General features: G+C 45.1%; 2 protein-coding genes, 1 long non-coding RNA gene, 1 other non-coding gene and 2 pseudogenes across 4 annotated transcripts; 5 read left to right on the top strand and 1 right to left on the bottom strand.

Moving 5' to 3' along the window:
• The first annotated feature begins 15,721 nt into the window (after positions 1 to 15,721).
• Positions 15,722 to 17,293, top strand: LOC136523205 (uncharacterized; annotated as a pseudogene).
• A 6,321-nt stretch (positions 17,294 to 23,614) lies between these two features.
• LOC136523204 (uncharacterized) lies at positions 23,615 to 36,439 on the top strand. The gene is made up of 2 exons (XM_066516969.1): positions 23,615 to 24,989; positions 36,252 to 36,439. The coding sequence occupies exons 1-2, from the start codon at positions 23,615 to 23,617 to the stop codon at positions 36,437 to 36,439; spliced, it is 1,563 nt and encodes a 520-aa protein (XP_066373066.1).
• LOC136524937 (small nucleolar RNA R71) lies at positions 31,938 to 32,044 on the top strand. Its single transcript, XR_010776283.1, has one exon. It is a non-coding gene; the product is annotated as a small nucleolar RNA R71 (small nucleolar RNA).
• Positions 36,440 to 37,770: 1,331 nt separating the features above from the next.
• LOC136523203 (uncharacterized) lies at positions 37,771 to 39,752 on the top strand. Its single transcript, XM_066516968.1, has 4 exons — positions 37,771 to 37,929; positions 38,432 to 38,524; positions 38,617 to 38,721; positions 39,372 to 39,752. The coding sequence occupies exons 1-4, from the start codon at positions 37,795 to 37,797 to the stop codon at positions 39,750 to 39,752; spliced, it is 714 nt and encodes a 237-aa protein (XP_066373065.1). The 5' UTR covers positions 37,771 to 37,794.
• An 8,472-nt stretch (positions 39,753 to 48,224) lies between these two features.
• LOC136523202 (aspartyl protease family protein At5g10770-like) lies at positions 48,225 to 54,761 on the bottom strand (annotated as a pseudogene).
• Positions 54,762 to 58,991: 4,230 nt separating this feature from the next.
• On the top strand, positions 58,992 to 59,884 carry LOC136522867 (uncharacterized). Its single transcript, XR_010775996.1, has 3 exons — positions 58,992 to 59,025; positions 59,106 to 59,165; positions 59,571 to 59,884. It is a non-coding gene; the product is annotated as an uncharacterized lncRNA (long non-coding RNA).
• Positions 59,885 to 72,089: the final 12,205 nt, after the last annotated feature.

Here is a 72,089-nt window from a genome sequence, read left to right as displayed (position 1 = left end):
AGGAGATGAAGCGGCTTAAGGTAGCTAGGCAACCGGTGAGTCTCTGCACACCCTTGACGTTGCGTATGCAGCCCATGTTGGAGATGGCCGTGATCTTTTCAGGGTTGGCTTCGATGCCGCGCTCGGATACAATGTATCCTAGCAGTTTCCCCTTTGGAACCCCAAAAACACACTTTTCAGGATTCAGCTTGATGTTGAACCTTTGGAGGTTCACGAACGTCGCGGCCAGGTTTGCTATCAGGTCACAAGCTTGAGTCGTTTTGACCACTATGTCATCAACATAGATGGCGATCATTGGTTTTGGCCACTCGGCCTGATCAGGCTGGTCGAGCGGGGCGATTTGGTCGGCGAAGCATTGTTGCATGCACCTTTGGTAGGTGGCACCAGCGTTCTTCAGGCCGAAAGGCATGGTTATGTAGCAGTACGAACCATATGGGGTGATGAACGAGATTGCAAGCTGATCGGACTCTTTCATCGTGATCTGGTGATAGCCTGAGTATGCATCAAGAAAGGAGAGGATTTCACAACCCGAGGTGGAGTCAATTATCTAGTCTATGCGCGGTAATGGGAAGTGATCCTTTGGGCATGCTTTGTTAAGTCCAGTATAATCGACGCACATTCTCCACTTCCTGGTCTTTTTTCTGACCAGGACGGGATTGGCAAGCCAGTCGGAATGGAAGACCTCCCTGATGAGCCTGGCTGCCAGGAGTTTGGCGATTTCCTCGCCTATGGCCCTATGCCTTTCGTCCTCGAAGCGACACAGGCATTGTTTGGTGGGTTTAGAGCCTGAGGTAAGGCGTAGTGCGTGCTCGGCGACCTCCTGGGGTATCCCTAGCATGTCAGACGGCTACCACGCGAAGACATCACGGTTGTTGCGTAGGAAGTCAACGAGCTCGCTTTCCTATTTGGCCACAAGCTGGGTCCCGACCCAGACTGTCTTGGTTGGGTTGGTGGGATCGACACCCACCGCCTTGGTTTCCTCGAGCGGGCGGAAGGCCGTCGAGGAGGTTGGTTTGTTGCAGTCTAGGACTGCAGGGGTTGACAACTCCTTGAGCTACAGGAGCTCGGACGAGTTGACGACCGCGGTGGCGAGCTCGTAGTGCTCGCGGTCACACTCGAAGGCGTGTGAAAAGGTTCTACTCACTGTGATGATACCGTTTGGTCCTGGCATCTTTAGCTTGAGGTAGGTGTAGTTGGGGATCGCCATGAATCTTGCGTAGCATGGCCACCCCAAAATGGCGTGGTAGGACCCCGGAAAGTCTACCACTTCAAAGGTGAGGACCTCCGAGCGGAAGTTGGCTCGGCTACCGAACATGACAGGCAGATCGATCTATCCGAGCGGGTATGCCTATGCTCCTAGGATCACCCCATGGAAGGGGGAGCCCGCCGAGCGAAGCTCTGATCGGGGGATGTGCATGGTAGCGAGGGTGTCGATGTACAAGATGTTGAGACCGCTGCCCCGTCCATTAGCACCTTGGTGAGGCGCTTCTTGCTGACAATGGGGTCAACGACGAGCGGGTAGCATCCTCTGATCAAAGGTGATTGGGGATTCCGACTAGCTAAGAAAAGAGGGGATGGCCGTTTCGGCGGCGCATGCCTCCCTGTAGCGTACCTTGTGCTGGCGTTTGGACCAGATGGCGTCAGATCCGCCAAAGATCATGATGCACTCCTCAGGTTTAGGGAAACCATCCCTGTCCTTGCCTACCGTGTTGCCCCTCCTGACTGCTGGCTCCTTGCTGTCCCCCTCCTTTAGCGCGCCGGCCTATCAGAAGAAATGTTTGAGGAGCTCTCACTCCTTGTAGAGGTGTTTGACGGGATAGGTGTGATTGGGGCATGGACCATCCATGAGTTTGTTGAAGTGGTCAGGCAGTCCCTATTGGGGCTGCCTGGGTGCACGATCAGCTATGGCGATCAACGCGGTATCGTCCATCCGGTGCCGATCCTTCCTGTTCTTTTTGCCCCTCTGAGTGGAGGGGCCTTCGTCTAGATTCGCGTGCTTGGGCTTCCCTTTGTCCTAGCCTCCGCTGAAGATTGCTCCGACTGCCTCCTCGCCAGAGGCGCGGTTGGTGGCAATGTCGAGTAGATCGTGGGTGGTGCAGGGTTTTAGGCAGCCAAGCTTGTGGATCAGGGACTCGTAGTTTGTCCCGGAGAGGAAGGCGTTGATGACGTCTACGTCGACGACATCAGGGAGGGAGTTACAACGTTGGGAAAACTTGCGGATTTAATCTCGCAGGGATTCGCTAGGCTCCTGCTGGCAGCTCTTGAGGTCCCAGGAGTTTCCCATGTGGACGTACGTCCCCTAGAAATTCCCGACGAAGACCCTCTTGAGGTCAGCCCAGTCGCGGATACTATCGTGTGGAAGGAATTCGAGCCATGCCCGAACATGCTCCCCTACGCAAATGGGAAGATATTGGATGATGAAAAAGTCATCATCCACTCCTCCGGCTCGATAGGCGAGCCAGAAGTCTTCAAGCCAAATGCCTGGGTTTGTCTCCCCAGTGTATTTGGTGATGTTGGTGGGAGGCCAGAAATGCTATGGAAATGGTGCTCTCCGGATATGCCAGCTGAAGGCCCATGGCCCCGGGCCCTCAAGGCTGGGGCTTCGGTCATCTAGCCGGCGATCGCGCCTAGGGCGCGTTTCTCCGCTTCCCTCGATGATTCGGCCAGGGTCCGTGTCTCCTGTTGCTGTATGGCAGACGTCGTTATCATGTCGGGCTCGACAACAGTTGCTAGCGACACTACAAGCATCCTGGTGCAGTCGGTGTGGAGCAGGCGTTGGTTGGACCGTGGCGTGGCTGCCACCCCCTGAGCCAAGCCTGCCGACTGCAGCGGTGAGCGAACGGATCAATCCGGCTGGTGCGTCCCTGTCCCCCCGGTGGGGAGAGAGGGTGAGGGTCGGAGTTGTGATGTGGAGCTTTCCGCCTGTTGGACGGCGGCGGCCTCTACTAGAACCTAGAGGTTCGGGTAGACTGCTCGCTCCTGAGGGTCGACGGGCTCAGGAACACCGCAGAGAAGCATTGCTGTAGCAGCGATATTCTAGTCGGCCCGGGCGAATTGTGGGACATCATTCCCTTCACTCACGATGTCATGCTGAACCTGACAAGCGCGACCCCGGGCGCCACCCGCCAGGCCAGGCGCGTGGGGCGCAACGTGCTGTACCAACGGCGCCAGTGCAGATGGTGGCTGATTCTACCGTCGTTGTCTTAATTCCTCAGCGTGTGCTTGCATAGACGCGAGGGCTCCCGCACATGGGTCCGAAGGGGTGTGTGTCCGCATAGACTCTACAACCACGGGTGGTTGTTGTGGAGCGTCCACCATAGCGCACTCCCAGGATGGATAGTGGCAGGGTGCCATGTCACCGATGCTTGAACCGTCGCTCTTGCCATCATCATCCGGAAGTTTGTGAGGAATGGCAGGAATGAAGCCCACTACTCCCACGAACTCGAACGTGAGGGGGGACGGTGCCAGCATCCTTCAGAGTCCCCGAGCGTAGGCGTCCGCGGAGGACGCAAGGCCATAGGGGAACCGATCGTATGGCGTTTGTGGCATGGGCGGTACATTTCCTCCGGGTGACTGGTGAGAGATAGTAAATAAAGAGTGAGTAGCACGCATATTACTCACAGTGGGGTTTGAGCAGAGAGTTTGCTCGGAATGAAGCGCAGATGCCGCGCCATCGAAGTCGCGTGGCCCGGAGTCAATGGAGGACGTTCCTCCGACAGGTGCCGTGTCATGAGCCTCCTCGCGGAGGTGGAGTACGCCGAGCCAGTTGGTGACGAAGTCTAGGCTCCCAAAGCGGAAGGCCTGGAATGGCTCGAAGGCGGGTGGAACCGGCATCTCGGTGGGAGAGAGTGTGGGGAACTCCAGCGAGCCGAAACGAATCGTATCATCGGAGCCCGCCACGGCGGAAGTGGCGGAAAAATGGGCCATCCGATGACCAAAAGGTGTTGAACGTACAACGTCTTCCCCACGGACGGCGTCAACTGTCGGTGCAGAAAGTGACCAACTAGTAAATATTTGTAGTTTTGTTGTACGTTGTGATCAAAGGTGGCCTAGAACTCAATGACACAGGATTTATACTGGTTCAGGCAATGTGCCCTACGTCCAGTCGGGGTCGGTCGACGACTTTATTCCTAAGCCCAGGTGCTCAAAGTCTGTAGTGGGGGTACAAATGAGAAGGAGGAAGAAGGGGTGTACAAGAGGTTCGGTCGGCTCTGACCAGAAGGGTCGTGGTCGGAACTTGGTGGTCCTATGGTTGGGAGTGTTGATGTCGATCTAGTGAGTCTAGGCTTGAAGAAGTTGATCTCCCGTGATTGGAGGGAGCGCATCCCCTTTTATAGATGAAGGGGATGGCTCTTACAGGTGAGAGGGGGAGAGTACAGATATTTCTAAGTCTTGCTGCCTACGGTGATGAAAACTGGATAATGGTTGAAGCCCCCCAATACTATCGATGTCACTGTAGGATGTCAGATGTGTACGGAAGGTCGAGCTATCTTCTTCAGGAAGGATGACGCCGGTACCTGCAGAATACATCTGGATGCCTAGTGGCTTGTGAGGATCTGTGCTATATTCACCCGGTATGGCAAATCCTGGAGCCCATACCGCAATCGATGTCCAGAGACACGTGGAGGGGGCTTACCATATGGGAGTTTCTAGCGGCCCCCTACAATACTTTGTGTTAGGGTGGCTGCAGAACACTGCTTCGTGTAGGGTATGGTCCCTGGTACAGTGGTGTTGACTTGTGAGCCATGCCTTGCCTTTCTCCGCACGCCTTCTGGTTCTTTCCGAGTGGGCGTCCCCGGTCGGATGGTTCCCAGTTAGTTCTGGCGCACCAGTCGAAGAATAGCAATGAGCAAGGTTTTCTATGAATCCCGGTCGGAGACACGGGGTCGGAGTCGGAGGCGGTCCTCAGATCAGGCTTTCCAAGTGGAGGCCGTGCGGAGGTGGCCGGGGCCTGATGCTAGCGCTCCGATCGGAGAGGCCGTTTGGAGCCGGCCTGAGCCTGAGCTAGCGCTCCGGTCGGAGAGATGGGCCGAAGGTGGCCTAGGCCTGAAGCGAGTGCTCCAGTCTGTTGAGTTCAGACTCTTGGGCCAGTCCAGAAGAAGAAAAGGCCGTTCTTCTAGGCCGAGCCTTGGCGTGGAAGCCGGTCCCCGAGGCACCCCGGGTTAATGAACCCGACACTATACTTTCCTTAAAACACTGATCCTTCGATAAGCTTTAATCTTCAATGTTCTTCTTCTTCATCATCTTGATCACCACGTATATCTCACCGACTAGACATAATCATAAAGCACCACACAAGCATCCATACAATCATACATGAAACAAACAATAGAACTAAATCAGAATAGTACACCAATCATAGAAAAATAAGTAAAAGAGTTTGAAACACGATTCTAAGTATCGCTACGAACACACAGTCGCAAGAAGCACGCTAATCGGAGCTATGGTTGAAAAGATACAACTACCGAGAGATTTGCTTTATACGTGGAAAAAAACTATAGGCTTCATTTATTTTAACTATATAAATTCATATATAAGATATTTTATAAATAATATAAATTAAGTCAAATTTAAGTTAGAATTATAATACTAAAGTAAAACAAATCATATTTTATTTTATAAAACCTAGTTGCATAATTATTATTCAAATTAGAGTTTAAACCATGAAATTCTAGTAATAGTGACATGGTAACCACTGTTACTAACGCGTAGATCTTGTCGCTATGAATCTAATGCAACTTGAATGGACTAAAACGGAGTTAAAACATAGAAGATATGATTTAAACAAGATTTCATTCAATAAAATAATAGATTAAATCTAACCTCAAATTTTAAAAGTTGAAAACATACTTAACAGTAGTATGAACATGTAGATTATGAAATTACGAACCTAACACAAGTTGAATGGGTCAAATCGGAGTTAAAACGGAGAAGTTATGGCTAAAACAAAATTAGTGGTAAATCTGTAAATAAGTGAAAACGTATTTTGAATCTAAACCGAAACAAAGAACGCTTTCAAAAGAAGAAAATGAAGTCAGGAAAAACATTTTGGACCGCGGGTTAAACCTCAAGTAATTGCAAGGGCTCTTTTGCAAAATTCCAAAACAAAGGGGTATCCTTCATTTGGGACTATCGGATTAGAATTGGATGGCTGAGATGTGATCGGGCTATGAAGGAGACAACGGCGGCGGCTGGAACATGACGGGTGCGGCGGCGCCATTGCTGGTGAGGCGATGAGCTCACCGGAGACATCGGTTTAGGGCCTATGGTGCACTATTTTCAATGAGAAAGGCACATGAGAAGAGAGGAGGCGACGGTAGGCTCACCTAGGGTCACCTCGGCGGCGGAGAAGGAGCAAGGCGGGCGTGGGACTCGACGAGGCAGCGGCTCCGGCGGTGGCGCTAGGGCTGGCTACCTCGGCTCGAGGAGGGGCGACGCTTGCTATCGGGTTGGAGGCGGCGCAGGCTTGGGCAACATTTAAAGGGGGCGCGGGGTCTTCAGCGGCACAACACCGAGGCGTGGCGGCACCGGAGTCAGACAACGTCGGTGGAGTCCGACGGAGCTACGTGAGGGAGAAGAAAGGCCTAACAAGGCGGGTCCTCCGGTCAGTCAATGGTACAAGAAGAGGAGAACACACGGGCGTGGCTGGACCTGGCCTATAGCGAAGCTGGGCCATGCTGAAGCAAAGGAACACGGGCGCAAGTGGGCCAGTGCGGGGAAAACGGGCCAGCACAGAGAGAAGAACAGGCCGCGGCGCTGGGGAGTGGCGAGCGATGCTGGGCCGGTGCGCTAGTGTGGGTCGAAGCGGAGCGACGCGGGAGGGAGTGAGGCGACCTGGGCTTCAGCCCGAGCGGGGAAGAGAGGAGAAGGCCAACGGCCAGCTAGGCCGACGAGAGGAAGGTCGAGCTAGATGCGGGCCACGCAGAGGGAATGGGGCAGCCGGCGCTGGAACTGGGCCAACAGGCCAAGTAGGGAGGGACGGAAGAAAATTCCTTTTCCAATTTCTAAACCAATCTCAAAACCAATTTTGAATGCGAACTCAAATCAAGTTGAGATCCAATTTCAAATATGAACCAAATCAAATTTGAACACGGTTTTAAATACATTTTTTAGTTCAAATAAAAATGAACAATTTTGGGTAAGTTCCCAAAAATAAATTTTACAACTTAAAAAAATACTTTTATTTTCAAATTCTCTATTTCTTTCTTCTCTTTTTCTTCAAAGCCATTTTTAATTTCATTTGCAAAAGCAATTTTAACCATTTTAAATTTTCAATCAAATATATCAAATGCAAGGGCATGTATCCACAAACATGTTGCTAAACCTTATGATGAATTTTAATTAAATGAAAAAAATTTATTTTCCTATATTTTATGAGCACAAAATTTAGAAATAAATCATTTTATACATATTTTTAAAAGAGGCAAATTTTAGGGTGTAACAGGAGCGGGCGCCAGGTCATGGCGTGGCGCTGCTGTGGCCTCCTGTGCCACGCTCGGTGGCTGTAGCGGTGAGCGGATGGAGCAATTCGTCTGATGCGTCCCCACTCCCCTAGTGGGGAGAGAGGCCGCGAGTCGGTGTCACGATGCGGAGCTCTCCGCCTGTTGAATGGCGATGGTGTCCACCAGCGCCTAGAGGCACTGGTGGACCGCCCGCGCCTGGGGGTCGACAGGCTCGGGAACGCCGCGCAGAAGCATTGCCGCAGCGACAATGTTCTGGCCAGCCCGAGCGAACTGCGGGGGATCATTCCCCGTCCATGATGTTGCGATGGACCTAACGGGCGTGCCCTCAGGCGTCGCTCGCCGGGTCGCGCGTGCATGGCTCAGCGTGTCGTACTGAGCGCGCTGGTGCAGGTGGCGGCTGGTTCTGCCGCCCTTGTCGTAGCTCCTCGTCGTGCTCCTGTGCACACATGAGGGCTTCCGCGCGAAGGTCCAGAGGGGTGTGGGTCTATAGAGACTCCGCCACCATCAACGGCTGTCCCGGGGCATCCGCCATAGCGCACTCCCAGGATAGAGTGTGGCTAGGTGCCACGTCGCCAATGCTGGAGCCGTCGCTCTCAACCTCATCATCCATAAGGTCGTGGAAAGAGGTGGGAGCGTAGCTTGCCATCCCCAGGAACTCAGATGTGAGAGGGGGTGGCGTCAGCATCTTTCGGAGCCCCCGGGAGTACGCGTCCGTAGGGGATGCGAGGCCATAGGGGAATTGGCCATGTGGTAGTTGTGGTGCAGACAACGGGGTCCCTCTAGATAATCGGTGGAAGATAGTACATGGCGAGTAAATAACAGTATATATGTTACTCACAGCAGGGTTTGAGCAGAGCATATGCTCGGAATAAAGCACGGGCGCCTCGTCGTTGAAGTCGTTGGGAGTCCCAGAGCCGACGGAGGGCGTTTCTCCTCCGACGAGTGTTGGGACAAGCGCCTCCTCACGAAGGTTAAGCACGCCGAGCCGGTCGGAGATGAAGTCCAGGCTTCCGAAGAGGAAGGCCTGGGATGGTTCGAAGATGGGAGGAACCCACGTCCCAACAGGTGGGAGCGCAGGAAACTCCAGCGAGCCAAAGCGAGTCGTATCGCTTGAGCCCTCCATGCCAAAGATGGTGGAAAGATGGGGCCATCCGATGAACAAAAGGCGTTTGAATGTACGACGTCTTCCCCACGGACGGCGCCAACTGTTGGTGCAGAAAGTGACCAACACGTAAATATTTATAGTTTTACCGTACGTTGTGATCGGAAGTGGCCTAGCACTCAATGACACAGGGTTTATACTGGTTCAGGCAACATGCCCTATGTCCAGTTTGAGTCGATCGGTGACTTTATTCCTGAGCCCAGGTGCTCGAAGTTTGCAATGGGGTTACAAACGAGAAGGAGAAAGATGGGGAGTGCAAGAGGTCCGGTCGAACTCTGGTCTGAAGGGCCGAAGGTGACGGGAGCTCCTACGTGTGCTGAGTGTTTGAGCGTATGTTTCTCGTTGGTTGTCTCAGATTGATCGTCCTCCTTTTGGGGGGAGCGCACCCCCTTTTATAGATAAAGGGGATGGCTTTATAAGAGAGAGTGTGTGTGTGCACGTGTGCTAGTAAGCCTTGTTGCACACGCTGTCGGGTACAAGACGATTATAGGCGCCCACAATACTGTTGATGCCAGACGCATGTGGGAGGTTTTATCGTGTTGCACCAGGTATGGTAAATGCCGACGCCCACAACACTGTGGATGCCCAGATGCATATGGGGGGCCTTACCGTGCTAGCCTAGTATGGGTTCTGATGACGCCCACAACACTGTAGAGCAAATATCGGCGCAGCAGCGTGCCGGCCTGCAGGGGTTTGGAGAGATACATGAAATGAATGTGATCGCACTGGTCTTTTCACTTTAATTTCTTCTTTTGTTTTCTTTACTTGTTCATGTGGTTATTATTGTATCTTGGCATCTTCTTCTTTTTTCTGGGAAGGATACCTTGGCATCTATCGGTCCTTGTTTATTTATTCTTTCCTTCGTTAGAGGAACTTGGCAACTAATAAAGCCTAAAGATGTCATGCATGGATTTTACAAAGAAAAATTCCCATGGTCCATGCAGAGCACGGGACGCTGCCTATAGATATATATAGGACCTTTCTTTTTTTGATGGTCCGCTACCTGCTGGCTATAGGATCCTTTTTGCACACACACAGGATAAAGATCGCTGGTCCCTGTTTATATCCTTTCCCTTCATTTGAGGAACTTGCATTGGCAACTAGTAAAGCCTAAAGAGATGCCATGCATGTGCATTATTATACACATCCTCTAAAGAATAAGGATTGCGTGCATTATTATAAGAGAAAAGCTCCAAGCAGAGGAGGCTCGCTATTCAGTCGCCTCTACAATTGGTTCTATAGAAGCGGCTGAAGTTACCAGCGAGGTGGTTGGTAACGCTAGCCGCCTCTATAAAGTTAATGGTAGAGGTGGCTGAATAGCGAGCCGCCTCTGAAGATGCATCTATAGAAGGGCTTGATTCACAGGGCACTACAGAGGCGGCTCCTAATTGAGTCGCCTCTATAGTAAAAATGGTCATGTTGCTGAAAACCGTTTTGTAGTAGTGTGAAGTGTTGCTTACACTAGTGTACCTCTGGACTAAACACATGTTTATCTCACATCAAACATATATTAGTCTACCTAAGGTTGTCACTCAGTTATCAAAACCAAACTAGAGCCTTTCAACGGCACAACTAAATTGTGTAGGCTACATCATTTATAAACGGTGCAAAATAAATTTGTTCCGATATTTATAGTTGTGCTCTATGGGTATTTCCTATCAAATTAGTCAACATAATTGATAAAGTGGATACTGAATGTGAAAGCAGGCCTGGCCCTAGAGCGGGACGGCGGCCCATGCCTCTAAGTCCGATGGGCCTTTCCCATGTATGTGTATACCTTGTAGGAATATACTAGGACTAGTACTTCCCGTAGTGAAGCTAGGAGCCACCAAGATCGCGCCCTCCGCACAAGAGGGGCAATAATTTGTTTGGTTAATTAGTGAATTCATTGATTGAATGACGACCACGTCATCGTAGTATGTCTATAGACTAAGCGTCTAAGCCGAAGGTATGTCTATAGAGTACAAGTAATCCATATGTAGATGTCCTTTTGGATTTTCCCCATAGCGCTGCCATGTTGCATACCGTGATGGAGATTTATAACATGTTCATGTTCAAAAAAATCATCTTCATTATTACCTTGTCAAAAAATATTACTTGTCTTCATATTAAGGGGCCCCTAAATTTTGGTTCCGCTCTAGGCCCCTCAAATCTCAGGGCGACGAATAAAACCAGACTATGAAGCGAGACCAGACATGAAATACTCTATATAGGAATTTGGTCTTCCGCTTATTGGGCTCTGGTGCCCTGTGCCGCTGTGTCTTGCCAGCCTCACCGGCGATGGGCTGCAGCCTGAAGGCCGGCTGGCCGGGCCGGGGAGGCCCTCGTGCCGGTGCACCTTGCCTGATCGGCGATGGGCCTTTGTGGGATTCGGGCGGCCTGCCTGGCTGCTTTTTTTCAATTAGCGGTGGGTTGAGGTTGAGGTCCATCCCAATCTGCGGCACTCGAGAGGCTCCGTGCCGTCGACAATTTTTTCCGGGAATCATTCCGTCCGACCGTCCGCCGACCAGCGCGAGGATGGAACGGGCAGCCCACCCAAAAGCGCGATGACGCGGCCCATACTAATTAAACGGCCTGCCACCGCACGAAGGAGCCATGGCCCACAGTATGAGAGAGCGTGCCGTGTGCCGCGTGCCGCCGTGCCGCGTGCGTCTCCAGTCTCCATGGTACGAGAGAGAGAATGGACGTGGGCAGATCAGTAGCTTTCTTTTCTTTTTCATTGCTTTTGGTTCTTTTTTTTGTTTTATTTTCTTGCTTCCATTCTTTTTATTTCTCTTTTATTTTTTTTGTTTTCTATGGTCTTTTATTCTTATCTTCAATTTCTTTATATTTTTTGTATTTTTATTATTTATTTATTTATTTACTTTATTCTTATTTTTTATATTCCTATTTTTATTTCTTTTTGTTTTCTTGCTTATGTTTCTTTCTTTAATTTACTCTAATGAATTTTTTATTTTTAATTTTCAAGATTGTTTTTATTTCCTATGTTATATGAGATACATGCCATGTTTGTGTAGTATATGTGTCAAGTTTCTTTTTAATTTTAATTTTCCCTTCCCTCTTATTTAGTTTGGTTTAATTATCATTTTGTTCATTTTTATTTTTGTAAATATTGCATTTGTGAATCTCCCATGTATATTGTTTATTGTTTATATATTATGATGTTTTTCTGTTAAGATTATAGTATTATACGCATGGCATGTTCTAGATATATTTTGTGTATTCATATAGTATCATAGAATGTTCTATGACATATTTTTTTATTGTTCATACTACCCATAGGATGTTTTATGGTGTATTTTGTGTTATTCGCATAGTATCCATGGGATGTTTCATGATATATTATTGACTTTACATATTACGTTGGTATACATAATATATATTTATGGTATTTGTCGTGTATTTTATTTCTCCTTTTTCTTCTTCTTTATTTTACTATAATTATATTAATTATTTTTTATTTTCATGTTTTGCTTTTTTATTTTCGATATTCCATGATGTACATGTGATGTTCGTGTAGTATATATGTGATGTTCTATGATCCATTTAGGAATGTTCACGTTATATAAATGGGGTATTCGCGTAGTATACATGTGATGTTCGTATAGTATAAATGTGATGTTCTATGATTTGTTTTTGGATGTTTATGTAGTATAAATGGGATGTTCCATGATTAGCTTCAAGTATTCATATATTACTTGTGAGATGTTATGTGGTATAATTTATGTTGTTGAAGTAGCATCGATGTGATGTTCTTTTTATTTTTCTCTATTAAATGTATTTTTTATTATTTTTGATTTTGTTATGATGTTGACGTAGTATATATGTGATGTTCTATGGCGCATTTCGGGATGTCCATTTAATATAAATGGGATGTTCCACGACTATCTTTCAGTATTCATGTTGTACCCGTGAGATGTTCTGTGGTATATTTTAGTTTGTTCAATTAGTATCCATGTGTATATTTTTGTTTCCTCTGGTGTTTTGTTTAATCTTTTATTAATTTATTTTCTATTTAAGTTATTTATTTATTTATAGGATATATATTCATAGCATCTATTATTTATGTTTCATTTCCCTTTTCTACTCTTCTTTATTTCACTATATGTTAATTATTTCATTTTTTTAATTTTTTATTTTCTATATTCCATGGTATACGTCTGATTTTTTACGTATATATGTGATGTTCTATGATGTATTTTAGGATGCTCGCGTAGTATAATTTTGTTTTATGATTTATTTTTCTATTTCATTTATTTCACTTTTGATTATGATATTTTTTATATTTTATTTCCTTTATATTCCATGAGTTGTTCTATGTTATATTAGATAATTAGAATGTATCCACTAATTGGTGTAGTGATGGGGAATGTCTTTCTCGATCTAAAGGTCTCGGTTCGATCTCTCCTGCCCACTATTTTTTCTCCTATTTCCTGTGCTCATATTTTTCTTATTCCTGATTGCATTCACGCGTGAACACCTGGGCCGAACTGATTGCATTCACGCGTTAACAACTGGGCCGAACGTGCGGACGCGGGAGTGGGAACATGAGCTGGGCTGGAGCCTGCGGGGCGGGCTATATGTGACGAAAGCGCACGCCCACGCAGGCGGGAACACAAGCTGGGCCGGAAGCGCGCTTGGCAGGCCATACGCTCTGGCTACGCGAACTGGGCCGGAAGCGCGAGCGAGGCAGGAAAGCTCCCCCGTGGTCGGCGCGGTCCTAGGCGCCACCTAGGTCTTTTTTTTTTACACCTCTCATCCAGAAACAACTATAGCATCTGTTTGTATACAAACACACACCTACACCACACACATGCACACCTCACTCACACCACTTGTACACAACCAGACCTACAACTATACACAGATATGAAGACGCGTCCTTTGAGAGATCACCAGAGACAACAAATCTCTGTAGGCGATGGGTACGTCGCAATCTCTTGTGGCTCCACGCGTTTGAGACGCTACAGCTGAAATATTAGTATGGGAATAAATCCCGGTGAGAACACCAGTGCCGAACCACCTGGGATTCAAACGCTGGCGGGCAGCGTGCACACCGGCAACGTATGCCAACCGAGCTAGAGCTCGTTCTCAGCGCCACCCAGGTCGGACGCTAGCACGACCCCAATTTTTTGGTTCGACCGGTCGGCAAGAAGTCAAAGCCCCCGCCAAAGTCCATTTTTCCTCTCTCATCTTTTGCGAAAGTCTGATTTTCCTCACTGAACTCAAAAACTAGACACAGGCCCTCCCTCATCTATCAAATCCGTGCACGTGACCCCATAGCTGGTATGCACGCCGGTTTTCACACTGCTGGCGCCACGTCAGATTTGGGCCCACGCTGACTCAGCCCAAGGCTAAATTAAAAAGAGGTGGCCGGTCGCCTAAGATTCGGTTGTCTGTGACAAAAAAAATCCCCCCAAATCAGAACCCTAGCTCGCGCGGCACGGCGGACATCGCGACACCGATTGTGGAGGCATCGGATGTCGAAGCAGAGGCTTGCGCGATGGCATACGGCTACAGCTTCGGACTCCATGCATGTGCACCGCTATCAATTTGGGTTTCATCTAACACTGGGTCAGATCGACTCCACGTGGTGACCGCGGTAAGCGCTAAGCCACACATGTATCCCTGTAGGTTTTAGTTGTTTTTGTTTCGAAATGGTCAATTCTCTTGGAGTTTGTTTAATTTAACTAGTAATTGGTACATCTACCTTGATTATAGCTTATGCTTTAGGGTGTTCGTCATATTTTAAGGCCAACAGGCACCTTTATGTTGCACTTGTAGTCATATTTTAAGCACTGATGTTCTTTATTGGACCTATTTTATAAGCACTAAACCTCGCAGCGTGTATGTTTTTCATGTAGGCTTCAGGTGCTTAGCAATGGATGTTTGCTGACTTCCTCCCTGTTCGGTTTCATTATAATGGGGAGTTCATGAGGAATAGCAATGAACTGTTTTATGTTGGAGGTACTCAAGCTATGTCTTATATAGACTGAGACAAGTTGTCACTGCCTGAAGTTGTTGGTCATCTCCATGACCATTGCAATGTCAAAGAAGGCACAATGTTGCAATGGCTATTTCTAGGGAGAGACATGAGTACATGCCTAAGAGCTTTGGTTGATGACAGGCAGTGGCGGATCCAGGATTTGAACTCAGGGTATGCCGTCCAAAATTTTTCATATATAATTTGGTAAAACCATTTCTCAATTTGGTAATAATTATAAAATTAAACATAATTTGATATACATACACTAAATTACATAAGTATGAAACTGAAAGACATAAATTTTAATATAAATAGTTCAAACATCATATTAGCAGTCTCAAATATAAACATAAAAGACAGTATGTAAGAGACTTATGATACTACTTATTTGACTTTTTAAACTGTTTTCTAAGGGATGTGAATGTTTCGATTATATTATCTTTATTCACTTAAAAATGCCTCTTAACAAATTCTGAATTTTGCTTTCACTAAATCATTGTAGAAAATACCTTATCAACAATTGCCGTTGCCTAGCAATATCAATAGGCGTTATGTTTTTACATAAAATAAAAGAGAAGAGACAAAAGCTGAGATGGAATACCTTGGTAGCTAGCAGTCGAGATCTATGCCTAGCACGTTAGTCGCGCACGCACAACAGCCGACCAGCAACAACAAAGTAGCTGGGGCGGATCCTCAATCTGACCATCTTAATCATGATTAGTGGTGACGTCGTGTCCTCGTAGCCTCGCTTGAGCGCGTGTACGGCTTCGTTGATCGGAGACGGCAGCGATCTGAGACCCAGTGGCATTGGATCAATGGACTCCTACCATAAAGTCCCGTCGTGTGGGGTCCTTCCAAGTGACGTCGTGTGGCCGTAGGCTGGCCCGTAGCTGGTATAGGCCGTGTCACTGGGTGAGGTCGTGGGCCTCGAAAGTGAAAAGGCCTCACGCCGCACGACGCAGCCTCAGTTAGTTATTTTGCAAGTTTTTCTGTTTACTACAAATAAATATACATGTATATATACTCTATACATGCTAGAACTGCAGGGTATGCCAGTGCATACCTGGCATACCCTGTAGATCCTCCCATGATGACAGGGTGTGCCAGTACATGTCTGACTGCATTGTTGAAGGTGGTGTTGTAGATGTGTATGCTAAAAATCATGAGCAGGATGCAACAGCTAAAGCAAGTGACTATGAGGAAGAGATGGAAGATAATCCAGAGGATGATGAGATAGAAGACGAAGATCTGCAACCTTTGACTTTTTGGAAAAGTGAAAGCAAAGAAGAAGTAGAGAAGCATGTTGCCCTTGTCAGACAATTTTACAGTAGTCCAAATAAAGGGAAAGAACAAGCAAATACCATGCCAGGAGAGACAAATGGAGATGAGAAGTCTGACACTGACAGTGATTACATGCCTAGAGACTCATGTAGTTCAGGTGATGATGAAGAAGCAGCCCAGATATATAGGAAAGTTGGATTTCAAGAAGAAGATGAAGAGGGGTGAGGCAGCAAGCTTAGATGATGTCACATATGAGGGTGTTGCATCTAGGCCACAAACTAGACAAGAGGATGAGGATGATGGCAACTGCACTCCATATGTAGATAGTAGTGATGCTGCATCTGTTGATGAGTTAGGAGGTGTAGGGCAAGGTAGCATGTATCCAAGATTTAACAAGAAGAATCCTGTTGTCAAGTTTAAGTTGGGAATGAAGTTTAGTTCTAAGAAGCAATTCAAAAAGGCTATAATTAAACATGGCTTGGATGAGAGAAAAGGTTATTCGGTTTGCTAAGGATGATCCAAAGAGGGTGAGGGTCATATGTGACTGGAAAGGTTGTCCATGGGTATGTCTGTTGTCAAATACTTCTAGGTGTGATAGTTGGCAAATATCTACATTTACCAATAGTCACATGTGTCCACCTAGAAGAGACAACAAACTAGTCACTGTAACTATAATTGCTAGAAACTATGAGAAGTTTATTCTTGCCAACCCATGCTGGAAAATTGGGCATATGTTGCAGACAGTTCAAGAAAAAATGTTTGCCCATGTTTCTATGCCCAAGCCAAAAGAGAGCAAAAGCACTAGTGGTGAAGAAAGCTTTGGATGCAACTAAAGGGCAGTACTCTAGGCTGTATGACTACCAGATGGAGCTTCTCAGAAGCAACCCAGGAAGCACTGTTATTGTTCACAAGGAAGATAATGTAGATCCTCCTATTTTTAGAAGAATGTACATATGTCTCCATGCTTGCAAAGAAGGGTTCAAAGCTGGCTGCAGGAAGGTTGTTGGGTTAGATGGGTGTTTCTTCAAGGGAGCAACTAACGGTGAACTTCTTTGTGCTCTTGGGAGGGATGCTAACAACCAGATGTACCCTATTGCTTGGGCAGTTGTGGACAAGGAGAACAATGAAAATTGGGATTGGTTCTGTGATCTGCTCTTTAGGGATGTTGGTGTGCAAGGAGGAAAGGAATGGGTTTTCATCTCAGACCAGCAAAAGGTAACCTGATGTTTAACTTTTCTGATGTTACAATTTTAAACATGTGAAGGTAGATGTTTTACAATTTTTGCAACTCGTGCAGGAATTCTTAATGTTGTCAGCAAATGGGCACCAGAAGGTGAACATAGGAATTGTGCTAGACACATTTATGCAAACTGGAAGAAGGAGTTCTACAAGAAGGACTAGCAGAATTTTTTTGGAGATGTGATAAAGCACCTTGCCTTATGCTTTTCAACTTGGCAAGAACGAGGCTAGCAAGAGAAACCAGAGAAGGCGCACAAGCTATATTGAATACTCATCCCCAGCATTAGAGCAGAGCTTGGTTCAGGTTGGGCAAGATCGGCCACCTCTTTTTTAATTTAGCCTTGGGCTGAGTTAGCGTGGGCCCAAATCCGACGTGGCACCAGTAGTGCAAAAACCATCGTGCATACCAGCTATGGTGGTCACGTGCACGGATTTGATAGATGAGGGAGTGCCTGTGTTTGGTTTTTGAGTTCAGGGAGGAAAATCGGACTTTCGCAAAAGATGAGGAGGAAAAGTGGACTTTTTCCCATGTGATGTCTGTGCGCAGCGGCCCATGAGTTTTTCTTTTTTTTTTCCATTTATTATTTCTTTTTTCCTTTTCTTTTCTTTTTTTCTTTTTTTTCTCTGTGGTGTTTTATTTTAATTTTAATTTTCTTTATATTTTTAACTTTCTTTTTCTTTCTTTTTTATTTAATTCTTTTGTTTTCATGTTTTACTCTTTTAATTTCTATATTTTTATAAGATACATATGATGTTCGTGTAATATACATGTGATGTTCTATGGTGTATTTTGAATGTTCACATAGTATAATTGAGATGTTCCGTAATTATGTTTGAGTACTCATATAGTACTTGTGGATATTCTAGGATACATTTTAGGTTGTTTGAAATATTTTCCATGTGATGTTCTTTTTTGTTTTTTTCTCTATTACATGTTTTTATTTTTATTATTTTTGTTTTCCCATATATCTTGTTGTGATGTTCACATGATATACATCTGATGTATTATAATGTATTTTGTGATGTTCACATAGTATAAATGGGATGTTCCAAGATTATCTTTGAGAATTTGGGTAGTACTCGTGGGTGTTTTGTGTGTATATTTTAGGTTGTTCTAGTAGTATATATGTTTTTTATTATATTCTTTTTTATGCGTGGTTGCGTATTATTTTTTCCTTCCACCTATTCATATTTGATTATTTTTTTATTTTTATTTCATTCATTCTTTCGTATTTGTCACTTTATTTCCACTGTTACATGGTTTTCCCTTTATTTTCTTATTTGTTTTCTTTATTACGTAGGTTTTAGGGGGTGTTTGACAGAGCTCCACGGAACTCCAGATCCTAAAAAATAGCTCTGGTCCCAATTTTTTCAGCCAAACGCTCTAGCTCCGTGAACTCTAGATCTGCCAAAAACGTGGATCTAGCTTCTAGATCCACCAAATCTATGAAGCACCTCAAGGGGTGCTCTGAAAATTCTAATTTCGTGGAGTTAGTGAAAATTACTCAGCAACGTCAATGATTGGTGGAAAATGAACGGTTCGTGCTTCTTTCTTTTTTTTCTCCGATGCCTCGCTCACCCTGTCCCCACGCCCTCAGCGCGTGCTTGCCCAGCCGGACATGGCCGCCACCAGCCACGCCGGCCACGGCGACCCTAGCCCTACCTCGCCTCGCGCCGTACGCCCTGACCCTGGCCCCACCCTGCCTCGCGCTCAAGCGTCAAGCTCGCGTCGGCCTCAGGCACGGCCACGCCGCCCTTGCGTTGGCTGCAGCGGCCTTGGGCCCAGCCACGCCTGCCTCGCACATGGCCGCAGCGAGCCCCTCCCTAGGCCACGCCGCCCAGGTCTGGCCCCTCCCTCGCTCTGCCGCCTGCTGGAGGAAGGAGATGTTTTTTTTATTTTTAGCCCCTATTTATGTTTCAAAAATTACAAATGAGTCCATCTTAGAGTTGGAGCTCTACCAAACGGTTTGGTGGGAGCTCAGCTTGACTATAGAGCTGTTCCATGGTGGAGCACCTGCTCTGGAGCTGTGTTTTCAGAGCTGGAGTCCTGCCAAACAGGCCCTTACTCTTTTAATGCCTACATTTTCATGAGATACCCATATGATGTTCATCTAGTATATAAGTGATGTTCTACGATATGTTTTCGGATATTCACATAGTATAAGTGAGATGGTTTTTGATTATCTTTGAGTATTCACATAATTTATGAGATGTTATGTGATATATTTTAGACGGTTCAAATAATCCATGTGATGATTTTTTATTTTCCTTTATTATATGTTTTTTTATTATTTTTGTCTCCTCGTATGTCTTGTGTGATGTTCATGTAGTATACATATGATGTTCTGTGATTTATTTTGTGATGTTCACGTAGTATACACATAAGATGTTTTATAATGTATTTTGGGATGTTCAAGTACTATTGTTTCACAAATATAAATGGGATATTTCACAATTATCTTTGAATAGCCATGAGATCTTTTAAGGCATATTTTAAATTGTTTAAATAGTATCACCATGTGATGTTCTTTTATTTTTCCTTTATTATGTGGGGTTTTTTCTTTTATCTTATGCTTTGTTCAATCTTTTATTATTTTTTCTTTTTACGCTCTTTATTATTTATATATTTATGAACTTTCAAAGTTTTTGTTATTCATTTTTTCTATTTTTACAGATATTATGTTATTTATTTATTTATCTATTTCTATATATTTCATAACTTTTGCTGTTTTTTAGCCAATATTATAATACTATACCAATCGCATGAACATATAATTTGTTCTATTAGATCTGGAGTGTTGTTCTTCTGAACCGAGAACATTTTGATGGAACATTATTTTTTGAACCTAGAAAATACTCTTTGCTCAATAAAAGAAAATATTCTATTTTCATGTGATAAGTGTTCGTTAACAAAATTTTATCTAAGTATATCCATGTGGGGTCTTATTTCAAAGGGTTTATTGCAAAGAAACATGATGGTGTAATCAGAATTTAATTTGGATGCTTAGTTTAGCAGTTATAGTTTTTTTTAGTTTTATTAAAACTATGACATCAACAACATGCAAATTGGTACTTCATCCTACGGCTCACTTCGAGGGGTGGTCGCGCGTGGCTGCGTGCCACCCTGGTCGGCGCATATGAGGCCTCCCGTGCGGCCGCGAGAGAGTATAAGAGCCCTTCATTTGCCCATTTGATTCTTGGGCACTCGAGAGGCTTTGTGTAGATGAGAGAGCAAAAGTTTATCTATATCTTAGAGATATTTTACAGTGCCTACAAATAATGAGAGTTGTTCATTTGATAAGATCTAATGGTTTAAAATTTAGAGGAACCAATTAGGAGGAACTTAAAATGTAGACCCAACGTAAAAATAGTGTAGATGAGAGAGGCATCCCAACCACGGCGGGGCCACCACCTGGACATCGACGATGACGAGAGTAGAAGAAACAACAGGCACCATCCGGGGAAGGAAACATGACGAATAAACGACCGGTGTGGCGGCAGCGCCTTGATCTGGGACGCAGAGGGGCCGAGTGGGGGTTGTTTTCCATGCAGACCTGAAGGGCTCCCTGGCAGCATTGACGCCATGCACCATGGGCAACCACAAGGACAGGGGTTGCAACAGCAGTAGACACACCATGGAGGATGGAACACGACAAAAATGGGTGACAAGGCAAACACTGACAGTATAACACACCCAATTTGTTCTGGAGACCCCTGTGCAGTACTCCAATACGTCGACGACACTTTAATCGTACTAAAAGGTGACCTGCAGGGCATTAGCGCTCTGAAGGTTCTGTTAGATCAATTTGCTAGCCTGATAGGGCTGCATATTAACTATGGCAAGAGTACGGTTGTGCCAATCCATATGGCTGAAGATACAGTGCAAGCTAGTGTTCAGGAACTAGGCTGCAGAAGAGAAGGTTTCCCTCAAACTTATTTGGGCCTCCCACTTTCAGTAAACAAGTTGTCCATCTCAGCTTATACTCCGTATATTCAGAAAGCAGACAAGTATCTTGCTTCCTGGCAGGCGAGCCTCCTTAACACAATGGGTCGTGTGGTGCTTGTTAATTCAGTTCTAGACAGCCAACTCGTTTACTTCATGAGTTCTCTACCGCTGCCTGCATCAGTGATTCAGCAAATGGACAAACGACGCCGCGCCTTCATGTGGTCTGGGAAAACCGATGGGAAAGCCTCTCCATCAAAATTTTTGGTGGCACGGCCAAATGTGTGCACTACAAAAGACCTAGGAGGGCTGTGCATTAAGGATGTGGGCACACAAAACATTTGCTTGCTGCTGAAATTGGTTCATAGATTGCACTGCTCTGAAAATTCAGCATGGGCACAATGGGTAAGTGAAAGCCCTAATTTGGTTTTGGCTAATTGATAAAACCTATGGACTGATCTTTGATCTAAGTGTGTAGACAAGATAGGATGGTCCAAGACCAAGTGTTGGAGCTAGATGATGGTCATGGTTGTTGTCCCGAGGACTTCCAACCACTCTAGATGGTGCTCCGACCACTCTAGAGGTGTGCCGACCACTCTAGATGGTGGTCCGACCATTCTAGAGGTGTGCCGACCACTCCAGATGTGTGCCGACCACTCTAGATGGTACTCCGACCACTCCAGAGGTGTACCGACCACTCTATAGGTGTGCCGACCACTCTAGTTGGTTCTCTGACCACTCTAGAGGCAACCAAAGGAGATGATCAAGTGCTCTAACTTGGAAAAGAAAAAAGAGAAAAACAAAAATCATGGTGATCAAGGCAAAAGTATCAAATAGTTTTTGTTTTGGCACTCAAGACATCATAAAGGGTGTGAGTGTATTTAGGATCGATAGCCGTACTATGAAGAGGGAAAGTTATGGTAATTGTGATTATCAAGTGCCATTAGGTGAATTCATTCATGCATATGCATTAGGACCTAGTGTGCTAACTTAACACCCTTGAAAACACTTTGAGAAAATGCTAACACACATGCACAAAGGTGAGACACATTGTGTTTAGCACTTGGAAGCAAGGGTGAAGAGATTGGAGTTGAGAAAGCAGAAGAAAGGTAGGTCATGAGGTGACTGGACTCTGCGTCGGACGCGCCAAGTGAGTCCGGTACTCAACCCTAGCTTCGGCCAGCTCGGCAGAGGCGACCGGATGCTGGCCCTCGGCCGTGAACGGATGCACCTATGCCACTGTTGACTCGGATGGTTTCGGACGCGGTAGGTGGCAAGTCCGGTCAGTGCTGACTTGACACGTCCGGTCGACAAAACCTCGCTCGGAGAGCTCTCAGGAAACGATCGGACGCTGGGGCTCCGCGCGTCTAATCAGTTGATCATCGAGTCCAGTCAGAAAAACAGAAGCGTGCGAGTGGGAGTTAGCCATTAGAGATGAACGAGCGACGTTGAACGCAAGGGACATGTGGCGGTCATCCAGTGACCGAACGCTACTGTGTGCGTCCGGTCGCTGAGTCCGGTCATAGCGTTCGGTACCCCTTCGTCGCATAACGGCTAGTAAACTTGAGGGGTGTCTATTTAATAGTTTTGGCCGGCTCCTAGGGATCTCTCTTGGCATTTTGACATACTTGACATTCCTTTGAGCTGAGCATACTCCCTTTCACTCATCCCCTGGCTTGATAGTGTAAATCAAAGTGAGATTGAGTGATTCCAAGTGCATTTGCTTGAGTGATTGCATCTAGTGGCACTTGGAGATTGTTCTTGTTGTAGATTTCTTGTTTCTCTTGGTGGTTGCTGCCACCTAGATGGCTTGGAGCAGCGAAGGAGCTTTGGCACGAGTTGGTGATTGTTCGTGGCCATCTGCCGGTGATTTGTGCGAGTTCTTGACCTTCTCCCGGTGAAGAGTCAAAAGGTACTCTAGTAAATTGCTCGTGTCTTGAGTTACCCTCACTTGTGGGTAGGTTCTTGTGGCGCCCTTGTGTAGGGCTAGGCTTGTGTATACCTATTAGCCACCGAACCACCAAGTGAACAGTCGACACAACGGGGACTAGTGTGCCGACAAGCACATGAACCTTGGGAGAAAAATCTTGTGTCAATTGTGTATTGAAATTCTCCCGGTATTCACTTGGTATTTTTGGTGATCATCTCTTGCCACATGCGGTATACATCTCTACCTCTCCCTTGCATTACTTTTGTAGTAGAGGTATTTTGTGTAGTGTAGCCTTCTTGCTAGTTAGTTGAGTAGCTTGTTTAGCTTCTTGTTGGTTTGTAGCTAGCTCAACTAGAGTAAGAGTAGTGACATAGCCTTTGTGTGTGCTTAGAAATCATAATGTACTAGAATTGTTGGATAGGTGACTTACAACCTTTGTGTAGAGCTAGAGCAAAAAGCTTCGCTTTCTATTTAACTAACTAGTTGCTCTAGTGTTTTGTGGAAGTTTTTATTAGGCTATTCACTCCCCCTCTAGCCATTTGGACATTTCAAGTGGTATCGGAGCCATGGTCACTATTTGATTACGGCTTAATATCCTTCGGGGTCAAAGATGGCTCAAATTGTGTTCAACCATGTTGGGGGCAAACCACCGTTCTTAAATGGAATATCTCTTGACTATTGGAAGAGAAAGATGAAGATGTATTTGGGGTCAATCAATAAGAAGGTTTGGGATGAAACTAAAAATGACTTTGTGATTCTTGATCCCACCAATCCAACCCCAAGAGAGCAAGAGAATAAGCAATGCAACACTATGGCTCTAAACACCATCTACAATGCAATTGATTCAAAGGTGTTTGAGCAAATCAAAGATCTTGAGAGAGCAAGTGAAGTTTGGACAAGATTAGAAGAAATATATGAAGGCACACCGAAGGTCAAGAGTGCAAAGCTATACATCCTCAAGGACAAATTGACAAGCTTCATGATGAAGGATGATGAAAGCATTCCGGAGATGTTCTATAGGCTCCAAGTAATTGTGAATGATTTGAATAGCTTGGGTGAGAAGGTCAATGATGATGATGTCTCTCATCGGTTCTTAATGTGCATACCTCCATGGTTTGAAACATTGAGGTTGATCATCATAAGAGGAGGATTGAAGGATATAACCCCTAACCAAGTACTAGGTGATTTCATGACTCAAGAGACATACCGTGTGGAAAGGGAGGGGGTTGACCAAGAGGAAGACAAGAAGAAGAAAAGTATAGCTTTCAAGGCTGGCGCCTCATCCAAGAGCAAGGGTAAGTCAAAGAAAGAAGAATCAAGTGATGATGAGGAAGCTAGTGATATTGATGATGAAGCCTTGGCTCTCTTTGTGCGCAAGTTTGGTAAGTTCATGAAAAAAAAGGGCTATGGTGCAAGAAAGAGAAGAGATAATTACAAGAACAAAGACTATGTGAGAAGATGCTACAAGTGTAAGAGCAAGGATCACATTATAGCGGATTGTCCCTACAATAGTGACAATGATGATGATGAGAAGAAGGAAAAGAAAGATAAGAAGGAGAAGAAGATGATCTTCAAGAAGAAGAAGAAGGGTGGCTCTTATGTAGTCACATGGGATAGTGATGCTTCTTTGGATGATGATGATTCTAGTGATGATGAGAAGAAGACATCCAAGAAGAAGGCAATTGCAAGCATTGCTATCAACAATAAGTCTTCTCTCTTCGACACTCCATCGACAAGCTTCATAGCTAAGGCCACTAAGGTAAAATATGATGAGAGTAATGGTAGTGATAGTGAGAGTGATGATGATGATGATGAGGAACACTCAAAGGAAGACCTCATGGACATGCTAGAACAAGCTCACACTTGTTTTGAGACAAAGAGAAAGGAGTGCAAAGAATTGCGCAAGAAGCTTCAAACTCTTGAACAATCCTTTGATGAGTTCAATGCTACTCATGAGAGGCTAATAGAAGCCCATGAGAAGCTTGGTAAAGCTCACAAAAAGCTTGAAGAGGCTCACTCCTCTCTCCTTGAGCAAGACAAGAAGGAGGTTGTTGTAACATATGACGTAGGCTCAACTTGTGATCTACTTAATGAATCTTTCTTTGAGCCTATCATTGTTGCTCCCACTAACTCTTCATGTAGCACCTCCACTACTACTTCACCCTTGAGTAACGGTTTCACATGTGATGCCTCACTTATGGTAGAAAATGAGACCCTCAAGAAAGAGGTGAATGAGCTCACTCTCGCCTTAGGCAAGGCCTATGGTGGTGAAGACCGCTTGCTTATGTGCTTGGGTAGCCAAAGAGCATCTCTCAATAAAGAGGGATTGGGCTATACCCCAAGAAGGGCAAGGCGGTCTTTGCTTCTCACAAGACTAGTTTTGTGAGGGACAATGGTCGGTATTGCTATAGATGCAAGCAAGTTGGTCACAAAGAGCATGATTGCAAGAGCAAGAAATCACAAGCTAATGTATCATCAATCAAGTTTGATTCTTGCTATTTGCTCACTAAGGGTACCAATGGTGTGAAGGCTAAGTTCATTGGTACATCCATGGTGGGCTCAAAGAAGAAAGCCATTTGAGTACCAAAGACCTTAGTAACTAACCTTCAAGGACCCAAGCAAGTTTAGGTACCTAAAAAGAATTGATCTTCTTTTGTAGGTAAATTATAAAGCCGGGGGAAGGCATTGGGTGCTTGATAGTGGATGCACTCAACATATGACCGAAGATGCAAGAATGTTCAACTCAATCAATTCAAGTGGCAATGATGGTTATGCTAGTATCATATTTGGTGACAATGGCAAAGGCAAGGTCAAGGGGCTTGGTAAGATTGCTATATCCAATGACATGAGCATATCCAATGTGTTGCTAGTAGAGGGCTTGAACTTCAACCTATTGTTGGTAGCACAACTTTGTGATCTTGTTTCAAGTGCACATTTGGAGTTGATGATATAGAGATCATAAGTATAGATGGTTCCAACTTGATATTCAAAGTATTTAGATATGAGAACCTCTACCTAGTTGACTTCAATGCTAGTGAAACTCAATTGTCAACATGTTTGTTCACCAAATCTAGCATGGGATTGGTTATGGCATAGAAGGCTTGGTCATGTTGGAATGAAGCAATTAAATAGATTAATTAAGCATGATCTAGTTATAGGCTTGAAAGATGTGAAGGACAAATTATGTAGCTCTTGTCAAGCCGGCAAACAAGTTGCAAACACCCATCCTAAGAAGAGCACAATGAGCACTAGTAAAGCATTTGATTTATTGCATATGGATTTATTTGGACCAACTACATACACTAGCATTGGTGGAAATAAGTATGGCTTTATGATAGTGGATGACTATACAAGATACACATGGGTCTTCTTTCTTGTTGACAAAAGTGAAGTGCATGATCTTGTTGACAATCAAAAGTGGTCAATGTTTATAATGGACTTCACCATCATGTCTCTTTCATCAAGATGGTTAGAAAACTTATTTGGATCATCTTATTTGGAGCCCGGACGAAGAAACAACAATTCAGGAGTGCTGGTCCAGTCGAATCCGGCCAGGTTGGTTTCCAAACTGGCCAAGGGCAAGTTCTTCAAATGCAAGATTGGACTACACCATTGTGTTTCCCTCGTCGAGCTGATCGAAAAATATATATGGTTCACCCCGTTGGGAGTCCGGACGAATTAATTGTGATTTTCAGAAGCCATTTTGCCCTGGACACACAACAGAACAACCGGCTAGGCCGGTTTGGCTGCTGTAGAACCAACTAGGCCGGTTCTAGAATTGGCTAGGCCGGCTTGCCCAGCCATAGGGCTGTGCAGCCCTTCAAAAACCGGCTAGGCCGGTTTGGGAACCGGCTAGGCCGGTTTGCGTGTGCAAGTCCGAACTAAACACTTTCCAAATTGATTTTTGGATGTGTTTTTGCATAGAAAACATGGAGATCACGATTTGGTGATGTTTTCTATTGGGATAAGACCACCCCTGATTTGGACATCACTCCATCACATACAATCCAAGGAGAGGAGGAGGTCTAGCATGGGTGTCCAATTCATCTTTTTCATGGTGAAGGCCTAGTCCAACTGAAGTTGGAGCCCATGTCGGGTTCTAGGACCAGACTATCATAATACTGGTCACACGGGTGCGTCCAGGCTCTGTTTTTTATGATCCACATATGGATGGAAAGATAATTAGATAAGGAATCCAATGCAAGTGGTCTCACATCAAAATCCCTTCGGAATCAACAGAAATCGTCAAAACAAGTTAGCGTCCAGAATCTGTCAGGGTGCTGCGACACCGTCTTTTGGTCCGTTGGACCGTGTATCGTGTTTGGGCCCATTAGGGGCGCGTCCAGGGGGGTGACACCCAAGACTCTATAATTTGCTGCCACAACTCTTGATAGGGTTTGGGTTTTGTTTAGTTCTTGATTTCCTCATGAAACAGACGTCATTTTGCTACAACTGTGCCGCCAAGGCCGCTTGCTGTGAACCAAGGCCCCTGTTCTTGATCTTGTTCTCCTATGGCGATTAGTCCTTTCGAATAAAGACTTGAACTCCATCTTGTTATCATAAGCCTCATATTTATTAGCAATTTCAGATTATGTTCATCCCGTTCTTGCCTGTGTTCTCGATTCGCTTGTAGGAAAGCCTTCTCGGCGAGGTCAATCGCGTTTGCTTGGTTGATAACCAACGGAGCAGTGGTGTAATGGTTGCGGGGGTCCAAATCAGTCTTGGTTCGAAGCCTAGATCGTGAACGTTGAGTCTCTACCAATCGACACTATCGTACCTATCAGAAGATCGGGCCTTGTCTACATCAAGTGGTATTAGAGACCTAGTTGCTCGTTAGGTATATCTATGTGTTTTTCTCTTTAGATTAAATCTGTTTATCTTTACCTAGAGTCCACAAAAAAAACACTACCACATATTCCCGATCCTACAGCCCCTTTTGCCATCGCAATATTTTTTAATTTTAGTTTGCTTTATTGAATGGTCATCCCTTTGCGTCGTTGTGTTCATTGGTTTATCCAAGTCAGAGTCTAGTTTTTCTCGAATTTGTTCCTCTCAGTTTGGTGTTGAGTTGGTCCTGTATACACATATTAGATTGGTTTCTTGTTTGATAGTTAGTCAAGAAAGTACAAATGCGTTGTGCCATCTTGCTAAAAAAAGAAAAGAAAAATTTAGTTGTATGTGAGCAGACAAGAAATAGGAAAATTTGCATAATTCCTTATCTAATAGATATCAAGTCCAATTTGGTTTCTTCCTTAGCATGTACGTTGGACTTTGGAGAGCTACTTTTGGAAGCACATATCATGCTGCTTTTTGATATCCTAGAACTTGAGTCTTGCATCATATTAGAGAGAAATTAAACTCTAATTGCATTGTACCACTGGATATATTTGAAGGTTGTATTGCAGCACTTATCTGGTTAAAAAATCAATCAAAGGCAGAAAAAGGCAAACAGGTGCAAAAACCAAAAGAAGGAAAAAAGACCGCACCTTAAAAAAGAGAGAGAGAGAAAAATAAAGAAGGAAAGAAAAAGAAAGTGAAAAAAAGAGTTCAGAAGTGCTTGCATCCTTTTGAGTCCTTGTGCTGAGTTGTATTGTATTGCTTGCTTGAACTAGGTCTAGGACGAGTTTAGGCCAGCAACATAGACTAGCTTGGGACTACTTTTCAATCTTGTAATTTTTGAATTAAATTATTGCTATTCCTTGCTACTATATTGTGCCTGTCCAAGCTCCACTTTCTTCTAACCAAGTACAGGTTCGCCTTGCAACTGTTACACTCAAGCTACAACGGTATCACAATCACCGATCAATTGCATCGCCTGTTGCTTTGGTAAGAACACTTGTAAGACCGTGGCAAGACGCTTGAGAGTTGAGTGCCTTGCTTTTCCTTGTCCACAACCTAAGTAGTTGGTAGGGATAATACTATTTATGTTGTCTTCTCCTTTCTACTAACCTTTTGCAGGAGAAGGAGGATGAATTCCCAGCAGGGAGGCCACCATGGTAGCCGCCTTTGCGAAGGATTGGGCGCCAAGATGAATGTCTTCTTCTGGAGCCATCGTTGCTGTCATCCAATGGAGGAGACGATCTACTTCAGTCGAGGATGACTTCAATTCAAGAAAGGGAGGACGACAAGGACATCACTCCATCACATACAATCCAAGGAGAGGAGGAGTTCCATCATGGGCGTCCAATTCATCTTTTTCATGGTGGAGGCCTAGTCCAACTGAAGTTGGAGCCCATCTCGGGTTCCAGGACCAGTCTATCATAAAACTGGTCACACGGGTGCATCTGCGCTCTATTTTTGACGATCCACATATGGATGGAAAGCTAATTAGATAAGAAAGCTAATGCAAGTGGTCTCATGTCAAAAGCCCATAGGAATCAATAGAAATTGTCAAAACAAGTCAGTGTCCAGAACCTACCAAGGTGCTGCGACACCGTCTTTTGGTCCGTTGGACCGTGTATCGTGTTTGGGCCCATTAATGACGCGTCCAGGGGGGTGATGCCCAAGACTCTATAATAAGCTGTCGTAGCTCTTGTTAGGGTTTTTGTTTTGTTTAGTTCTTGATTTTCTCATGAAACATACATCGTTTTGCTACAATTGTGTCGCCAAGGCCGCTTGCTGTGAACCAGGGCCCCTGTTCTTGATCTTGTTCACCTGTGGCGATTAGTCCTTTCGAATAACGACTTGAACTCCTTCTCGTTATCATAAGCCTCATATTTATTTGCAATTTTGGATTGCGTTCATCCCATTCTTGCTTGTGTTCTCGATTCGCTTGCAGGAAAGCCTTCTTAGCGAGGTCAATCGTGTTCGCTTGGTTGATAACCAACGGAGCAGTGGTGTAACGGTTGCGGGGGTCCAAATTAGCCTTGGTTCGAAGCCTAGTTCATGAACGTCGAGTCTCCACCAATCGATGCTATCATACCTATTGGAAGATCGAGCCTTGTCTACATCAACCCCCTCTATATATACGAGAGGATCATGGCCAATTGAAGGATCCAACACTCAATCGTCAAAAAATACATCTACTACCTAGTTTTACCCTTTTCCAACCCTCCTGCAGTTCGTTGCATCTCTCTGTGAGATTCATCGGCATTCTAGGTGGCCTTGCTGGTCCTAGAACAACCCTAGGTGTGCTCCTCCCCGACGGGTCCTCCCGAGAGACGTTCCCAGGCTTTGCGGCGTTGGACAAGCTCTAGATCGACCTAACCATTCTCTAGATCAGTTTAGTCGTTCATGGAGTTGTTTGCTGCGTGTTTTAGGTTGTGTGCAACCTAAGGCAAGCTAGCCCTTGCTGGTGTGTGGCTTAGATCACAATCTAACGTCAACACACTTTTTGGCGACTCTGTTGGGGAAGAGATCAAATAAAGAGACCAAGATGCCTAAAAATCAAGACAAGAACGGAGGTAATCTCACCGAAAGTCAAACTTCTGTTCTTTGCCATTGATGTTGAAGCAGATTTCTCTAGCTCCAACATCAATTTGTGCTTGTGCGGTGCTGAGGAATGGTCGCCCAAGGATGAGGGGCGATTCCTTCGTTGTTTCCATGTCCAGCACCACAAAGTCGATTGGGACAAAGTAACCCTAGATTTTCACCGAAATATCTTCGGCAATCCCTGCTGGCTAGCTGACCATAGAATCGGCCAGCTGGAGCATTATCGGTGTTGGCACAAGGTGGGTGAAGTTCAACTTGTCGAAGACGATCTTGGGCACAATGCTTATGCTTGCCCCAAGGTCGCACAAGGCATGATCAAATTGTTGGCTGCCAATTGAACATGTGATAGTGGGGCACCCAAGGCCCTTCTTCTTCTCAGGTAGACTATTGAGTATAGCAGCGCTACACTCTTCCGTCAGCTTGACGACCTCCATGGATGGCAAAGGTCGTTTGTTGTTGATGATGTCTTTGATGTACTTTGCATAGGAAGGTACATGTAAGACATCCATTAGTGGGACACTTACATGGATCTTCTCTATCATCTCAACAAAACGAGCAAATTGCTCGTCCATGGCCTGCTTCCTCTTTCTTGTGGGAAACGGCAAGTAGCTTGTATCAGCAAAGTCTTGTGGTACTGTTTCCTCATCTTCCCCTTGATCTTTTTGTGTTTTTGTTGGTGGTGAAGGTCCGTCCTCCTGTTGCCCTTGTGCTTTTCCTATTTTATGATTAGGGTTTGGTGGATCACGAGTGGACTTACCACCCCTCGTGGTCACCGCATTAATTTTTTAAGGAAATTCTCGGGTTGCCCTGGGTTCTTCCCTTCATTATTAACATGAATAGCAACAACAATTTGAGCTAATTTTGTTTCTATCATTTTGTTAAAGGTCAATTGATTTTTAACAAAGCAAGATAAACCTTCTATTTTAAAGTTAATATTTTCTAGCATTTTGTCATTATAAGTTAGCTTTTTAGTAAGATTTTCATTTATTTTAGCTTGGCCTAGGACCAAGTCTTTCAAGGAAGGATGATTCGAATTGTAATTTGAGTTAAAGTTTGAATTACCTCCTTGTGGGCAGGACTGATTGTTCCACCCGTTATTGTTACCTTGTCGGAACCCGTTGTTGATGTACGATGCTTCTTTGTTGGTTTTGGGGCAGTTGTTCCTCGAATGTCCAACCTCACCACAGACTTCGCAAGTCATTTGCGAGTCCGTGGCCTTAACGGTGCTCTTCATGGCTTCCTTTTTAGTGGCACGCTCGTCAAGTCTTTTCAATAACAAATCCATTTTTACGGCAAGCATATCCGCCTCCTTCACGGTATGCATGACTTTTTGTTGTTTTTGTTCCTCTCCCCAGCTTTGGTTTGCCACCATTTTCTCGATGAGTGCTATGGCATCAGCGATAGTTAGGGAAAGAAATGCTCCTCCAGCAGCGGCATCTATGTGCCCCTTCGACATGGGTGTGAGCCCCTCGTAGAAGTTCTGAAGCACGAGCCAATTCTCCATTCCATGATGCGGGCATGCCTAGATGTAATCCTGCAGCCTCTCCCATGCCTCGGGGATGGATTCAAGTGAAGATTGCTGGAAGTTTGAAATTTTCCCTCTCAGGGCATTGGTTTTGCCCATGGGGGAAAATTTAGCGAGGAACGCCGTGGAACATTTGTCCCACGTACTGATAGCTTCCTTCTCCTTGTAGAACCATTATTTCGCCTTCCCCGCAAGGGAGAAGGGAAACAGATGGAGCCTGATGCTAGCTTGTGCGACGTCTTTGATGACTATGGTGTCGCATAGCTCTAGGAAGTATTGCAAGTGAGCACTTGCATCCTCGCTTGGCAAGCCATAGAACTGGCTTGCCTGCACCATCGTAATGAGGCCAGTCTAGAGCTCAAAGTTTTTGGTGCCCGTGTTGACAGCGGGCCCAATGGGCACGTTGGCAACAGCAGGGGTGGAGTAGTCACGGAGTGACTTGGCCATGATGGTAGTAGCGGATGGTACAGGGGTGACTGGTTCAACTTCTAGTAGAGTAGCAGAAGAGGAAGCGGTACGAGACCAGCTCTTCCTTAGGAGTGCCTCTGGATTATCAGTGTAGTTGTTTGGCAGATCAAAACCACTCATACACTATCCTGTTTTCATCCACAACAGGAAGAAAACAAGCAGAATTAGAATGCATCAACTATGGCTACCATTACATGCATGTGATCATTGTTCATGTCCTACTTGATTCTTTAACCTATGCCCGCCCCGACAACGGCGCTAGAAATGTTTGTTGGCATTTCTTAGCGCAATCACCAAGTGAGGAGATTTTAAGTCCATCACCGGCAATGGCACCAGAAATGCCTGTTGGTATTTCTTAACACCATTACTAAGATTGAGTTAATCTTAGCAACGCCGCCAAGAAACACCAACTATGATTATTCTTAATGATTATAGAGAATATCCACAAGCGCACAGATCTATCATTGTAGCATTTCACCCGGAAGTATTCAGGGTATTGTTATTTATATTTTCCCAAAGGAGGGCAAGGTATAAGAGTCTAGCATGAGCATGAACAAGATTGCATACTTGCATAGTGAACCATAATTCATGATAGGGGTAAAAATGGTATATCAAGGATAATGGACACACATCTGGGCTAACCTCAAGGATAAAAGGAAAACAAACAATAAAAGAATATTCCTATGTGGAGCCGGCATGTTTTAATATAGCCATGCAAAGAACAAGTGATGATCATACAAATTATATGATTAGAGTTAGAACTAAGTTTAAGATGGACGGGGAGATCTCTGGGCACTGGTCTGCTAGCAAGCCAGGGAGACTTTAAGACTCCTACACAATATCTGGATGTGGGGGATTACAAGGGACGGACAGGGCTGTCACCACCTGCCGCCTACCCCTCAACCATGGGATACCGTTATATTCGAAGGTTCCCGTGTACCCGAGCACCACGCCCGTGTACAAAGAAACTACCCATATCCCCCCGGGACTCCGCCCTACGGATCGACAAGCAAGAATATGGGCAAACCCGAAGGAACGATGAACTGCCACCTCAACCCTAGCTCTACTTCTACTCATACAAATCATATGAATGATTAAACATAAAGTTGAACATGTTAAGATCATAACACATAAACTATATGCTAGTTTATATATCATGATTATAATAAGGCAACTATACTCTAGTTCTATAGAACAACTATATAAATGATATGAGAGCATGACTATGGAAGAAATTCTCTTTGTATTCATACCAAGTTCTTCTCTCTTTTCTTCTAAGGAGACAAGCTCTCCAAGTAGCTCTTGCTAGCTCCAAAGGCTACTACTAAGAACTAAAAGAGTACAAGATGTGGTGTGAGGTGCTTTGCTCCAAATGAGGTGCGTGTTGAAGGAGAGCTCCACCCATGCTTATATAGTGATAACATGGTCAGTTTGGCATAGATAAATTTGGAAACCAGCCAAAACCGCCATTCACTACAAGAAATATGAAGATCTATGACAATTTTTTTGTGATGATGAGTCAATTCGTCAATAAGTCATTCTGTTTTATGATGATTTTCAGGAGGAGAATGACTTTTTGACGAAAATAATGTGTTCGTCATTAAGACACAATAAAAATCGTCATAACCTAGAGAAGTAATTTGTTTATGATTATCTATGTTCCGTCATAACATGCTACCTTGCGGTCGTCATAAATTATTGACAATATTAGTTTGTTATAACTTTTTATTTACATATAATAAATGAGATATTTGGTCCCATTGCTAGTTGTATTTTAATGGGCTCTATATGTAATGCTATTTTCAGAAAATAAAAAACAAAAAATCATCTTCGTCTCACGTCATATGATATGAAAAAGGTAAAATACTTTTCCTAAGGTAGAGGTAAAAGATTAAGAAAATAAAAAAATTAAGACAATGGCAAGATTTGAACCTGAGATCCCATTATTAACATCCATGAGTCTAAACCACTAGGACATCAACATGTGATTGCTAACATTTGCAACTTAGTGGATATATAGATGTATTCTTTGCCATGTGAGGGTAGCCCTGGCCAACCAGATGGGCTCGTGTCCAAGCGGACTGCAACGGAGATTCGAACATGAATCAGTAGCCTTAGCCACTAGACTAGAGAAGTGTTCATGTCTATGCTAGTGTTTTTCTTTATTTATCTCTGACTCAATATTAATGAAGAATAAATATCCCGTTCTTCCATGGGGAGTCCGTGAGTCTTCGCACATGCGCCGGCGACTGCTCCCGATTGAACGTCTCCCGGCCGCCCAACGAATGCTCCTGTCGCCCCTCAGCTCCTCCTCCGCGCCTATGTGCTCCTCCTCCATGGCGAGCTCCTCCTTCTCCACATCTTCTCTGTGCTTCTGATTGGGAACCGGGCGCAACGGCACTCCGGTAGATCCATCCGCGATCGTCTGCCCCGACCCTGCTTGGCAGCTGGGCAGTGGGCGCTGCCAGGTGCGCGGCTGCTAGCCAGTGCCCACTACCCCTAGCATCTACATTGCTGCTCAGGTCCCAGCGCCCTTGCAGCCCCACCCCTACTGCACACAGCTCACGGGAGTCACGGTGAGTATCGATTTCTGATTTTTTGATTTTATCGTATGCAATCAATAAGAATAGTATTCATATTCATTCAAGATAATAATCATGTCAGCTTCTCGATAAATTCAACATACCATGTGCTAAGAAAATTTACCATGTGCTCAATCAGAATAATATTTATATTCACACATGATTTTAGAGCTGCATCTTGCTAATGTATATATACTTCAAGCTTAGTTTCTAAGTTATTTAAACATGCCTAGGACATTCAACGCTGTATCAAAGGGCAAGGATGTAAAATCCTCAGTCCTCGAACCCTTCCTATCCCCACCCGCGGGTAGGGTTTCCCACTCGCCGCCCTTCTCATCCCCACTCCGCACTCGCACCCCTCCCTCTCCGTCCCATCCCCCACGCCGCACTCGCCATCCTCTCCATAGCCGACGAGCCCACTATTCCGAATCTCGAGCTGACGACGTGCCCTGCTCCAACATCTGCAACGTCCTCCTTCACTCCACCTTTGAACACGATGCCTCCTGCACAGAAGTTGGCAGCAAGCAGACGGCAACCAGCAGGTAAAATAATCAGATTTCTTGGATCTTAGCATAGGGTTCTTGTCAGGGATTAGATAGTCTCTGCACGTAGGTGATGTAGAACTGCTATAGTCAAAATCTGAGGGTAGCCCTGTAGGCAAGCTGGGGTGGCCGCCCTAGCTACTGGCTACCGAGCCATAGGAGAAATCTCTCCTTTTCTCCCTCAAATCCATGACTGGTAGCGAGTCTTGATGCATATCTGAAGAAGCAGAGGCAACGGCGACTTCAGGTCTGCCAAGATCCTAGCTAGCAGCATGGTTAGGAACTTGACTTACATTGTCATTAGGTTGCTAATTACGTGTTTTTAAAGTTAAAAAGCTTGGTTCCTGTTATGTGGCAAGCTATTCTTTTTAGTAGTACCTTAGCAGAATGAATTCATCTATATATTAAGTCCTGGCAAGTGCTTTTCAAGTTTAGAGCCTGGTTCCAGTTCTACAGCAAATATTTTCTAGTATTGTAGTAATGTAGTTTGATCCTCAAAGAATTAGTTGATTTTCAGACCTTTTATCAGGCTCTGATGTTTTTTTGTTACCCGGCGTGTTCTTTTGCCTATGCAGTCCTTCCAGTGTGTAAAGGACTGACGTAGCTTCAAGCTGCATTTTCATTGATAGGCGCCATTACTAATAGGAAATATATCTTTGATGAGGCTATTGACATTGATCTGTTTTCCTACATTCACAGAGTCGCCAGCCACTAAATGTGAAAGAGTAAGGGCTGAAACGATCATGAGGAACAATCGTGTGTTTCAGTCCCTTGGTATTAATGCAACAAAGGACATTTTGAACAAGACCACTGTAGCTAAGAAGGCTGTGGCTCATGAAAACTCTGGTTCATTGTATGACCCTGGAGATAGTGATGACAGTGAATAGGGTGTAGTTGATAAGGTATTTGTTGAACTCAGGTTCTTTGTATGACTCTGGTTCAGTATGCAAAAAAGATTAATCTTGATTTCTGTTTTCTTGTGTTATGCATATGAGGTTATGCAGGTTTCATAGAATGTGCCTTGCGATACCATCGTTGCTAATGGAGGAGCAAGAGGTTCAAAGAGAGTGCGAGCGCCTGATGAGCAAGGGCAAAATCAACCTCCTAGAGTGACTAGGCAGAGGACAAAGGAACTGATTCGAAGCTAGGAAGGCGTCCATGCTGCAGCTACAACTATACGAGAAGATGCATTGACTATTGCCAATTGTCTTAACCAAACTGACCATGATACAGAAATGCGCAAAGAAGGCAAGAAAGCAATACTCCTTTCTCCAAGAATATGGTTTACACATTTGCATATTAAAACGATTTGCACTAGCTATTTAACAATGCCACTTATTTCCAGGTCAATCAAATCACACTGTAGATCGATGGAATAAAGGAAAAAGCATGGGCAGAGACTTGGATCGCATAAGCCGAGGCTTAAACACTAGGATTCCGGTGGTCATTGCTGAAGGGAAGAAACGACCTGAGCCGTCTATGCAAGCTGCAAAGTTAGCATCAGAGGGGGGATTATACTGAGGCAACATATCGCAATCTTTACACACTAGAAGGAGTATAAGGATATCAAGAACAAGGATATTCTTCCAGGCTACATGGGCAAAATTTCTGTAAGTGGATAAAGGCTATATGTTCAGTTTTTATCGAGTGTGCATGATCTTTGTTTACTCCTATATATGAGTAATATTTTTCTTCCTCCAGTAGCATATGACAAGGAGCTTAACTGTTAACATTATGCTAGGACTGCCAATATATTTTTCTGCCTCAATCTTTACATGTTCTTTTATTCCGACTGATGTTGTAATGATCCGTTTAACTTACATCAGCTGTAAGCACCACCATAAAGTTTATCTGTAGTATTATCTACTTGAAATGTTTGGCATGTTTGTTTATTTTGACTGCCACTGCCAATATATAGTAAACTGAAATGAAGCGGAAAGCAAGAAAGTATGTTCTCTATTTCTCACCACATTCTAAAAATTTAGAACCTCCTATAAACATTTTGTCCCTGCTACTTTTCTATTGACTACCAATTTAGAACCTTGTGCTCTTGCCTGCTGTTGCATTGTGATTTTCTAAAGTTTCCTATCAGGTTAATGTAAAAAAATTTCTATCACATTATATACTTCTAACAGCTATTTTCTGATGCACATGCTCTTGACATGCTGTCGACTAGAATCAATTAGCAATTGATACTGACAAAGAGGCATGTGCTGATTTGCTCAGGACTAGAACACGGCAAATGAGGTACAATTTGAAGAAGCTTTACTTCAATGGTGTACCAGCAGACAAAGTTAGAACAACATCACCATTGAAGAGTATGACTGATGATCAATGGAGAGAGCTGGTGGAGATGTGGTCAAGCCCAAAGCACAAGGCATGTTGGTCAATTGCTTTCTTAAGCCATTTATTTTTCTTGCATTGGTTTGTTGTATGTTTGAGTTTATTTTTTCATATTGTACACCAATTTGATTGTGTCTAAGATTATGTAGCTATGCTATATTGGACTGTATACAGTAGGCCATCCTTACAATTATACCTGAAGTTGCTTGGCTTGTTACCCTGATAATTGTGTGCTCATTAGATATTAATGAGCCTATTGGGCTGCACTCAATACAACAGCAGCTCATTATATTTTAGCGACAACATATAGGGTTGTGTTGCAGTTGGTCTTCCAGAATAGGGCACAATCTTTGGCTGTGATTACTTTCTGTTTTTCAAACTGTTTTAGGTTAATAACTTGTTGTGGACATAAATTCAACTACACTTAAAGAGTGTTGATGTTTGTTGAATATCTTAGCAAATCTGGTTTCAAATTCATCTAATTTTTATCTCTCTCTATAGCCATTCTTCCCTGCTTACTAAATTGTTCCTCACAGGACAAGTGTGCAAAAAATGCACTTAACCGTGAGAAAGTAAGGTTTCATCAGATGACAGGATCTCGGTGCTATATTGCGACAACCCATGCCTTGGTAAGATATGGAAACATTGTGTTACAATCATTCATCATTGAACAATTATTCTTATAATCTTACACCTACAAAATGTTTGTGAATAATTTTAGAGGCAAGAGAAATATAAAGATGAACCACCCAGTGCGATAGATCTTTTTAAGGCGCTACATTGCAGCAGCAAGACTGGGTTTAATGAGTCTACAAAGGAAGCTATTGTAAGTACAAGCTCCATTTTGAACTATATATAGCTCTGAACAAATGTTACTGGTTTTAGTTGAGTCTGTAATGTGTACATGCTTCCTGTTGTTACTTGTGAGACACAGAACAACAACTTGTTCATGTGTAGCAGCAACTTCCTATTCATGTGTAGCAGCAACTTGTACATGCTTCCTGCTGTTCCAAGGAACAATGATTAATTGTTGCATGTGTAGCAGCAGCTTATTCATGCTAATCTGGCAAGATTGTACTGCATGATGTCACTGCTGTCCAGAAACTCTCTTAATAGCACATGTAAACTTGTAGACATTGCCAAAACAGAAATATTCCCAAATTCCCAACCTGTACTGTAACGAGTCATCATCCCAAACTGTAGTGTAATAGTTTGTATCATAAATGATCTCACTATATTGAATCGGGAAGAGTCATCTATGTCATGCTCAATTATGATAAAATATTTAGTTGGAAAAATATTTTCGTGCTTTAAATGGCCTTTAATGTGAACCTTGATTGTACATCTGTTTTACAAAGCCTGCATTCACTTATTTGAGCAACACTACTATCAATTATGACCACCTTTCTGTTGGTTTTAAATATATTAGTCGGTAATTAATTTCAGAACTGTCTTATGATATGTTGATGTTTTAAGGCTGAAATGGAATCTATCGCTGCTGCACCTATAGAAGACGGCCAAGTTTCAAAGACCCCTGCTGAAGTTGTTGCTCAAGTGTTGCCAAAATCAAAATTTCTTCAAAATATTGGCCTTCACCTAGCAGCCCCCAAGAGAAGCTCCAAAGCCATTAATGATGCACGGGTTATAGAACTTGAAGCAGAAGTTGCAGCTGGAAAGCAAGACAAAGAAGAACTAAAGGATGAGATGGAGACTTTGAAGAAGAAGGTGGAGGAATCAGAAAATGAAAGACGCAGGCTGTTAGAAGAGACAGAACAGTTGAAGAAGGCACAAGATGAGTTGAAGAAGGCACAAGACAAGATGAATGCTTTCTTTCATCGCATGTTCAGCAAAGAGTAAGGCCATTCCATTAACTCTGTAAGTTTGCAGATGCATATGGTTGGATGTCTGATTTTGGAACTTGGCTACTCAGACCATATTATTTTATGCTACAAACATTTGGTAGTGCTATTATATGAGACTTGGCTGATCTAGTTTAGATTATGTTACAAATATTGGTAGTGTTGTTATTTTGAGACATGTCTGATCTGGTTCAGACCATATTAATTTCTGCTATGTATCTATGTATCTTGTTAGTGTTGTCTTTTTGCTATGTGGAAATGTGTTATCTGGGATTTGTAAAATTATTGATGGATGTGACCATATTTATCTATCCTTCGAAATGAGATCTGGATGATCGATGAATGTGTATGGGTTGTGATATGTGAATGAGATTCTGGATGATTTGATGAATGCTTAAGGGCTTTGATTGATGAATGTACAGATTATATATGGGTTGTTATGTAATGGATGCCGAAATGGGCTGTTATGTAATGGAAGTTGAAATGAGCTGATTATGTATGGATGCTGGAAAGGCTGTTTTCTCTACATGTTTAAATGGGTTAGGCCTTTTCTGGCCCACTAAATAAATAGGCCGTAAAAAAATTGGCCCAGAAATTGATGTTAATTTTACTTATATAAATGGGCTTTGTAAATTATAAATTTGGCTCATAATTATATTTGGTCCAATAAAAACCTGCTTAGTACATGGGCCTAGCTAGGCCTTAAGATATTTAGTGATGACTTTTAATTGGGTCGTCATAAAAAATTATGATGAAAAAATATGTAGTCGTCATAGAACAAGGTTTACCACACATGATCTATGACAAATGGTTTATCGTCATGCAGTCGTCATAAATACATCTGCTATGACAAAAATACTAGAAATAATGATGATAACAGGTCGTCATAGATCCTAAATTTCTTGTAGTGATTGCATGCCGCCATGCATCAGTCCGTGGAAGTCGGGCCCAGGTGGCAGCAGTAGGGGTGTAGCCGCACCCCTGGTGTGCCCGCACCTAGGTGGGGCCGGCTCGTGACCGCCTTCACGTGGTTGGTTCCTGGGTGGGCCTGGGCCCCTCCCACGTCGGTGCTTGGCCCAGATTCAATGTGTAGGTGGGCTTCTCCATGTATTTCCTTTGCGCATTTCTGCATTACTCTTTCTGCTTTGCGCCTTTTGCTTGGCTTTTTTTTGTTTTCCACTTGTATTTGAATGTGTGTCCTGCAAAACATGTTTTCTCCAATACAAGTGGAACTAGGTCAATAGTATATGCATGTGTCAAAAGTTTGTTTATTTCTCCCTTTTTGGATAATAATTGGCGGTTGAATGTTGTCGTTAGTGATCGCCAACACTACCCAAGCAAGATGAGTCAAAGCAAATTGTTCTAGCTTCGGCTCCAGATCAGCAGAGAAAATCTCCTCGTGTGTCTCGTTGGGGTCCTTCAGTGCAACCTCCTACTCATCCTATGTGGGGGCCCTATGGTGTGTGGGTGCCATATCCACCAATGGTGCCTATGATACAACAAATCCAAGGAATTGCTGCTAGTCCTTCACATCCTTCGGTATGTAGCCGATTGAACTTTGGTCAATCGAGCTGAAGTCATGAGAAGCAATTTCCACAACCACCGAAGGTATTGCCGGCTCATGAGATTCTGGCTCATGTCATAGGGAAGGCACAAATTAAGCAAGTATATGTCCCTAAGAAGGAGGAGGAGATGTCATGCATGAAGAGCTAAACAACTTCACCCGCAACCAAGTTTGGGAACTTGTTGAGAGGCCAAAGAACTACAATGTGATTGGTACTAGATGGGTCTTTCGCAACAAGCAAGATCAAGATGGCATAGTGGTGAGAAACAAAGCAAGATTGGTAGCACAAGGTTACACTCAAATAGAAGGTCTTAACTTTGGAGAAACATATGCATCGGTTACAAGATTAGAAGCAATTAGAATCCTATTAGCTTATACTTGTGCCCACAAAATCAAGTTATATCAAATGGATGTGAAGAGTGCATTCTTGAATGGCTACATCAATGAGTTGGTATATGTTGAGCAACCTCCCGGTTTTGAAGATGACAAGAAACCCAACCATGTTTACAAGCTCAAGAAGGCATTGTATGGTTTGAAACAAACACCTAGAGCATGGTATGAGAGATTAAGGGATTTCCAACTCTCTAAAGGGTTAAGATGGGCAAGGTTGATACTACTCTCTTCACCAAGAAGATTGGCAACGACTTGTTTGTATTGCAAATCTATGTTGATGATATCATATTTGGGTCAATCAATCAAGATTTTTGTGAAGAATTTGGAGAGATGATGGCTAGTAAGTTTGAGATGTTCATGATTGGAGAGCTTAGTTACTTCCTTGGTCTTCAAATCAAGCAATTGAAGAATGACACATTTATAAGTCAAGGCAAGTACATCAAGGACATGGTCAAGAAGTTTGGATTGCAAGATGCTAAACCAATGAGTACACCAATGGGAACAAATGGTCACTTGGACTTGGACACAAGTGGAAATATGGTATATCAAAAGCTATATCGGTCAATGATTGAAAGCCTACTCTATGTCACTGCATCAAGGCCGGATATCATGTTTAGTGTATGCATGTGTGCAAGATTTCAAGCCTCACCAAGAGAGAGCCACTTGAAGGCTACAAAAAGAATATTGAGGTACTTGAAGCATACACAAGATGTTGGATTGTGGTATCCCAAGGGGTCTAACTTTGAATTAATTGGATATTCGGACTCGGACTATGCCGGTTGCAAAGTGGATAGAAAGAGCACATCGGGCACATGCCAACTATTGGGAAGGTCACTTGTCTCATGGTCATCTAAGAAGCAAAATAGTATTGCACTTTCAACCACCGAAACCGAATACATATCTGACGGTAGTTGTTGTGCACAATTGCTATGGATGAAGGCAACTTTGGATGACTTTGGAATCAAATATAAACAAGTGTCATTGCTATGTGACAATGAAAGTGTTGTGAAGCTCACCAACAATCCGATTCAATATTCAAGAACCAAGCACATTGACATAAGGCATCATTTCATAAGAGATCATCAACAAAAGGGTGACATTGCAATTGAGAGTGTGGGCACCGATGATCAATTAGCGGACATTTTCACCAAGCCACTTGATGAGAAGAGATTTTGCAAGCTAAGAAATGAGTTGAACATACTTGACTTCTCCAATATGAGTTGATGCACCCCCACTTATATGACATGCCTCTCCTTCGACTAAGCAAAGGTAATATTGTTTGGCATGACATTCATACTTTGTTAAGGACTTGTGTAGCGCATATAGTCATTATAAGTGGTATTTTAGAGCATTCATGAAAATCAAATGAATTTGATGCTTATATGATGCCACTATTGCTTCTATGCTTGATATGATCTAGTGGTAACATATAACATATTTGTGGGCTTGTGAACCTAGTGTTTGGTCTAGAAAATGAGCTCAAAGTGTTTAACTCAACATTGTCTTAACCCTTAAAAGAGGTGTGAAGAAGCTTGCCATTGGTTCAAACCGAGTTAAATATCTTAAGCAAGTGATCTAGATTGAACCAAATTGAATTAATGATCCTACTCATCCCATTGATTGACTAACTCAGCCTAAAATTTGAGCCATATCTTTTATGGCAATTAATGACAACGGGGGAGAGATTAGTCACAAAGATAGAATAATATAAAGGGGGAGAGAAGCAAGGGGGAGAGAAGTACCAAAGGAAAGGGATCAAATTTTAAAATTAAAATTTGAGCACACAAATAGGGAGAGCAAGCTCATAAACTTGATTGTTGCATTTGAATGTGCACTTACATATGGTTGCTTGCATTGCACAAGTTTTTAAATTCAAGATATATGCTTGTGTGGTGTATGCTAGTAGTAGAACTTGATTGATGATTTGAATACTAGCATATATAGGTGATAGCTAGATATACCTTTGTTTTTACAAGTGGTACCAGTGCCTTGCTTCAAATGTTGATCTCATGAGGTATCTAGTTTATGTTTATTTCGCAAGTGATATCTAGCTAATCATGGTGCTAAGGAAGGTGTATATTGGCAACTCTAATTGGTATCACGCTTCAAAGGTCCATTCTTTACACCTTAGCATCATTTGGTAGTCATTACTCTCTCACATTTCAAATCCATGCATATGTGCAAGCTTTCAATCCAAACTCTTAGCACATATGCAGGGAGAGCTAATGCTACCAATTCAGGTTTATGAAACTTGTCCATATCATTTACACATGGCAAAATGCTTGGGCAAGCAACATGAATCCAAAAAGTTTTTAATTGAATATCGTTGTGAAAAGGTTGTCATCAATTATCAAAAAGGAAAGATTAAAAGTCCTAGTATGGTTTTGGCTAATTGATGAAACATATGGACTAATCCTTGATCTAAGTGTGTAGACAAGATAGGATGGTCCAAGACCAAGTGTTGGAGCTAGATGATGGTCATGGTTGTTGTCTTGAGGACTTCCGACCAAACTAGATGGTGCTCCGACCACTCTAGAGGTGTGCCGACCACTCTAGATGGTGCTCTGACAATTCTAGAGGTGTGCCGACCACTCTAGATGGTGCTCCGACCACTCTAGAGGTGTACCAACCACTCCATAGGTGTGCCGACCACTCTAGTTGGTTCTCCGACCACTCTAGAGGTAACCAAAGGAGATGATCAAGTGCTCTAACTTGAAAAAGAAAAAAAGAGAAAAACAAAAATCATGGTGATCAAGGCAAATGTATCAAATATATTTTTGTTTTGGCACTCAAGACACCATAGAGGGTGTGAGTGTATTTAGGATCGATAGCCATACTATGAAGAGGGAAAAGTCGTGGTAATTGCGAATATCAAGTGCCATTAGGTGAATTCATTCATGCATATGCATTAGTACCTAGTGTGCTAACTTAACACCCTTGAAAATGCTTTGAGAAAATGCTAACACACATGCACAAAGGTGAGACACATTGTGTTTAGCACTTGGGAGCAAGGGTGAAGAGATTGGAGTTGAGAAAGGAGAAGAAAGGCAGGTCACGAGGTGACCTGACTCTGCGACCGGACGCACTGGGTGAGTCCGGTACTCAACCCTAGCCTCGGCTAGCTCGGTAGAGGCGACTAGACGCTGGCCCTCGGGCGCGACCGGACGTGCTTGTTCCACTATTGACTCGGCTAGTTTCATGCACGGTAGGTGACCGGACGCTGGGCGAGTCCGATCAGTGCTGACCTAACGAGTCCGATCGGCAAAACCTCGCTCAGGGAGCTCTCTGGAAACGATCGGACGCTGGGGCTCCGCGCGTCCGATCAGTTGATCGGCAAGTCCGGTCAGGAAAACAAAAGCGTGCATGTGGGAGTTAGCCGTTAGAGATGAACGGGCGACATTGAACGCAAGGGACACGCGGCGGTCATCCAGTGACCGGACGTTGCTGTGTGCGTCCGGTCGCTGAGTCCGGTCGCAGCGTCCGATACCCCTTCGTGGCATAATGTCTAGTAAACTTGAGGAGTGTCTATTTAAGTGTTTTGGCTGGCTCCTAGGGATCTCTCTTGGCATTTTGACATACTTGACATTCCTTTGAGCTGAGCATACTCCCTTTCACTCATCTCCTTGCTTGATAGTGTAAATCAAAGTGAGATTGAGTGGTTCCAAGTGTATTTGCTTGAGTGATTGTATCTAGTAGCACTTGGGGATCGTTCTTGCTGTGGATTTCTTGTTACTCTTGGTGGTTGCCGCCACCTAGATGGCTTGAAGCAGCGAATGAGCTTTGGCACAAGTTGGTGATTGTTCATGGCCATCTCCCGGTGATATGTGCGGATTCTTGACCTTCTCCTGGCAAAGAGCCAAAAGGTACTCTAGTAAATTGCTCGTGTCATTGAGTTACCCTCACTTATGGGTAGGTTCTTGTGGCGCCCTTGTGTAGGGCTAGGCTTGTGTATGTCTATTAGCCACCGAACCACTAAGTGAACGGTTGACACAACGGGGACTAACGTGCCGGCAAGCACGTGAACCTCGGAAGAAATATCTTGTGTCAATTGTGTATTGGAATTCTCCCGGTATTCACTTGGTATTCTTGGTGATCATTTCTTGACACGTGCGGTCTACATCTCTACCTCTCCCTTGCATTACTTTTGTAGTAGAGGTATTTTGTGTAGTGTAGCCTTCTTGCTAGTTAGTTGAGCAGCTTGTTTAGCTTCTTGTTAGTTTGTAGCTAGCTCAACTAGAGTAAGAGTAGTGACTTAGCCTTTGTGTGTGCTTAGAAATCATAATGTACTAGAATTATTGGATAGGTGGCTTGCAACCTTTGTATAGAGCTAGAGCAAAAAAGCTTCGCTTTCTATTTAACTAACTAGTTGCTCTTGTGTTTTGTAGAAGTTTTTATTAGGGTATTTACCCCCCTCGAGCCATTAGGACCGAGCATGTATCGCAACACTGAAAGGAGACCTCCAGGGGGAACATTGGGATGTCCTTCGATCCACTCTACCCCTTTACCAAGCCATCACCACTGTTGACCACGGCGACGGAAAGAGCACTTCCTTCTGGTTCGACGTTTGGTATGGTGACGATGCTCTAGCAGACACATACTCGGCCCTCTTTAGTCACTGCAGGCAACTGGATGTTTCAGTGCGGCAGGTTGTCGAGGATGGACTGCAGGGAACCATGGTCTCCAGACTTTCAAAAGTGGCAGCGCAACAGCTTCAGGAGGTGCAAAACATGATTGATGCAGTAAACTTAACCGAAGATATGGACCATCGGCTGTCTCCTTTCAGCTGCAGTGAAGGCAAACTGGACACTGGAAGTATATACAAGCTTTTGAAAGCCCATGGACAGGAAGCGGATGAAAGCGCGGTCTTCATATGGAAGACCTCAGCTCCGCCACGGGTCCAGTTGTTTATGTGGCTGCTGTCACAAAAACGTATCCAGTGCCGCGTCAACTTGCACCGGAAGCACATCGTCCCCAATGCTACATGTGAAGCATGCGGTGAAGCTGATGAAAGCCCGGAACACATCATCAACGGATGCCATGTTGCAAGGCAGTTTTGGGCAAAGATGGGAGTTAACATGACTCCAGGTTATGATGTCAGTCAACTACACAAGTTAGATTGCCCCAACAGTGTGCCGAGACAGGAGTTTGGGACCTTCATTGCCCTTTCACGCTGGCAATTGTGGAAACGGCGTAATGCTTTCGTTTTTAGATCAGAGCGGTCTTCAGTGCAGCATCTATTCGGCACCTGCAGAAGTGAAGCTGAACAATGGCTTGTGAGGTTGCCAAGAAAGACAAGGCCGATAGCAGATACTTGGTGCCAGTTGTTCCATGACGCAATGACATCCTGATTTGTAACCTAGGCTGCTGCTAGTTTCGCCAAAATGTAAAACACAAACTTTGTAACTGATCTCACGGGCCGTTTTGGGGCCACATATATAATACACCAGGTGGGGAGCAATTCCCCCGTAGACATTCAAAAAAAAAAAGGTGGAGAGGGTTCCCTGAGCCGGAGCTCGTCCACTACAAGTCTACAACCCCAAGGACTTCGAGTTCACAAATCAAGAAGGCATTCTCCTTCAGGGACCCGGTACGTTGTAGTGTACAACACAACATCTGTCACTGTCAGACCAAGAAATACTGTCTGGACGCTGAGTACTGATACACCCTCCATTTCAAATTATAACTCGCTCTGACTCTTTTTATACATTGATTTTGCAAACTTATCTATAATGTATCAGAAAAGTCAAAGCAAATTATTATTTGGAACAGAGGGAGTACAAATTCGAAGCTCGGGTAGACTCCGGAGTTTGACCTCGTCGAGGGGCTCACCGACTCGTAAAACCTCGACTTCAGACGCGGCACGTTCCGGAAGGCGGCTGACTTCAGCACAGATGACATGATCCTCGGCAAGAAGCTTGCCACCGAATGATCTCATCTGATCCAGCCTGACGTCGTCAATTGGTGATGAACGGATAACTACTGTATGTGACATGCACGATTGGCTAAGAGTCAGTCAGTGAAGCTGCTATGCTAGCTAGGGTGCCAATACGATTGCTGGAAGTGGCAGTGATTGAGAATGTTACATGGAAAATGCTCCACTTGACCGTGGCCGCGGCTCCACACGCCCATCAGCCCATGCCTTGGGTCTGGCGCTGCTGATGTCCTCACGCACGCGCAAGAGGGAGACGACGTGAGCGCTGCCCGACTGGAGCGAGTTCGTTCGGCCAAATTCTTGGGACGGGCTCACTCCAGATCTCAGCGAATATTCCCTGCATGAGAGCGGCTCCATCCATCTTGTAAATAACACTCTCTTCTTTTAATTGAATGGCAGAGCTCCTGCCATACTGTCAAAAAAAAAAAAAGCGGCTCCATCCCTTCGTTCCTCGACCAAACACCGGTAAGAACGGAGCCGCTCCATCCAATCCCTCCGGGTCCCTTCAACCAAACACATCCTAACATTCCTCGTAGAGTTTATTCAACACGAAATACAAACTACGGAGTACTAACTACTAGCTAGCGGGCCATGCATGGTAGGCCGCCGGCACCTGGCAGACTGCGTGGTGCCTGCAGCACGTAGTTGAGCAGAGCGCAGCACGCGCCGCGGCGGAAGCCCACGGACCTGCCGCCGACGTCGTAGATCACCTCGATGGTCTGCTGCTGCACGTTGCCGATGATCCCCGGAGCGCGGTCGTCACCGTTGGGCGCGAAGGCGAGGCAGTCGTCCAGCAGTTCCACGGCGGCGTTCCTGTCGAACACCAGCGCGACCCTCGGCACCCTGACGACCATGACGCCGGTGAATTCGTAGCAGGTGTCGAGGCTCCCTTTCGGGGGCGCCAGCCGGTACGCGCCCATCCTGCTCCGGAACGCGGCGCGCAGCGCCTGGTACACCGTCGGCGGCAGGCGGGTGATGGCCGTGCGGGAGTCCATCACGGAGCCAGCGGCGAAGACCGTCGCGGGCACGTTGAGCCGCTGCCCCGCGACGGTGATGCCGCGGAGGAGGCCCGGTAGAGCGTGGGCGCCTGGGTGAACCTCAGCATCGGCGTCGCCACGAACGCCCTCGTCCTGGAAGACGGCGGCTTGCCGAGGATGAAGAACCCGGCGTCGCTGGGCGTCGGCGGGACCAGTGGCGGATCCAGGATTTGAACTCAGGGTATGCCGTCCAAAATTTTTCATATATAATTTGGTAAAACCATTTCTCAATTTGGTAATAATTATAAAATTAAACATAATTTGATATACATACACTAAATTACATAAGTATGAAACTGAAAGACATAAATTTTAATATAAATAGTTCAAACGTCATATTAGCAGTCTCAAATATAAACATAAAAGACAGTATGTAAGAGACTTATGATACTACTTATTTGACTTTTTAAACTGTTTTCTAAGGGATGTGAATGTTTCGATTATATTATCTTTATTCACTTAAAAATGCCTCTTAACAAATTCTGAATTTTGCTTTCACTAAATCATTGTAGAAAACACCCTATCAACAGTTGTCGTTGCCTAGCAATATCAATAGACGTTATGTTTTTACATAAAATAAAAGAGAAGAGACAAAAGCTGACATGGAATACCTTGGTAGCTAGCAGTCGAGATCTATGCCTAGCACGTTAGTCACGCACGCACAGCAGCCGACCAGCAACAGCGAAGTAGCTGGGGTAGATCCTCAATCTGACCATCTTAATCATGATTAGTGGTGACGTCGTGTCCTCGAGGCTAGCGCGTGTACGGCTTCGTTGATTGGAGACGGCGGCGATCTGAGACCCAGTGGCATTGGATCGATGGACTCCTACCGTAAAGTCCCGTCGTGTGGGGTCCTTCCAAGTGACGTCGTGTGGCCGTATGCTGGCCCGTAGCTGGTATATGCCGTGTCACTGGGTGAGGTCGTGGGCCTCGAAAGTGAAAAAGCCTCACGCCGCACGACGCAACCTCAGTTAGTTATTTTACAAGTTTTTCTGTTTACTACAAACAAATATACATGTACCTGGCATACCCTGTAGATCCGCCCATGGCGGGACGCAGTACGAGAAGGCGTTGCCGTGGGTGGCCGCCGTCTGGGACACCAGCGACTCCGGGCCGCCGCCGAGCGACATGGTCCCGGATGAGCTGCTGCTGGCCTGGCTCAGGCCTTGCTCGGCCTGGCTGCAGCCGAACTGGAAGCTGCGGACAGCGGTGGTGCTGGTGATGGTGAGCAGGTCGGAGCTGTACGTGCCCAGCGTCGACGACCCATCGGGGTAGGTGACGCGGTACTGGCACTGTCCGTTGATGCAGCCGTTGCCGTAGGGGCCGAGACGCCGGCGAGCCGCACGGGAAGGGGGCTTAGGTGGGCGACCTGGTTGGGTCGAAGAATCTGCTGCTGCCCGTCGGCGGCGGGTGGCATTGCACCCACGGCACGTCGCTGGCGGTGTCCACCATCATCGTGTGCACCGTCCCCGGCATGCTCCGCCTCCTCCTGCCGCCGCCGCCGGTGGCCATCGGATCAATCCTAGACTGCAGGAAAAGGGAGATGGATCGATCGATCGCGCGCTTACTTAATAATTAGACAGAAAAGAAAACTGAATAATCTTGGTGACAAAGAAAAAAATAGTTTCGTTCGTAGTACCGTGGAAATGCTACTTGCTGAGCCGACGCTGACGTCTACTACGGGCCCGTGTTCCATAGCGGTTGTGGTGCTCCTCGCCGGGCGCTTCTTCACCTTCTCATCGTCGGCGGCATTGTCGTCATCATCACCAGCAGACAGCAGCGTCATCTGCATGTTTTGCACGCGGAGCTCGTCCTGCCGTAGCAGCTCGGCCAAGGACGGCCCCTTGCGGCGGTGCGACGACGGCGGCGAGCAGGGGCCATGGGAGAGACTCAGTCGCTGGCACGTGGCGTTCTGGTGACCATGAGGTGGAGACACTGCAACAACCAACATCATTCAGTTCGTTCAGTAGTATCGCTTCAGATCAATTCTTTTTTTTCAGCTGTGCGTGCGTGCGTGTTTTCGATCGGATCGTGTACACGTACCCCTGTGTCCGGTGCAAGCAGCTTTGAGCCCTGTTGGTTTGGCTGATAAGTTATGGTTGAAAGTAATGTTGGTTGATTTGTTGTGAGAGAAAAATATTGTTCGTTGGCTGAAAAAGTACGGCTTATAAGCCAAGTGAACAGGGCTTTGGGCTACAGCGAGCTGATCGCCACAAAGGTGTACTAGTCAGCCTGTTCGGTTGGCTGATTCATATCGTTGCTGGTTCGTAAAAAAATATTATTGGCTGATTTGTGTGAGAGAAAAATACTATTTCGGCTGGAAATTTACGATCAGGCTGACTCGTGTTCTGCCGCGTCTGCTGCTGCACGGACGACAGGGACACTGCTAGTAGGAGAAGAACCGGACAAGCTGAGGCTGAGCACAAGGAACAGAAGCAAGACGACAGCATCCGCCATGGCTAGCTGCGCCAAGTAGGCAAGTAAGATCAGAGTGTCTAAATATCTATCTTTTCTCTCTAGTCTCTAGATACTGCACAGGCTTGCTGTGCACAACTCGGACACTCGGTTATATAGGCAACAAGTGAGGCCACATGTACACAGACCGAACCACCACCGCGCACACACGGATGTTGACTAGGTAGCACCTTCACCATGAATGAATGACTAATGCGCGCGCGTTTGGTTAGGTTGTGCTTGTTCAGAGGTCCGAGTGGATTGGGATGGGGCGAACCGAGTGTTTGGTTACACACGACTATGGGGCATGGTTTAGCGTGCAGGAAATAATTGTCTCATTGCATGCAGGCAACGTCGTACAGGAAATAATCTTTAGTTTGATTTCCATGCCAATTACTTCTGACTGTATTAATTTTCAGACAGAGGGATCTCCGAAAGAATTTAAGAGAAAAAGTTGTGTTGTAGATACCCACATCCACAACCATAACGAGGTGCCTATCTATAATGACTTCGACAAGATCTGTATTCGGCTTGGTCCGTTGGAGTTTCCAATAAGAGGATGCATATATGGTGTGTGCATATATATGTGAGTGCTTACATTTATACTGTTTCAAAAGTAAAAAAAAGAGTAATATCCGGTATATTGCAGTATGTGCTTTGATTCAAGCGTTAAACATGTACGCGTCCGGAAGCTGCTCGCAGAGAGAGCGAGCGATCGCACCAGCACTAGACCCGCGCCTTTCCGGACGACGCCCACACCACCTTGACGCCGTCCGCACCGCCAGCCACTTTCCACGTAAATTTCATGTGCAACACTCGATCTACTTTTAAAACATTCAGTTACAACATACAAAAAAAAGACAGATGAAACACTTAAAACAAGCGTATTATAAGGACAATGGACCTTAGGCATATTTACTTTGGATTTTGGTGTTTGATGACCAACACAACCAAATTGGACTAATGAATTTACAAGTGATTGTTTTGTAGTTCAATATGGTGCAAGACGTGACTTGGATGAAGGCGACATGGTGATCCCACGATCAACACCATAAGCAAGACCCTAGAAGCACAAGAGAAGACCCAAGATATCAAGCAAAGTTCAAGCACGAAGATAGGAACTAAACCGGACGTAAGATCATAAAGAAACAAGCTTCACAGAGGTGACCGGATGCAGTCACCGGACGTAGCCCTTATAGGGACCGGACGCGTCCGATCAGTTGCTTGGCAACAGCAGGCGTCTACAGCAGCGACCAGACATTGAGTACTAAAAGTGACCGGATGCGATGATGACACTGTTCACAGTCACGACAACAACTCAGCACTGACCGGACACTAGAGGCTGGCATCGACTGGACGCAGGAACTGCAGCGTCCGATCGAGTCTAGAGAGGTTCCAGAGCGGCGAAATTGCGACCAGATGCGTCCGGTGACATGTGACCGGACGCCAACAGCGTCCGATCAGTTGATCACGCGCTCTAACGGTCGGGACGACCGGACACGTCCGGTCAGGACAAAAACAGCGTCCGGTCAGTAGCAGAAAGGTGGGTTTCGCCCCCAACGGCTACTTTCTCGGTTGGGCTTATAAATGGACCCCCCAACCGGCCATATGAGAAGAGTGGAGCTGAGAAAACATATCAAGGATGTTGATACACCATTTTAGTGGTCTCCACTTGCATAGTGACCCCCCAACCGGCCATATGATTCATTAGGTGATTAGCATAGGTGCTTTGCGAAGTGCTTAGGTTGATTAGATCACCGCTTATGCGCTTGATCTAGGTTTAGACCTAGTGTTTGTGAGGTTTGCATATATCTTACCACTCGGTGCTTGCGCGCACCATTGTTGTATATCGGATGAGCTTGTAGTCTTACGAGATCACATCAACCGCGTTTGTGGTGTGGCCGCCACCGTGTACCGGAGGGAACAAGGCCCACGACGTTTCGGCTGGAAGCTTGATAGTGAAGACGGCGGGGAGCATCCAGGAGAGGCTTGCCGGAAGGCACACCGGAGAACCACTTACGCATGGGGAAGACCCGGGGCTACCCACGGAGTTACCCGACCGGGAGCTCGTGGGGCGTGACAGTGCCAGTAGCCCGGCAGGACCGCCGGTTAAGAAGATAAGTCGCTGTGGCGAGCGCCTCCGCCAAGAACGCGGGCGGCGTGTGTGCGTGAAGAAGCATGGCGCGAACGCTGTCGTTCAGGGTATGCAGTGTGCGCTCCTCTTTGCTGTTTTGTGCAGAGGTATACAGGCAAGAGAGGCGGAACGTAGTGCCGTTATCCTAAAAGAACTTGCGGAGAGCAAAGTTATCGAATTCGCGGCCATTGTCAGTTTGGAAGGCGAGAATTGGTAGTCGGAATTGTCGAGAAACATATGAACAGAATGAAAGAAAGGTAGGAACCACATCAGACTTGTTCAGTAAAGGCCAGAAATAATGAGAGTAGTCATCTATGATCACCAAATAGTTTTTGTTTCCTGATATGCTAGGTACAGGAGACGTCCGAACGTCTGAATGAACTAATTGAAATGGGAAATAACTAACGGACGAAGAAGAGGTAAAGGGCAGCCGCACATGCTTCCCAATCTGGCAGGCGTGGCAAGTGTGGGTGGCGGACTTTGTACAGCTGATGGGAAAGGATCGCAGTGCGGTAGCAAGCTGATCGCGCCCCGGATGTCCCAGTCGTTAGTGCCAAAGATCGACCGAGGCAGCGATGGCATGAAGAGCTTGATGCGTCGGCGGATTCAGTGGATAGAGATCGCCATGGCTGTTACATTGGAGCTTCACCTGGTGGGTGTGAAGATTTGGAAAAACCATAAGGATCGAATTCAACTGACACAACATTGTCATGGGTTAGTGATCGAACAGACAAATTCTTGATCAAAGAAGGAGTAACAAGAACACTGCGAAGCGCTAGAGGCGATGTGGAGGTGGGGATGGATGAAGCAGCGAGGTGAGTAACGGGCAGGGACGCGCTGTTGCCCACAGTGACAGAAGTAGAAGAAGAAATGGGTTGGATGGAGTGAAGATTACCAGGCGCTAAAGCCATGTGCGACGTGGCGCCCGTATCCAAGAACCAGTCGGAGGTGCCAGTGCCAGTGGGCGGGATGCCAGCGTTCGCCAGAGCGGCAAGGAGGGCGTTCGGATTGTAGGTAGGAGACACCCCAGGGTAGCCTGCATGCGGGCCAAGATGCGGCCCATCAGCAACGCAAAGGCCTGCTGGTTGGGAGTACCGGGACGTGGGCCGAGGACGCCGGCCGCTGGAGCACGGAAGGGCATGGGCCAAGCTTGGACCATGCCTTGCCACGGGTTGAAGCCGGCGACCCATGGTGTGTTGGGAAGTTGTGACGTGGTCTCGTGAACAACGATCCGGCGTTGGCGGGGAAGGATGGCGCACTGCCGGTCTGGCCGCCGCAACGGCCACGACGGCGCCTGGATCGGTTGCCGTCGGAGTAAGCATCATGGCCGGCATTGTTGCCAAAACCGCACCATGGCTGGCGGTGTTGCCAAAACCGCCTGCGGCCGGAGGAGGCCCGCCGGTGTTGCTGGATCTAGAGCCGCCAGGGGTAGAACCACCAGTCGATGATGCACCGGTGGTGGGAGGTGGGCGGTTACCACCGTGGGCGACCATGGCGTGATGCGCAGCCAGCTTGCCGTGCTGATTCTCGTAGAGCTCTTCCAGCAACAGGAAGGAGCGAGCGGAGAGGAAGGTGTGTGGAGGTTGCTTAGAGGTGATGGTGGAGATGGTGTGGCGGTACTTACCGTTCAGCCCGCGCAGCATGTTCAGGACTTGGGATGGCTCAGGCACCGGCTGGCCAAGGTCGTGCAGTGCATCGGCGAGCTCCTTCAGCTTGGTGGTGTAGTCAGTGATGCTGAGGTCGCCCTAATACAGGCTGCGGTACTCCACCTCCAGGTACAAGGCACGGTGCAGATGGTGATCGCGGAAGAGGTCGACGACGGCGGTCCAGATGATGTAGGCGCTGGCGCCGAGAACACGGATGATGCGCATGACATCGCGTGTCACGGTGTTGTAGATCCAATTGATGGTCGACCATGATCCAGTCCGGGTCGGCGCGTTGAGCAGCGGTTGGGGCAGCGTCGATGTGAGATTGGAGGCCAAACTTGCCGATGACAAAATCAAAGAAACACCGCCACTCGGGGTGGTTAGGATTGATGATGTCGAGGACCACCGGAACGTGGGACGATGTTGATGGTTTGAAGGGAGGATGTGGGAGGAGGAGGTGGGGGGGGGGGGGGGGGGGGGGGGGGGAGGCGGCGGCGCCCGGCGTTTGCCATCATCGAACGGGGCGGTGAAAGAAGAAGGAGAGGAACCGCCATGGATGGATTGCTCGAACACGAACAGCGGATTGGTGTCCATGGCGAGCAGCGGAAGAGGAGGTGAGCGCTGGCGACAGAGGATCAAGTCACGCTTACTGATACCATGAAAGAGGATATGGATCAACCTCAGCTTGTATTGATCTCATGAACTCATATTTATACAGTACAGGCTCGGCAACCTCCGCTGTGAAAACTGCTAGACGCACAGTAGAGGACGCGGCGTAGCGACTGAGCAGAGGCGCGGCGTGCGTAGAGCAGGCGCCGTGCGTGCACGTGTGTGTTTGACCGACGCCGGTCTACATGACATGTACAACCGTGTACATGACTCAGTTATCACAGATGAGACACTAACCAAAACCAGCTACCTAAACTGAACAAAACCAACACGCCTAGAGTTTATTCAGCACAAAATACAAACTACGTTACGGAGTATCAGTACTCCATCCGTTCAGAAAAGAACGCAATTCGTTCAGAAAAGAATGCAATTCTAGCAGAGTGTCATGGTTTAGTATCTTAAGTTTAATTAATTATAGATAAAAAATATCAATATTTATAATATTAAATAGATATCATTAGATTAATTATGAAATGTATTTTCATAATAAATTATTTTGTAGCTATAAATATGAATAATATTTACTAAAAATTTGGTTAAACACGGACTACTTTTGATAGCATGTAACACGTAGTTGCGTTCTTTTATAGATGGAGGGAGTACTAGCTAGCGGGCCATGCCTGCACCTGCAGTAGGTAGTCGATGAGCTCAGGCTCCGCACGCGCCGCGGCGGAAGCCCACGGACCTGCCTCAGACGTCGTAGAGCACCTCGATGGTCTGCTGCTGCACGTTGCCGATGATCCCCGGAGCGCGGTCGTCACCGTTGGGCGTGAAGGCGAGGCAGTCGTCGAGCAGGATCCTCGAGGGGTCCAGCTCCACGGCGGCATTCCGGTCGAACACCAGCGCGACCCTGGGCGCCCTGACGACCATGACGCCGGTGAAGTCGTAGCAGGTGTCGAGGCTCCCTTTCGGGGACGCCAGGCGGTACGCGCCCATATCCTGCTACGGAACGTGCGCGCCTGGTACGCCGTCGGCGGCAGCAGGGTGATGCCCGTGCGGGAGTCCATCACGGAGCCGGCGGAGGTCGTCCTGCCGTAGCAGCTCGGCCAAGGGCGGCGGCTTCTCCTTACGGCGGTGCGACGGCGACGACGGCGGGGAGCAGGGGCCATGAGAGAGACTCAGCTGTAGCCACGTGGCTTTCTGGTGACCATTTGGTGGATACACTGCAACAACCCAGCATCATTCAGTAAGTATCGCTTCAGATCAATTCTTTTCAGCTATTTGTGCGTGTTTTCGGATCGTACGTACCCCTGTGTCCGGAGCAAGCAGCTTTTCGGCTTCAGCGAACTGATCGCCACGAATGTGTACTCATGTTGTTCCGCGGCGTCTGCTGCTGTCCGGACAGGGACACTACTAGGTGAGAAGCTGAGGCTGAGCACAAGAGAACTAGAGAAGCAAGACGACAGCATCCGCCATGGCTAAGCTTTTACGGCCAGAGGGAGTACTATTAACGGTGAATATAGTCTACTAATTTGATGGACACATCCATGTTTCTGAATTTTTTTTGCGAACTTTATAATTTATTATCTTTTTTTCTTGTGGGTCTCATAAGTAATAACATGGTGGCTCTATTGGGAATCTCTAGTTAGAGCAGCTGCAGTGTACGTGAGAATCGAACCATATGAGTGAAAAATCCAACCGAACACAACGCAACAAACGAACCATGAAGGTCGGATTTGAAATCGATCGGGTGCTACTGAAGAGTTGAACCAAGCTGCATAAAAAAATCATCTTCCAACAACAAGATAATAGTAGAGCAACAGCAGGGTAGTAGATTCACAGTCTATCTAGAGCTGACACATGAAGATGAAAACCAGAATAGCAGGCACTACGGGAGACAGTAGATTTGTTGAGTGCCAGCGGCACTCGGCAAAGCCCCAAAAACACTCGGCAAAGCCTACACTCGGCAAAGAGCACACGGCGTACATTTTAACGGCAAAGAGCTCTTTGCCGACTGTCAATCATCGGGCACTCGGCAAAGCCTTTTGCCGAGTGTCAATAAAAACTCGGCAAAAATAAACTCTCGGCAAAAAAAGTTAACAGGATGGCACGGTGACATCGCTTTTGCCGAGTGCACGACGGAAAAACACTCGGCAATGTTTCTAAACTTTGCCGAGTCAAGCCCAAAACACTCGGCAAAGTTTCTAAACTTTGCCGAGTGTCAAGGCCAAAACACTCGGCAACGTTTCTAAATTTTGCCGAGTGTCACGCCCAATACACTCGGCAAACAAGCGCGCAACGGCCAGATTTTATGGTCACTTTGCCAAGTGTTCATTAGAATACAATTGGCAAAGCCAAAACACTCGGCAAAAAAGGTTCCCAAAATAACAGAAATTGGCCTCTTCGCCGAGTGTTTTGTCTTGACACTCGGCAACGCCTCTCTTTGCCGAGTGTTACACTCGGCAAAGCGACCAATCCCCCCCTCCCTTTTTACTAATCTGTCACGTATAACGGACCCCTCTCAATTCACAATAAACCATCACAATTCACGATAAACCATCATCACAGACATAATTATATGTCACAGGCATAATAAACCATTATCACAATTCACAATAAACCATCATCACAGGCATAATAAACCATCATCACAAGTCACAATAAGCCACAAATGCAAATGCAATCACTGCGGAGGCCCTTGGAACCACTGCGACAAATCCGGGTCTTGAGGCTGATTATTTGACGCCGCCAATTGATTCTGCACAAAAGAGAAGAGATTACATGTGTGAGACAAGATTGATATTTATATGTTATGCACTTAATATCTAAGGTTCCTTGACACATGGAGATTGCACTTAATTCTGCACAAAACAGAGAACTATGGAGCCCAAGCTAATCTTAAGAGTTTAGTTGCAATATTGCAAATGCACATGCCCAATATCATCCAGCCGACTCGTGGATACCTTAGATATCTAAGGTTCCTTGACACATGGAGCTACAAGCTGATTTTCATGCAAGCCAAAGCTTTCCAAGAATACCTCCCTCCAAAATGCTGAGGCAAGCTGCTAGCATGTACACACCAGTGATTTTTGAAATTTTTCGTAGAGAGTTTGAGATGTTTGTGGATTCAGTGATTTATAGTTGTGGCGAGGCTGGGACTGCATCTGACTATAGAGTAGCAGCAACAGATAAACCAGGGGAGCACTATGTTAAGTTTGAATCCAGTGACTTCTCTGCTGTTTGCAGCTGTAAAAAGTTTGAATTCAGTGCTGCCATGGCAGCTGTAAAAAGTTTGAATTCAGTGCTGCCATGTGTTGAAGGTTCTTGGCTTCAGAAATATAAAAGAGTTACCACACAAATATTTCATGGGAAGATGGAAGAAGGACGCAAAGTCTGCAAATACAGGCAATCAAGAATTTCTGAATGATGGAGCTTCACAAACTCCAAGCTCTTCTTTAAATGGTCCCCACCAACACATGCAACAAATAATCAGACTAACCATGTCAGTTAATTAAATACACCTAAATTATAAGCTATTTTATTTCGCACTTCTAGCTGAGATTGACATGTGATCAATCACAGGATTCCTCTGTTTCAAACTTGGACCAGCAAGGCCTTCATGGAGATGCAGAAAGGAATCAGGTTTGACACACTGTTAGTTTGGTATGCTTGCCTTGTCAATCAACAGTGGAGCTTTTTCATAATGTATTTATAGCTACAACATGTCTTGAGTGGAAACAATCCCATAAAATTTATATACGTAAAAATTTACTGGGAAAATATTCATTAAATGATTCCAACTTTCAATGATTGCATGCCATCTTGAACTCATGTTCATAAAAGAAAAGAACATGATCCATCCATAGGATCTGAGAAGTGTAGTCACTAAAGTTAATTATGATTTTTCTGCAGTTCTCAAATTTCTGCTATGCAAAGAGTAATTTCTACACAGAACCCCCACGATTACGATAGTATCATTTTCGAACAGTCTCAAAATCTGCAGAAGTTAATTGTCTTCCACATTTCTGACTTGCGGTTGTTTGACAGGGTTATACCCCCTTGGCTGGGGTGCAGCACCTACAGTTCATAGGGAATTTTCACCTAAACAATGGAGCAGGTTTTTGATTAAAAAAATTGAACTGGAGCTTTGGTCCAGCTGGTAAAAAAGACCATGAAACATGCCATTGATTATTCAGTTTTTTCGATATGTTTTTCTCATGAAAGGTTTCTTGCACATGCCCTGTAAATTATAATGTGTGTTTCTGTAGCATCAGAATGTAGAATCTAGCTGGGTTTCTAGAAACATTAGGCACTGTTAGGTGGATCTTGAATCAATTTTTTTTTTGGCAGTCAGATGTTTTTTTTTTCAGAATCTGATAGTTTGGATACCTGACTTATATCCAGTGGCGCATGGAACAAATTTGTCTGAAGTCAAACTTTTTTTAGTTTGACTGAATTTAGAGTAAAGAGCTTCAAAATTGGAGACACTAAATTAGTATTATTAGATACACTATAATCGATATTTGTCACCAGTATCTGTACTTTTTTTATATAAACTCGGTCAGTTGTTTCAAGATGCAGTATAAGGTGACTCTACATCTCTACCTAGTCACAAAAACATGCAAAGTATTCAATCTAAAGTTCTCTAAGTCATTTTGTGCTAACATTTAAAGTTCTCTAAGTCATTTTGAGATAACATCTAAAGTTCTCTAAGTCAAAGCATTCAATCTGCAGTATAAGGTGTCAAGTGACTCACAGGAGTAGTTGTGGGTGGCTGAGGTGGAGGGAATAGCATCGGTGGCGGTGGCAAAGGTTGACCCATACTCGATGTAAAATTCTGCATGTATTGGAACATTTGGTCCATCCTCAACCGATTTTCTTTCTCTATCCTCTGCCGCTCGGCCTCTATCCTTTGCTGAATCATATGCTCCATCGTCAGCCGTTGTTCTTCCTCCATGTTCTGCCGCTCGGCCGCCACCCTCTGTTGAATCATCTCCTCCATCCTTGCCTCCATCTCCTCCCGTTGCTTCATTTCTGCTTCCACCTGGGCCTATAATATTTCATCCCAATGTTACAATGCAAAGCTAAAGTACGTAACAATCAACAAACGATGAATAAAACAGAAATAACCTAGAGAGCCTCCATCTGGAACTGTGTAGTGGTTGGCCGTGGGCGTATCACCGGGCTCGAGCTCGTGCTCCTTGCTCGGATCTGGGAGAGAGTGGGAGTAGAGGCCGTGTCGATTGTACTGTCGTCAATCCAGTACCGGTCATGCTTCTTGCCTCCTCTCACCCTCATCACGATTTCTCCATCAAGATCCTAGGTGCTCGGATCAAACTCTGGCCCATGAACCTCCTCCTCCCTACGTCCTTCATCAAAGTGTGCTTCATGATAGTCATTTAACATGTCTCCTACCCGGCATCATCATCATATTCCTCGATGCATTGTCTCACGACCTCGTCTCTCCCACGATCGGCTTCACCATGGTAGATCCACCTGGTATAGTCTGCCGTAAATCCATTCTTGCAAAGATGTTTACCCATGACCACCTTGGTTTGTCGACGCATGTTTGCACATTTGCTGCAGGGACACCAAGTGACACAAGCTCCTTTAACCCTTGCAAATGCCCGTTCCAAGGCATCGGTCTTGTCAATCCATTCATCAGTCAATGAAGTCTGACTAGAGCGGCCTGTGTACATCCACTCACGGTCATCCATCCTCTAGCATATCAGCGAGTAATATAAAAAAATCACGTTGCATCTACACGTTCCTATACTGTCTAATAGGTGAAGATATGTCATAATCACACCCAAGGATGTGTAGATGGGGTTAGTTTCCATACTCTACTCCTATCCGAGATAGAATTTCGGCAGCACCTCCCCGCTTTTCTCCAAATACACGTCCTGGAAGGGAGATTGTGTATCCGGAGAACAACAGGGAGATGCTGCCGAAACTCTATCACGTATCGGAGTAGAGCATGGAAACTAACCGCATCTACACATCCTCAGGCTGTCCAAAAAACATGGACAATTTGAAACAGATACGGTTATAGATATGCAAAGATCTGTATATTTCCAACCGTATCTCTTTCGAATGGGAGACGCCTAGCTAGGTTACGTGATATACGAATATGATACGGAAAGAAGGATCTTTTATGCCTCACCTTGCTGTCCTGCAAAGTGACGAGTCGAGGACGTTGCAATAGCCTCTCCTGTAATAAAACACAATAGTGTCAAATCTAAATTTTGGCAGCACCTCCCCTGCACAGGGAGGTTTTCAAAACCTACAACAAATAAAACGGCATGATGGCCGACAACCACATACACTCGGCAACAAACGGCACGATGGCCGACAACCACATACACATCTTATACCTTGCAAAACCACGACAAGTTGTGGGACGGCGGGAGGGCAAGGCGGAACCAGGCGGCAGGGCAGGGCAGGAGGCGGCGGCAAAAACCTGCAAGTTGAAGATAATAGAGAGCCAAATGCATTGGGTCAGTAAGTGTATAGCGAGATCATTAAAACAATGGCAATCATTGGCATGGAAATATGCTCAAGTTAATAGTACAACATCACTATTTGCTGAAGTGATGTTGCTTGTATGTGTGTGTCTGGTTTTAATAATTTCGACGTATGGAGATTGCAAGAGCTAGCTAGCATGGTTCCTGTGCCTGATCTCCTAGGTAGCGTGACAGCTAATGGTTACTAGTGGCAGTATGTCAACCCTTCTCCTCTAGATTATTACCGTTGGGTAACCACATAGGTTTTGGGATAACTACTACGACTCTCTATCAATCAATCATATGCCAACAAATTATAAAATAATTACACTTGCTAAGTATCTAGAGGTAGCTGGTAACTAGTGAAAATTATGAATAAATTTCAACTCTTTTCTGTTTAAAAAATATTTTTTCTAGAAATAAGAGTCTCAGTTTCATCATGTCTCAACATCAAATATTTCATAATTATTGACTAGTTACAATGGTGTATTTGGGGTGTATTTTGGATTTGTTTTCCCAAAGGAAAACGACCATAATGCGAGCGTGACATCATGATGATATCAACAAGCTAACAAGAGAGAAGAAAGCACGCACCACTACTAGAAAACAGACCTTTCATCCCGCCTCTATTTTTGTCTTTAGTCCCGGTATTTTTGTGTTCGGGACTAAAGGGACTATTAGTCCCGGTTGTATCCTCAAACAAGGATACAAAGTTCCTGCCCCAAGTGTGTGGCGACGGCAGGCAACAATTAGTCCCGGTTATAGCCCAGAGCCGGGACTAAAGGTTATCCTTTAGTCCCGGCTGGACCCTCCAATCAGGAATAAATATTTACTCCCGGCTTGAGGATCCAGCCGGGACTAAAGGATGACCTTTAGTCCCGGCTCTGGGCTATAACCGGGATAAAATCTTTCTTGATAAAATAATATAGTCGCGCTGGACAAAAAAATGGGGCAGCCAGGCATTGAACCCACGACCTCATAGCCAAGGTCCAAACCGCAGCGCACTAGCTAGCCATCTGAACTAAGTCACTTTCTCGACAAGAAAGCACCCAAACATTTATTTAATAAGAGAAAAGACCCTTTAATTGATTATATTCTTTTGTTAACTATACTTTGAATTTTCTGGTCCATGTGCTTTCTAGTGCCTGATTGATCTCATAATTTTTATCAGGGTTTCAAATGCCCAGTGTGAAGCCACCACCAAGTTCGAGATTTTTCTGAATTGGTTTGGTAATTTTTTCACTTTAATTGAATTTCCACGCGACTTCACCGATTAATTATACGTTGAACTGAGTCCACCCCCGAAAAGATCCAGAATGGTGCCAAACTTTGCCAAATGGTCTCTTGTGTCCTAGGAGACAAATATTTGTGGAGGTTGATGCAAAATTATATTGTTTTGAATATGTAATTCGTCGTATTTCGTCTCACGCGGCACAAAGAAAAATGTAATAATAAAAATAATTATCAGAAAAACCTAAGATCTTGTGTGGGGCCATATTTTGGGTGTAAATGACTGCCAAAAAAATTTTAAGCCATTTCGACATAGGCGGAGTCGACGTGCTTCACAGAGGTATATAGAACCTTTCGTCGAACCCTATCTATACACTTAGGTTCTCTGGGATTCTGAGGTCCATGTGCTTTCTAATGCCGGATTGGGCTAAAACTTTTTTTCAAGACTTCAAATGCCTTATGTGTAGCCACCACCAAGTTTGAGATTTTTCTGAGGTGGTTTGGTACTTTTTTAACTTTAATTGAATTTTCGCCCGAACTCACCGATTAATTATACAATGATTAATGAAGAACCTAAAGATTTACGTTACAATTACGTGAAAACTAATTTCCTGTCGAAAATCAATAAATTTAATAATTTTAATTAAAGTCTACATTTTTGCATTAACGAAAATAGTGAGTATTAGTTGCATTATGTTCAACATTTATAATAAAAACACAATAGTTTAGGTCACATATTTTTTTTTGTGCAGTAAATGAAAATAAAGTTTATTACTTTTTCTAAACAAATTTATGCTTAGTATTGAATTTACTGCGTAAATAATAAGACTTAAACATTTAAATACAAAACATATATAAAATAAACTGATCTGCTTAAAAGTTGGCTGGAAATGAAAATGTAGCCCACCTTTAGTCCCGGCTCCTGCCACCAGCCGGGACTAAAGGTGGGCTGCATTTGGTGGCCCGCCAAAAAATCCTTTAGTCCCAGCTCCTGCCACCAGCTGGGACTAAAGGTCCCCCCTTTAGTCTCGGCTGGTGGCAGGAGCCGGGACTAAAGGTGCTTTAGTCTCGGGTGGTGGATGGAGCCAGGACTAAAGGTCCCTCTCCTATATACCGCCGCCTCCCTTCTCTCTTCCTCCTTATCGATCGTCTTCGTCTTCAGCGCGTCCCCAGAGCTCCGCCGCCGCTGATTCGCCTCCCCGGCCACCCTCGACGCCGCCTTGCTCACCGGAGGGCACCCTGAGGCTCGCCCACCTTGTCGGAGTAGCCCCGACGTCGCGCCCCTCACCGAGGAGCCCCCGGCCGCCCCCGACGCCGCGCGTGCGCCACGCCGCCGCCGATTTCGCCTTCTCGGCCACCCCGATGCAGCCTTCCTCACAGGAGGGCACCTTGACGCCCGCCCACCTCGCCGAAGTAGCCCCGACGCCGCGCCCCTCAAGGAAGAGCCCCTGGCTGCCCCCGACGCCGCGCGCGCGCCACGCCGCCACCGATTTCGCTTTCCCGGGCCACCCCGACCCGACGCCGCGCCTTCTTCCTCACCGGAGGGCATCCCGACGCCCACCCACACCTCGCTGGAGTAGCCTCGATGATGCCGCGCCCGGCCAGGAGCCCCCGTGCCTCGATCCACGCTGCTGTCCACCACCGCCCGTCGCTGTATATCAATTAATGTATACATGTATAATTTTTCCTTAGGAAAAAAATCAATTGTGTTATACTAATACCATGTGGCCTATACCCTAAACCCTAAACCACCCTAAACCCTAAACCACCCTAAACCCTATAAACCACCCTAAACCACCCTAAACCCTCCCCGGCCACCGACGCTGGCCGGCCGCCCCGCGCAGGCACCACCGCCCCGAAATGTGTATGAAATGTCTATGAAATCCTAATTGCATAATTATTGTTTTATAATTGTTTAGGCTCTCTATGGCTGACCCGAGAGACGATGACCTGGAGGCGGAAATGATGGATATTATCAACGCTGGCACTGAACATTGTGCCAATGTTGATAATGACCAGCAGAAAGACGACGGGAGTCAATACTTGAATCTCGATCATATTGTTGAGGAAGTTGTTCATGAAGATAATTCCGGCGAGGTATATATTTCTCAATATCTAGCTCTCATTTATTTATTATGCATACATGTAGCCCACTGGATCGACCTTCATTTTATAATACTTTTTGTGCTTCTATGCGTACATAGCCGTCTGGATCGATGATGACGACGGGGAACACAAAGAATGTTTGAGGGGCCAAAAAGCCGTTGGAAGGCCGCTACATCATCTCAGAATTCAACGTGGCTACAGGCGAACCACTAGGACAATATGCACAGAAATTCATGTACCACTGTGGGTACCTTGTAAGGGACAAGCTCCCGATCAATTCCCGTGAATGGAAAAAAATTAACAATGCTCCTCATATTAGTTATGTCTCTGATAAGGACAAGGAGCTGATTTGGCAAGATGTTCTTGCACATTTCACGCTCCAAACAGATGATTATCATGAAGACATCACCCACGAAAGGTTGACGGAGCGAGTTAGGCACTGGACAATGAAGAAGATGGCCACCCAATTCCAATCTTGGAAGAAGCAGCTGTACAAATCATACATCAAGAAGACCAAGACTCCAAATTGGAACGATAAGGGCCCAATCGCGAAGGCAAGGCCCTACTGGGAGGAATTTGTATAGTACAAGACATCAGAAGAGGGTGTGGAACGAGCGAGAAGGAACCAAGAGAATTCCAGACAAAAGCAATACCACCATAACATGGGATCAGGTGGCTACGCGACTTTCGTTCCCAAGTGGCAAAAAATGGAAGCATACCTTATTGACAAGGGGGTCGTACCTGAATCAGCACCATGGCCTGAACGCACAAAGCGTTGGTTTTTAGGTCATGGGGGAGGATTGGACCCAGTCACCGAGAAGCTCGTCCATGGCACAAAACTCGAAAGAGCAACAGAAAGGTTGATTCAAATTCTAAAAGCTAGAGATAGTGGACTATTCTGGCCCAACAGAGAGAAAGATGAACTAACATATTCCATCAGGACTGCTGAGCATTGTGGATGAACTAGAGGCAAAGGGGCCGTTCCTTGGGTTCAAGGTTTCCTTGAATGGATCGATTCGTACAAAAGCCGCCAGAGACGGAAGGATGAGGAGGAAGAGAGGATCCGCATCTTGCAGCAATATGTTATTGAGTCACGGGAAGCGGTGCTTGAATCACAAAGGTGAGAAAAAGAAATGCAAGCGAAAATGCAAGAGGAAGTCACAAGGCAAGTGCAAATACAATTGAGTGCCCACGGGATTACAACAGCTCCGGGAATCAACATTAGCCCCCCCGATCAATTGAGAAGCAGTTGTGCTTCTACGGAGCTACCTGATGCCATAAAAGATGCAGAGCTGCGCTTCCCCATGGATGACGTCACTAAACCTTTTACATCATGTGAGCTGCACATTCCAAAAGATAATGGCACAGTGAAGGTGGCTATTGGTGTTGTAAACCCTATCGACCGTACCAAGACACCAAGAATCCATGGGGCAGTAGTACCAGCTAGATATGCTACCGTCTCGGTGGATAAAGCTATTGAAGGTTTTAGCGATGTGCCTCTTGACATTCATGGAGGTGATGGGGAGAAGACCGTGGGAGAAACAGAGAAGTCATTCATTGCATGGCGCAAGCGCTACATCAATATTCCTGGGAAGCCGTTGCCGCACAATAGGTACGGATGAAAGTGAATGAAACAATTTTTTTATTAATTTTATATTGCCTCTTAAATAACAATTGACTCATTGTCTTTTGTACACACACAGCAAGGCCTCCCCCAACCTAAGTCCAATAGTACAATCAGCAGACTAGCATAGTGCCCCGAGCGGCGGTTACGACGGGGTAGAAGACACGGCTGCATCCCCACCATCTCCAAGACGGTCTCCACCGCCGCCACCACCGCCTCCAAGGCATTCCCCAATGCCGCCTCGAAGGTCTCCAACGCCTGTTCCCCCACCTCCTCCCATGAACTAGGGAAGACGGCTGCAAACAAATAAGCCATCTGCCCCGCCGGCGAAGACGACCAAGAAGGCCCTCGTGAAACCAAGGCCAATTCCACATAAATTGCCTAGTGAAATGAGTAAAGAGGAGTTAGATGATGCGGTTAAAAAAACCGTCGGAGCATTCTTCTCAGGCACAGGGAAGAGGAAGCAGCAGGAGCAGAAGCACTTCCACCTACCTCCAGCTAAACTAAGGCGGATGGTGGAAGCTGAGCAAAAAAAGAGGCAGCAAGCTCATAAGCCCTCACCACCATCAGACTTTGATCGCACTCATAGCAAGATAATCAAGAAAGCTGCTAAAGCAGGGAAAACTGTTGCACAACTCGGAGAACAAGAATTGCAATCAGTCCCTCCTCTAGTTATTGCTAATGAATATGGTTCAAACATAGATATGCTGGATATGATGGAAATACCTGCTGATAAAGAAGTGGATATGGCGGAACTTGCTAACTTTTATGCTATGAGAGGTATCGACCTTGGCGATTTCCTCTTCGAAAGTGCGCCGGTAGCGGATGAATGGCAGAAATATAAGCATGGCAGGAGTCTATGGAATCCTAAGACCATCAATGAACTGGGTACACAATTGTTCAAGCTAAACACCTTGTACCTCGACGCGTGTCACCGGAAAGAGTTCTATATTTCTGTCAGAATCAAAGATGACCATTGGTTCTGGGGCGATGACGTTATGTACATTGAGTTTGCTGAATTACACCAACTAGTCCACCGGAACTCTCTCGACAAGACTCTCATCAGCTGCTATTGTCTGTAAGTGATTCTTTCTACTAATTAATAATAAGTCGCTATGTACGTACATGTCTATGTTTATTATCCTCACTCTATATATATGATGCAGGTTTGAGATGGGAGAGTGCAAAAAGAGAGGGTGTACTGATATTGGTTTCATTGATCCACATATCGTATTCAAAAACCCTAAACCCCAACCAACATGGAAAGCAGAAACGGAGGCCAATATCAAGATGTTCTTAGAGAAGCAACGTGACAAGAAATGTATACTCTTCCCCTACAACTTCAGGTAAGTGTTCATAATGTCGACGATCGTGTATCCATATATATATGTTCACTGTACCTATTAGCTAATTAATGAGTGTTAATGGACATGGCAGTGAACACTAGATATTGATGGAATTCGATCCGGAGAAAGGTCTTCTAGGCATCTGGGACTCGATGAGAAAAGAGCAAAAAGAGTTCCAAGAGATGATAGATACTATTCAGAGGTAATTGCAGTCTCACTAGCAAAACTATTCCAGTCTCTCTGCATGCAAATTAATGGTCCAAATATTTTTTATGTTATTTGGTAGTTGTTGGGAAAAGGTCTGTCAGGAACACCATATGAAACGCAAAGTGCCACTGAAAGTAGTGCTATACAAAGTAAGTACTATATACCTACCTTAGTTCAATTTCCCTATGCTCGGATGATGACGAATCTTTTTCTCGTAAAGTGGGTTCTGCTGCAGCCCTAGGGGACCAATCTCTGTGGATACTATGTTTGCGAGTTCATGAGAGTGTGCTAAAAAAGAACTAGTCTAGAGAAAAAAGGGTAAGTGTACACACACACACACACACACACACACATATATATATATATATATATATATATATATATATATATATATATATTCTTCATACATATATTTATATATATATATATTCAAGATAGATACAATTTATTTATCATTATTCTTGATACATATATATATATACTAATATACTTTTTCTTTATCTCATATCTCAAATTGAAGACTCGTTGGTTGAAGGAAAAAACCCTGGACACACACCATCTCAAAGCAATCCAAGAGACAATAGGTGGATTTCTGAATGATCAGGTCTTAACACCCGGTGGCGAGTTTTACTATGACCCAAATATGTGATGATGAAAGCAAAATTTCATATTGATCCAAAGAACATGTGATGATGAAATGTACAATTAATGCAAACTTTACATGTGACAATGAAATGTAATATTATGTTTTAGTTTACTTTTACTTGTGTTGCTTGCGTGCATTGATCGAGCGAAAACTTTACAGTACGCGCGCGTATACGTATATTACTTTGCAACGAATAATGCGTATTCGAAAACCAAATTAAAACAAAAAAGAATCATCAATTGAAATAAGTAGGAAAAGAAAAAAAAGACCCTTTAGTCCCGGTTGGTAATACCAACCGGGAATAAAGGGGCCAGCCCAGGCGCTGGCGTGGCTACCTTTTTAGTCCCGGTTGGTATCACCAACCAGGACTAAAGGTCCACTTCTATTCCCGGCTACTAACCCTTTATTCCCGAACTCCTATTCCCGGCTGCGTAACCGGGAATAAAGGGGGTTGGCAGCCGGGAATAGAAGCCCTTTTTTTTACTAGTGCACGGCCCTGGGCTACTTCTCTGTTCCTTGGTCGCCGGAGCAGAGGTGCACGGCAGCACCATGGCCATCTACGGGGCTGCTTGGGATCGAGCAAGGGACTACGAGAGACAGAGACAGCAGGCGCAAAAGAGAGTGAAGCTCACCGAACTCAGGTAGGCTCTCCTCGGTGCTTGGTTCAGAGCGGAGGGGGAGGCAGCCGAGATGAGGCGGACGGTGACGATGAAGTGTTCCGGCGGGCTCGTGATTTCTCCCAACACGCCGTGATCTTTCGGAAATATAGGCAGGGTGTGAATCTCCGGGACGAGGAGAATCCAGTAGAGGCGAATATTGAGCAAGAGATGGACAAACCGCGGAGAATGATGACAACGAATGGAGCTCGGCAATGGCGTCGCGGAGCTCTGCAGGGAGAAAAGAGGGACGTGCAGCGAGCAGAGAGGAGCGACGGTGGGGTCCCGGGTAGGCCGGCGGGGGTCCGGGTCGGTGGGGGTTCAGGGTGGCGGCCGGGGCATAGGGCGGCGGCGACGGCATGTGTGAGTGCGTGAGTGTGGGCGGGCGCATGTGTGCGTGAGTGTGGGTGGGCGCATGTGTGCGTGAGTGTCGTGTGCGTCAGGGGGTGCGGCCGGGGGTCATATGAAAGGTATGCCGAGTGCTCTCGATCTGGGCACTCGGCAAATTAAAGATATGCTGAGTGTCCAGATCGGGGGCACTCGGTATTGTTTTTTTTCAAACCGTCCGGTACTATGCAGTGGGGCCAGATCAACAAAGTTGCTGCTTTTTGCCGAGTGTCAGGTAGAGAACACTCGGCAAAAAAAAATTTCATTTCATGCTACACCGTCCTCCTTCATAGCGTGTTCTACTAAATTTGTTATGATGGAATTTGAAAGTACCTTGTCAAATTCACTTAACAATGCATATTTGATTTTTCTACGAATGTTATTCCATTATTTCATGCAGTTATAGCTCAAATTCAATTTATATCAATTAAAATTCTATAATTGTAGTTAATAAATTAAAATTATCAAACGGATGCGCAAAATTTCTAAAATTTGACATGGATCAATCTATGTTGTCTATTGCTTATACAAAAAGTTTTGAAGTCAAACTCCAATTCTACTGTCACTTTGACTCCAAATCTTACCGGATCCTTCTCAACTCCTCGATTCTTCTTCGGAGATGCTTCGGTTTGTAAGCGTCGTACGTGACAAATTGTGCGAAACCTTCTCAATTTTTCCACAGTCTCCACGTATGATATCAGGAGATCTTGACAAATCTCGTCATTTTCAGACTTCGTTTGCTTTTTTTAGAATTTAAAAATCATTCAGCCACACATTCGTAGTCGTGTTTTCTGAACAAAATGTTCGAAATTTCTTTTCATTTCCCGGGTAAGGCCCCAAAATGGACTCAATAACATGAATATGAATTCTCCACTTAATTTATTCCATTATTTGAATCACTTGCGGTTCAAATTTGACTTAAACCAAAAAATTCCTCTAAATACAATAAATTAATTAAATATAGCAAACAGATTGAGAAATATACCAAATTCTAACATATAGTACCACATGTATGTGAAAAGTAGAAAAGGTTTGGTGGGCAAGAGAGGAAAAAAATTATTATTTTGCCGAGTGCCAATAAAAAACACTCGGCAACAACATTATTTTGCCGAGTGTCAATAAAAAACACTCGGCAAACCTAGTCTTTGTCGAGTGTTCCTAACGGACACTTGGCAAAGTTCTAACGGCAGGGCGGCGCATCCAACGGCCGCCACACGGCTGCCGCACGCCCAGCGCACATGCCTATACTTTGCTGAGTGTCCGTGTTTGCCAAGTGTTTCGTTGTAGCTTACTGAGTGTTTTCTTTTAAGCACTCGGCAAAGTTGAGTTTTGCCAAATGCTATTTGTTTGCCGAGTGTTGAATTCAAAACACTCGGTAAATAGGATATTTACCAAGTGTCCGATGAAATACACTCGGTAAACCCTCAGACACTCAGCAATTATACTGGTTCCGGTAGTAAGGCCCCATAAACCGATGCTCACATATAGTGCATCGAGCGCTCTAACACAACAATATTTCTGGAGAGTAAAATCGATTTTCACACTGAACGTGCTCTTAGGATTTCTGGAATGAATCATTTTTTTCCTAGTACCAGATATATGTATTTAGTTGAAATATAAAGTTAAGCTATCTATGTGATATCATGAATCTATATTTTAACTTTCACTTTTTTATCTAATTGCTACAGTTGTTTTTATCCCTACGATAACTTGAAATTATAATTTTATTATATCTTTTATTCGAAAGATTACTTTTTTATTTTATTAGAACTTCCTAGTAACCCCTTCGTTCTTATAATGATAAAACAAGTCATTTCAGCATTCACCATGACACTTAAGATGTTGAATTATTTATATTAAA

This window comes from Miscanthus floridulus, chromosome 18 (genome assembly GCF_019320115.1).
Source record: "Miscanthus floridulus cultivar M001 chromosome 18, ASM1932011v1, whole genome shotgun sequence".
Taxonomy (NCBI): Eukaryota; Viridiplantae; Streptophyta; class Magnoliopsida; order Poales; family Poaceae; genus Miscanthus; species Miscanthus floridulus.
The sequence above is the reverse complement of the archived record's forward strand: the minus strand, read 5'-3'. Positions and strand labels throughout refer to the sequence as shown.

Coding starts and splice junctions, on each gene's coding strand:
- LOC136523203 (XM_066516968.1), top strand. CDS start 37,795: ATGAGGTACAATTTGAAGAAGCTTTACTTCAATGGTGTACCAGCAGAC. Junction 38,525..38,616: donor TTGCGACAACCCATGCCTTG/GTAAGATATGGA, acceptor GAATAATTTTAG/AGGCAAGAGAAATATAAAGA. Junction 38,722..39,371: donor AGTCTACAAAGGAAGCTATT/GTAAGTACAAGC, acceptor TGATGTTTTAAG/GCTGAAATGGAATCTATCGC.
- LOC136523204 (XM_066516969.1), top strand. CDS start 23,615: ATGGCTCAAATTGTGTTCAACCATGTTGGGGGCAAACCACCGTTCTTA. Junction 24,990..36,251: donor AGAAGCCCATGAGAAGCTTG/GTAAAGCTCACA, acceptor CTACATTCACAG/AGTCGCCAGCCACTAAATGT.